Below are 72,089 nucleotides of genomic sequence, written 5' to 3'. Positions count from 1 at the left end.
CAATGCGGGAACATCGCCGACAAACTCCGGCGGAACCACACCGACGATGACACCAGGGACGCCGTCAACGACGAACCCAGGAATGACACCGACGGTGTTCGGTAACGGAATCAGCCCGAGTGGGAGCGGCTCCGGTTTCAACGACGGTAGCGGCGGCGTGGGTTTCAATGAAAATAGGAACTTGCTTTTGGCAGTGGGGCTAACTCTGTGGCTTTCCGTATTGTTTCTCTGGGGATGATGAAAATGGCGGATCGGATGGTGGATCTCGATGAATGGTTGAGATTTTGCCACGTACGTAGGGGTGAAGGGGGGTTACTTTTGACAATTGGCTTTGGAAGGAAGAATCTAGAGGCAAACCCCACTAGGGTTTTTTCTTTCTCTTTTTTTTTTTTTTTTTGGTTATTTTTTTGTTATTTCTAATGTTATTCCATTAAGAAAAAAGGGGGAAAAAAAAAGGAGGAAAATGGGGGAGGATGTTTGATTCCTTTTTTTTGAATGGGGAGGAGGATGGACTGGAATCTCTCATGAACGATTTTTGGGGGGTTGTGTTGTTGTATATGTGCTAGAGTTATTTATTTTCTAATTCATGTTGGTGTAATGTAACATTCTCCATTCACTTTGATGAATCTTCACTTCCATCCTTACTCCTTGATAATTAGTTGGAATGATGCATTTAATAATAAAAATTCTTAGGTGCGGCTGTATTTAGAGTTGAGGTTTCCTTTTCTTTTATACTCGTGACCGATTCCGGAGCTGCTTTATGATTGATCTGTTTCTCATAAATCTTTGCATTGGCCATGGCCATCTCGAAACTATGAAAAATGAGGAAAAAAAATCACCACAAAGATGACCATCTTTAATGTAGACATTATTACGTTTGTTGTGTGTGTGTGTGTGTTTTAAAAAAATTCTCATAGTTTATTGGGATTTTTTTGAAAAAAATGAAGATATCATCGCATAACGGCCAGGATAACCATCTCATCCATACAATTTCTTTTTATACCTATGTATAATAAGAAATTGTTAAAAATAACACGTTCAAGTTTTTTTTTTATCTTATAAAATTAGATTTTTTTTGAAAATTTGTAGAAATAGTTTTTTCGGTTTGATCACGAGATTTTAGTTTAAAAATCAACATTTTTCAACCTATGGATTGTTTGAGGCTTTCTTAGTACATCTCGTCAGATATACACTGAGATTTTGTGCATTCTGGTGCTAATCCTAGGCAAAATAATATCAAAATTCTATATATTTGAGTTTTCTCAATGAAATTTTGAGCATAATTAATACCAAAATTTATATATTTGAGCTTTTTTGGTGGAATCTTGGACAAGATTAATATCGAGATTCTATATTGAAAAGAAAATGAGTTAAAAATTACCTCATTCAGATCATGCATACAACAAAACTTCCTTATTTGAGCTCACCTCCGACAGAAAAGTAATGGAAATAATATGTTAGAAAACAGTTGTAACTAAGAAAATATTTTTTGTTTTTAGTTCTAAGAAAATATCAAATCAGAAACTGTTTTCTATAAATACTGAGAGAAGAAAATCAGGGAGAATGAATTCATTTTTCTATTTATAAAGAAAACCTGTAGATCTATAAAAGAAAAAACTCAAAGTAAAAGAAAGAATAACACCTTATTGAAGTGGATGTAGGTCACAATGATTGAACCACTATAATTCTAGTGTTCTTCTTCCTCTTCTCTACTTTCTTATTGATTTGCATGCTAGAAATCAACCTTCTTCTTCGTCGAATCACTCAAAAACATGAAGAACATCAAGAGAGAAGCTAGAAAGAAAACTGAGTTTTAGAGAGAGAAGTTAAAATCTGAAATGACCAACAAATTCGTATGAGAAAAGAGTTTTTTCTTGTGATTTTTCCTTCTTAGCTACGTGGCATTTCTAGCATCACAAATGGCTTTTTCACCGACTGTACTTGGGCCAAACTTTTAACATGACATTCTTTTTTTGGGCTTTTATTAAACTTCAGTTTTAGTCTTAACGTGCTTGCTTTGAGTAACAACTGGTATAAGAGCTGTTGATCAACAAGAAACTCCAAGAAAGCTTCAAGATTCTCCAAGAAACCTGCCAAGATTAAACCAAGAAAGTCAAGAATGGCAATAGCTCGATATGAGGTGGAGAAATTGATAGGAAATGAGGATTTTCAACTTTGGATGAAAAGAATTCAAGTAGTATTAGCTTCTTAGAAGGCTTTAAGGGCAACTGAGGATCCTAAAACTTTGCCCACAACTATCACTGATGAAGAAAAGCAAATTATGGAGGAAACAGCTTATGGGTCACTGATCTTGAACATCTCAGACTGTGTTCTTAGCCAGGTCATTAATGAAAATATAGCCTATGAAGTCTGGGAGAAACTGAAGAGGTTGTACATATGGAGAGATGTGCCTAATAAGCTGTATATTAGAGAGAAATTGTTCTCATTTAAGATGAGTACTTCAAAGTCTCTGGATGCAAATCTTGATGAGTTTAAGAAACTCACTACTGAATTTTCTCAGACAATGGATAAATTAAGGGAGGACAATGAGGCTTCTATCTTAATAAACTCTCTCCATGAGAGTTATAAAGATGTGAAGACAGCTTTGAAGTATGGCAAAGACTCTATTTCAGTGGAAAATTTTATATCAACTTTGAAAGGTAAAGAATTGGAGCTGAAGGCCGATTCTAAGAGTAGTGGAAGATGCTGAGTCTTTGTTTACAAAGGGGAAGTCATTCCCAAAAAAGGAAAACCAGGTTTTAGAAAGGCCATAAATCTCAGAAGGACAAGTCTGTCTCGAAATGTTTTTTTTTGTCACAAAGAAGAACATGAAGAGATTTTTTTATTTTTTTTTATTATTTTTTTTTAAAGAAAGAAGAATCTCTACAGGAAATACTTCAAGAAGTTTAAGGAACATGGAAAGTGAGATGTTTTACAGAAGTTCTAGTTACCACTGAGGAAAAGACACAAGACCACGAATTAAAAGAGGATAGGGTATTGGATTCAGGTTGCATTTACTATATGATATCATCAAAGGCATGGTTTGTGTTTTACAAACCATAGGATGGTATCTTTGTTTTCATGGGAGACAATCATGGTTGTAAAGTGATTGGAATAGGCTCGGTGGTACTCAAACTCCAAGACAATAGAGACATACTTCTTAAGGAAGTGAGACATGTTCCACAGTTGAAAAGGAACCTAATCTCAATGGGAATGCTTGATGACTAGGGCTGTTCTTTTGTTGGAAAGAATGAGAGTTAGGGATCTTAAAAGAAGGCAGAGTTTTTCTTTTTACTAGAATGAAGTCTAATGGATTTTATTTTATGAAGAATGTTGTTTTACCAGCTCAGTCTTGTGTTGCTCAAAAGGATAAGGTGGAGAAGTTTGAACTATGGCATAGAAGGTTCTCACACATAAGTGAGAAGGGTATTTTAGAACTTCGGAGATAGGGGTTGATTAAGTCCAGAAGCACTAAGAGGTTGAATTTTTGTGAACACTGTGTGCTTGGCAAGTCAAAAAGGCAAAAACTTACGAAGGGAACTCACTCTACCACTGAAATTCTCATGGAGTGGTTCAAGGTATTTTCTTTCCCTAATAGATGACTTCTAAAAAAAATTAGGGTGTTCATGCTAAAAACTAAAGACCAGACTTGTAACAAATTTAAAAGCTGGAAATCTATTGTTGAGAATCAATCTAATAAGAAAATAAAATACCTAAGAATAGACAATGGACTTGAGTTCCTAGGCAATGACTTTAATAATTTTTGTGCTGAGAATGAAATAACTAGACACAAAATAGTAACTTATACCCCACAGCAGAACGGAATGACTGAGAGGATGAATAGAACTATCCTAGAAAGGGTTAGATGCATGATTTCAGAAGCTAAAGTGGCAGAGTCTTTTTGGGTAGAGGTAGTGGCCACAGTTTGTTTTACAATCAATAAAAGTCCTTGCACAACTATTGATTTTAAAACACTTGAGGAAGTTTGGTCAGGGCATCCCCCTAACCTCTCTTTTCTAAAGCCTTTTGGCTGTGTAGGCTATATTCATGTAAGACAAGGGAAAGTTCAACCAAGGGCAGTTAAATGCATGTTCATTGGCTATCCAGAAGGCACCAAGGGTTTTAAGCTGTGGGATTTCAGGTCTAATCAAAGTGTTATCAGTAGAGATGTGGTATTCAAAGAAGAAGTGCTCTATATAGTTTACACGATCCTAAGTCAGCTGAATTAGGTGATGGAACAGTGATTCAAGACCATTTTGAAGTGGAACTTACTAATACTCATCAGACTCCTTCAAATCTTATTCAAACTAATCACCCTTATCAACTTAAAGAAGAAGAAACAAGGGAAGAGACATAAACTCAAGAACCTCAACCTCAAGATCTAATAGACTACATGTTAACAAGAGACAGAAGTAGACGAAAAGGAGACCATCTCAGAGATAGAGAGAAGATGAGAGAGAAGATGACTATGTAGCTTTTGCAAATCTATGTGATGATCTAGATGATGATGAACCAAGGAACTATGAAGAAGCTATCAAGAGTAAAGAGAAGAAACATTGGGTAAAAGCCATGAAAAGTGAAATGAACTCCCTATATAAAAATGAGACCTGGATCCGAACTCCTTTACCTCCTAAACAAAAGTGGTAACCTGTAAATGGATCTTAAAAAAGAAGCTAGGGAAGGCAGATGAAGGTGAAGTCAGATTTAAAGCTAGATTGGTGGTTAGAGGTTACACACAAAGAAAGGGCTGAATTATAATTGTGTATTTTCTCCTGTAGTGAAGCACACCTCCATTAGAGTTTTCCTAACCATTATGCCTAGTGAAAATCTAGAGCTGGAGCAACTAGATGTCACTACAGCCTTCCTACATGGGAGATGTCACAATAGCCTTCCTACATGGGAAGCTAGAAGAGACTATCTATATGTCTCAACCTGAAGGGTACGAGAAAAATGGGGCAAAACACCTTGTGTGCCTACTGAAAAAGCCTTTCTATGGACTCAAACAGCCTCTTAGATGCTAGCATAAACGGTTTGATGAGTTTACATGAACTCTACAGTTCAGAAGAAGTAACTATGACTTTTATATTTATAGAAAGAAGGGTCAAATAAGGAAAAAAATATATCTTCTCCTTTATGTTGATGATATGTTGTTGGCTGACAGTGATATAAAGGAACTAGATGAAATTAAAGCTCAAATTAGCAAAGAGTTTGACATGAAAAAGCCTAGGAGCTGCAAGAAAAATCCTAGGCATGGAAATTTATAGAAAAAAAAAGCAAAAGAGAGTCATTCCTTTGTCATTTAGAATACACTTTTAAAGTCCTAAAAGGTTCAACATGGCAAAAGCTAAAGCTGTCTCTACCCCCTTGTACAACACTTTAAACTCTCAACCCAAGATTCTCCCACTACTGAAGATCAAAAGAAAGCAATGGAGAGAATTCCCTATTCAAGTGCTACAGGTAGCCCCATGTACCTAGTGGTGTGCACTAGACTTGATCTAGCTCACTATTCTAGCTTAGTGGGCAAGTATATGAGCAATTCAGGGAAAGCACAATGGGAAGCTACTAAATAGGTATTCAGATAGCCTAGTGGGAACTCAGAAAAATGGCCTCTTATATAGACATCCTAATACAACTAACCTAAATTTAACAGGCTTCTCTGACTCAGAGTTTGCTGGTGATATAGACAAGAGAAGGTCATTCACAAGGTATGTTTTCAAATTTAGAGGTAATACTTGAAGAAACTCTTATACAAGAGTGCCTCTGAGCGGAAGCGGATCGTTCCAAATACATTGTGTCAAAATTTCTATATTTACATTCAAACAAAACAGATATGCATTAAACTACAAATTATCGGCATGCTTTGAACAATACACAATAAAGAGAAGAGATATGTACCAGTTGAAGAACTTTTCTCCACAAAAAATCTCGTTCTCTCCAAGCGAATTGGTGCTCTCGCTTCGCTGGAACGTCCAAGCAATTGTTCACCAACACCTGGTCGTCTACTCACAAACGACCTCCACACGAACAAAAGAAATGAGGATGACACAACCACTTGGAACTCTCGGTATTCTCGGTGTGAGAATCCAAAGAGTGGGCTCTATTGGAATTTGGTAGAGGGGAGGAGGATATGCATATACAACGATCAAGCAAGTGGGAGAAGGGCAGGGTCTATCCTATAGCCTGTGCTTAATCGTTTATAAGAAGTACACGATCGTGTGGTAAATGGACTGCGATCGTATAGACGATCGTTTAGTAAACGCTCGAACTAGATGATCATTTAGAAAAACGTAGGCGATCGCTTAGAAAAAGCGGCACTCATGTATACGATTGTGAAGTAACTTAGAGCTATCGTATAGTCTCTTGGTTAGTTAAGCGATGGGCAGTATACACTTTTCTTGAGCAAATTATGTGATCTTTTGCAAAATGAAAACGATTTTCATTTTATTCTTCAGTTACGAAAACTTATTGAAACTTTCCACTATCACACGGTTACGAAGAAAACGACAGGCACAACTATTCTATAATTGTCCAATTAAAATAATAAATATAATCATTATATTCATTAACCTATATTTTAATATCACATATAAACCATAGTGTTTTCTCCTCCACTAGATATAAATAATATTTATATCCATTTTTCTCCAATTAATGTATCTCATACATAAAGATATGATCTACTTGTATATCTCCACATACATGCTTAAGTTACATAATGACAACCAGAGATTTTAATTTATTGGTTTATGGTAAAGCAAATAAAACATCCAATGTTCAAAGACAAGTAGTGAAGAAAATATCATATATTATACATCATAAGTGTTCGTACAAAACTGTGTTTACAAACTACCGAACACGAGAGTTTAGGGTATCAACCCCAACAATAGTGTTAGCTGAAATTCTAATCTATAGACTATTGTAGCTCTATCTATAATAGAGGTAGATTTTTTTGCATTAACAGAAGCTGTCAAAGAAGCTAAGTGGCTATAAGGGCTCCTATTAGATTTTGGCTTCAAACATAATACAATAAACACAAAATGTGACAATCAAAGTGCAATATGTCTAACTAAAAACCCTCAGTTTCATGATAGAACAAAACATGTAGACATACAAATGCACTTTATAAAAAATGAAGTTGAAAAAAGCGAAATCAGAATAGAAAAAGTAAAGATATAAGAGAACTTAGCTGACTGCCTAACTAAAGCTGTGATTCGATCCAAGCTTAAGTACTGTCTAGGTCCACTAAAAGTAGTAGACCGACCAACTGAAGAATAAATCTGTAAATCAAGACTAAGGTATGAAACCTTTTAGCTTAAGATGGAGAGTTGTAAAGAAAATGAGCTAAAGATTACCTCATTCAGACCGTGCATATAACAAAACTTCCTTATTTGAGCTCACCTTAAACAAAAAAGGAAATAATATGTTAGAAAACAGTTGTAATAGAGAAACTATTTTCTGTTTTTAGTTCTAAGAAAATATCAAATCAGAAACTGTTCTCTATAAATATTGAAAAAGAAAATCAGTGAGAATGAATTCATTTTTTCGTTTACAAAGAAAACCTGTAGATCTGTGAAAGAAACAAATCAAAGCTTGAAATAAAAGAAAGAATTACACCTTGTTGAAGTGGATGTAGATCACAATGACTGAACCACCATAATCCTTGTGTTCTTCCTCTTCTCTACTTTCTTTTTGATTTGCATGCTAGAAATCAACCTTATTCTTCATCGAATCACTTAAAAACATGAAGAACATCAAGAGAGAAGCTAGAGAGAAAATTAAGTTCTAGAGAGAAGTTAAATCTGAAATGACCAACAAATTCGTACAAGAAAAGAGCTTTCTCTTATGATTTTTCTTTCTTAGCTACGTGACATTTCTAGCATCACAAATGACTTCTTCTACCGATTGTACTTGGGCCAAACTTTTAACATGACATTCTTTCTTTTGGGCTTTTATTAAACTTCAGTATTAGTCTTAATAGACCCATTTTGAGTAACATATATAGGGTTTAGGGTTTAGGGTTTAATCAGGCGAGATGTACTGAGAAGACCCAAAACATAAGTTAGAAAAAGTTGATTTTTTTAACTAATTCTTGATCGTTGATCTCGTCCGAGACTAAGAAAAACTATTTTTACGAGTTTTAAAAAAACATACTAGTTTTGTAAGGTGAAAATCTAAACATGCTATTTTTGACAAATTTTCATGTATAATCCATTCAAGTGTCTGTTATGTGTCAATTTTTTTAAGTAAAGATATTTTTTAATATTTTTTTTTCTTGAAGAGATACATGAAGATGGGTGAATTATGAGTAAATTTAGAAATCATTAAAATAATCTTAAACACGTATCAAACATGCCTACGTAAAGTGAGATTTTTTTTTAAAATTAAAAAGATGTTATCAAAATTGAAAGTGGAATTGTTGAAAAAAAATGTTTGTATCATTTTCTTTAGTCATTTATGTCTGTCTAATAGTATAGTCGGAAATTGGGCCATTTACACATTTTTGTCCTTTATATAAAACACATTTGGTTGGTACATGGCTACATTGGTCACACAACAGTTGGATTTTAGAAAATAGTAAAGTTTTTCTTTTTTTTTTTCCTCTTCTTTTTAATAACCAACCATTAATCCATTACATTTTTTTTAAGAAATATGGTTAAATAAAATAGAAAGCCATATACCCTATTTGATAATTATTTGGTTTTTTCGTTTTTGTTTTTTTTTTTTTTAAATTAAACCTATAAATACTACTTTCACCTTCAAATTTCTTTATTTGTTATTTATTGATGGTTTAAAAAATCAAGTCAAATTTTGAAAACTAAAAAAAGTAAGTTAAAAAAGTTGTTTTTGTTTTTGGAATTTGGCTAAGAATTATAATAATTCAATCATTGTAATTAAGAAAGATGTAAATCATTGTAAGAAATGTGGTGAAATATGCTAAATTTTCTAAAAAAAAAAAAAAAAAATCAAATAATTACCAAACGGCGCCAATGCTTTTGATTCTTAATTTTTCTCAATAAATTTTATCATCATAATCTTCTTCCTTTTCATCACCTTCCTCTCGTTACTCTATATTTTTCTCTATCATGTTTTTTTTTAATTGAATCTCACTCGTCATCTTAACTACCAATAAAATGCTACAACAATTTTTTTCAACAATTCCACTTTTAATTTTTCCAAAGTTGGAGAATCATGAGAACAAATATTCATTTTTCATCAATTCTTGCCATAAATGTTCGGAAAAAAACTCCATTTAAGTAGACTGAAACCCTATCATCCCAACTATAGATGTAGAGTGGTGACCATCCGCAAGCTACAACGAAGAGAATGACAGGAGAAGAAGCCAACAAGAGACTTGCGGGAAGGAGCGACAGAGCGGAAGGACCAAGACCAGGCTGGGAAGAGTTCCTAGAGAAGTGGAGAAGCCTCCAAGACAGAGAAGCTCGTTGGGAGCGCATGGAATGCCTCATAGGCAGCTGCTCAACAGTATGCTGAGTTCGAGCAGAGTCGGTTGACGGGGACGTCAACCAATTGAGTGGAGGAGAATGTCACGGTCATGCTTGTCCAGGGCGTGTTGCCCATGGTCGCATGACCACCTCCACCTCTTTTTACTATGCTTTCATCCTATGTATTTCCTTTTGCTAGGTAGTTAGGTTTATATGTACTTTTCTTAGTGAGTGACCGCTCACCCATTTCCATATGCAAGCGTGGCTGATGTATTTTTGTTCAGAATGTACTATAAGAGGATAAGACTAACCATCACTTCCTCATACCCGGAGTAGTATGTTATAAAGCTGTTGTTGTTGCTTATTGCTTTCTAGCCTACTACAATGTTTCTCTTCTCTATTCTTACAATCAAACTGTTCGTGAAAACCTTTTCTCCAAACTCGTTTTATAAAATCGTTTTCTCCGAAACGGGGGTGGAGGTTGCGAGAGGCACCCGATGTGCCTTCAACTACCTACATACTTTTTCAAATATTCTTAACACTCATTTGACATGTGAATTCAATTACATAAAAATATATTTTACAATTTTCTACACATAAATATTGTATTTAACATAAAGAAAATATTATTATTTATACAATCAATAACCCTACAACATACTTAATAGTCATGAGTCTAATAATAGTCGGAGATAGTTGTCGAAGTTGATTATTGATGATGATTTTCGTTGGAGTTTTAATCGGAGGTGGTTGTCGAATCCCAAAGTTGGTCGCATGAAGATGGTATTGGAGTTAGGTGGCTGTCAGAGCCTAAAGTTAGTTGTGTGAATGTGGTCATCAAAGATGATTTTCGTCAGAGTTTATAGTCATATGTGGTTGTTGAAAGCCGAAGTTGGTCATATGAAAGTGTTATTGGAGTTGGTTGTCGGAGTTAATCGAAATTGGTCATAAAAGTTTGTAATTGGAGATGGTCGCCCAAGTTTGGAATTGGTCGCTTGAAGGTGGCCGTCGGAGTTTTTTGCCAGATCCCGAAGTTGGTTCCCGAAGTGTCATAGTGGTAGTCACCAATTGTGACTAATGGGTGGATCCATTGAAAATATTGGATGAATGTCGAGTTTGAAGTGACTTGGTCAAATATACCAATCCAAGTCCACCAACATTTAAGGTTCGTTTGGGGCACCAACTAGAAATTGGTTGAATGGGTTATTATAGCCCACTCCATATTTGAGACATCAAATATAATAGTGATGTGTACAATTATTTATAACCTACAATTAAGTATAGTAAATGCTATTTCAAAACTCTATTTGCTATAGTATTTACTATTTGTCGCTCATCCTTTAATTTCTTCTTTGCTAAAGTGTTTGCTATTTTCTACCCAAACAAAAATAGTTTACACCCTAAACATAAACTATGATAACCCAAACTAAAATGGTATGCACACCAAATACTAACTATTATAACTCACTGTCTATTATAATTCACCAACTATATAATTAACTTGGCGCTCCATATGCCCCCTTGGAGTTGGTGGGCCAAACATTGTGTTGGTATATTTTATCAACTCAATGCATGTTTGTGAGCCAACAAGCCCCCTTAAGGATCAAATTGAAATTAAGCGGAAAACCTAGGGAATGAAAAGGTTTTTTTCCCTAATAATTATCATTACAATTTTGATTATTAATAGTTTTGGAAATCTTTGTGGGCTTTATCCGCCCTTCAAAAGACAAAAAAGGTTTTCTGGCGAGCATGCCTTAACTCTCCAACAACTTGTATTGTGTTGGCTAAATGCTCCATCTCTGTCAGTGGGGATTGTCCTCTGTGTCTTCATGCCTCTTAATTTAATATTCATGCCCTCTAGCTATTCAAGGAAAGTAACATATTTGGTCTTCATGGCCCCCTGGTTTTTGTCTTTTTGATAGAAGCTATTCTCATGTTGCTTCTCTTTTTGCAGGGCTTGCAAGGCTTTGAATAAGTTGGATATCAAGATTTTCTCACTTATTGCTCCTGCTATTTGACATAACAATTTTCATGTTTTTGGAGGATGCAACTCTACCACTTTAGATCCTATCCCGTGGACACTACAAATGGTGGAATCTTTGATTGTCAATCATTTTCTAGTAGGGTGGTATCTATTCCCTCTCCACGTTTCGTCCTCTCCTAGATCCCGAGGACACCCGTCATTGGTCTGCCCCTTCCTATGGTACCTTCAAGTTGAATTCGGGTGTAATAGTCTTTGATAGGGATGTGGGTTGGAACCATCGTTCATGATTCCAACAGTGATGTTATGTTTGCCATGTAGAGCCATTTTCTTTTATTCGGTTCGTTGAGCTTACAAAAGTTATTGTTGTGTATGAGGGTATAACCAAGGCTCTTGAAGCTTGAGTAACTCCTCTTTGGACTGAAACTAATTCCCTAATTATCTAGAACATCTTGATGGAAAAATCTAAATATGCTAATGAGGGTCAAGTATTTGTTGACTCTCTCTATAATTTACATAAAAATCGTTCGATTCAAGGCTTCCTTTTTATCAACCGTCAATGTAATTCTGTTGTGAATACCTTAGTTTCTCATGTTCGTCTCAAATATTCAGAAATCTGACTTGAATACCATCCTCAGTGAGTAGATTTATTTTACTTTATGAATTTTCTAGATCTTAAGATCTCTTGTGCTCTTTTCACCGTTGTACTAAAAAATGGTTTTGAAAGTAGCATTAAGAAAAAACACACACACACTTGTGGAAATGATTAAAATAAATCTTAAACAAGCATTGAACATGTCTACGATGAGTGAAATTTGTTTAATAAAAGGATCTTACCTAAATCATAATTATGTTGATTGCCGCTATTATTATTATTTTTTTCCTTTTTCTTTTGAGGTATTTACATACTTTAGTCATTTATGTCTATCTAACCGTATAGACGGAAATGAAAAAATTGGATGAATATTGTAGGTTTTATAAATAATTAGTGAAATATTGTAGATTTGAAAGTAATTAGAGAATTATGGTAGTTTTGAGATTTGACTTGTACGATTTTTTTTCAATTGATGTAGGTCGGGGGTTGAAAACTCGAACCCTCTTTGTTGAGTGTTCAAAATTCGACCAACACATGGACGAATTTTGAACACTCGACCCACTTTTCTTTTTTCTTTTTTCATTTTCTAATATTAATCCTTTACCTTCCCTATACAAAGTATTTAATCATTTACCTTTCTTAAACAAAGTATTCTATGAAAATTTACCGTTCTATTTCTTAATAAGAAGAAAAATTTACCCTTATATTTCTTAATAATAAGTAAAATTAACACTAAGAGACATCATAGAAAAGAACAAATTCTCAATCTTTTTTTCTTCCATATTACAACTATGGCTTATAATTGAAAAATAATAAAATGTAAATTGAAATGCTCATATCAATACAACAATTTATTATTTCTCATTTATTAAAAATAATAATAAAAAAATCAATGTGTCCCACAAGGGGAACGTCGTCGATTTCGAGTTGGTTGTCGTTGTTGACTTTGAATTCTAGGTTGCTCTAGTTGCTCTGATGTTACTCTAGTAACTCTTGTACATCTGCGGGCGGTTCGTAGTATAAATATTCGTTATGCTCTCCACGGCCACACCCATGTCCATGCATGTATCAGCTGACCTCTGAATCATAATATCCTAATCCAAAAGGTGGCATCATCATCATCGGAATAACATAACCAATCTGGCTCCGCGTCTGCGCATAGGAGGCAATTTTTCCACATTGTTGTCGACCTCATCGAACTTATCTTCTTCTACTGGAGCACAACCATATACCTAGGAACTTGTGGAAGAGTAATAGGTATATCATACATATAATGTATCTCCTCCATATAGCTCTTATTATTATTGCATATAGTACGAACATGGTTTGGATCATTTGCAATATCATGAAAGTGAATGTTATTTAATCTCTGTGAGTTAAAAAAATTAGACAATATTGAAAACAAATTTTAATTAAAAATAATTAGACAATCTTTAATTATGTATCAGATGACCGTCTGATCACTCTATTAGGAAAATGCCACTAATGTGAAAACATATGAGATGACTTATCATCTGCCATATGTGTTGACCGTTTGTACAGAAATTGGGCAAAGTGTCCATGACAATTTTGTAAGGCTCCCAAATAATTTGAAACATAAAATATTATATTAAAAATATTAAAGATAGGTACACTAAAAATATATATAAAAAATTCAATTGGCTCATATATAAAAATTTCAATTGGCTTTAGCATTCATGCATCTGATCAGGTTGAAGCAGAACAAACATATATCTGACTAACTACATATGTAGTTGACCTTGTCTCTCCATCTATATTATTAAATTAATATTTTAGATTCTAAATTAACTATAATAATCATATAAAAATATATGTTAGATTAAACTAAATTTAAATAACATACCGAGAACCATAGACTCGTTTATACAACCATGCCAAACATGCTCAATCCCAAGAATATCGTCCTGCATTATAGAGGGAACATTAAGTGCACGGAGTGACTTGATTTGTCAGAAAACAAACTTCCATCCATCATCTGTAGTATATATGCTCGTGTATATCTGATGATAGGTTCCTCATTTGCATCATTAGCAAGCTCACGAAATTGTGTTCTTAACCATGTTAAACTTAACCTCTATCCTTTTATTTTATCAGCAAGTGAGGTCACATCGAGTAACAATTAACAAATATTTAACCAATCATCTTGCGTTACTCCGATAATTGGCTCTTCGTCAATAGGTAACCCGAACAACACTTCTATGTCCTTTAAGGTGATAGTGCACTCTCCAGCAGGTACATGAAATGTATGCGTCTCAGGTCTCCATCTCTCGATCAATGCTGCGATGAGATGTCAATCTAGCTGAATGAATCCTAATCTGATAACTCCATAAAATCCAGACATATGAAGTAATGGTAGTATTCTAGGGTGGGGTGGGATAGTGTGATGAACAATTGGCCTCTCAACGCCTACAATATATCTCGCCTGTGGTATGATCTTCCCATACAACTGATGATCGATGAATCGATTAATCGTACAAAACATCAGGATCAATCGGTCCTAGATTTAAAGCCATGATCTAAAGGGAAAAAAATTATTTATTTCTTGAACTCAATAAATTATAATAAAAAAATTGTTAACATCCATAGGGGTTACAATTGAGTCATGTTCTCGAATGCTATCTATTAAATTCATATCCAAATCATTAAATGTATCTGAAGGTAACTCATGTTCACGACCATCAAAATTTAACTCCTCGAATTCATTGTCTATTCTAAAATCTCTGTATTGATTGTTAGCCACCATATCTTTATAATCATAGGATGGTGCAATTGATTCAAGATCAGGGTCAATACACTGACGGTGTGTGTCATCTCGACCATTTCAACAAATTAATAAAAAACAAGCCCATTGTTCACATTCATGTTAAAATGGTCATAATCAATTCTATCAACACCATCAATCACATTACCATTTCTAAACAATATAAATCTCAAACATTTGTCCGTCATTTTCTAAAAGAAAAAAGACAGACAATACATTACTAATTATTTTACTAATTATCAAACTTAAATACAATAAAAAACAAAAAATATAAAAAGAATATTACAAATATTTAAAAACTAATAAAAAAAACTTTCAACATCAAACTAAGAAAAATAGAATATTATAAAAAAACAATCAATACATTACTAATTATTTTATTAATTATCAAACTTAAATACAAACAAAATAAAGAACACCAAAGAAAAATATTAAAAATATTAAAAAACTAATAAAAAAACTTTGAACATCAAACTTAAATACTAAAATAATCGACTATTATCAGAAATATATATATAAAAAACCACTCAAATTAATAATTTTTTATTAAATAACAAAAAAATACTAAACATTTTAAATAAAAACAATACTAAAAAAAAGTAGAATATTACATAAAAACAAACAATACAATACTAATTATTGAACTAATTATCAAACTTAAATACAAACAAAAACATTAAGTTATTAAAAATATTTAAAAACGAATAAAAAAACTTTGAACATCAAACTTAAATACTAAAATAATCAATACTATAAGAAATATACATAATAAAAATTTTGTATTAAATAAAAAAAAATAGTAAACTTTTTAAAATGCACTAATACAAGGTAAGTTCAAGAATAGTGTATTTTTTGAAAGTAATAACAAAAATAGGGTATATAGGAAAGAAATTACAAAAGTAGGGTGAAAGGAAAAGGTATTGACAAAAATAGGATAGCAAAATCGTGTACCGATTTTTATGGGTCTACGAGTTCCATATTTTTATTATTTTTTTATTGCTTTTATTATTTTTTTATTGTTTTTTGATTTAAGTGGATACAAAGGGGAACAAATCTATTTGAATTTCACGATAAAAAAAATCTATGTGAAAAAATAGATTTAGCCTTCAGATTAGAAATTTGATTCAATTTTTATTTTACCATATACCTTAAAAATTTTAAATTTTACAGTAAAAAATTCTCCAAAAATACAAAAAAAAACTAAAAAAAAATAAAAGAAGATAGAAGTTAAGGAAAATGTGAAAAAAAAAAAATTTAACCTTAATTCATTACTAGAAATTTGATTCAATTTTTATTTTACTATAGGGCGTTTGAAAATTTGAATTTCACAGTAAAAGGTTCTTCAAAGAGCAAAACCGCTAAAAAAATATAAGAAGATAGAAGTTGGGAGAAAATGTGGAAAAAAAAAAGTTTTAATTCATGGCTGGCCTTAAATCGTGGACGGGTACCCGATTTAGCCTTGAATCATGGACGGGGTACACAATTTATGTGACTCAAAAATCGTGGACCCCATCCACGATTTCACAACCCTATTTTTGTCAATAGTTTCAAACCAACCTTATTTTTGTTAATAAATATTAAAATAACATTATTTTTAAAAAAATTCCACTAATACTAACCAAATCTTATATTATTCAAAATGCAAAAAAAATGCAAAAAAAAAAAAAATTAACATGGTAGATCTAACATAATATCAATAAGAGTATCAAAATATATAGAAAAAACTACTAAACATCAATATATAAATATTCTTGACTATTAAAAAAAAATTAACACGAGCTACTAACATCAATATATAACAATTATTCAAAAACTACTAACATCAATATATAAGGAATTAAAATGGTATATCTAGCGTAATATAAATATCAAAATGTATTAAAAACAAAAAATTAGTAATAAATAAAAAGTAAACTCACAAATTCAATAGCCGTTTTACTTTTTTTTCCTCAAAGTAACAACAGTCCATCTTTTCTTTGTTATTCGGAAACAAAAATTACAAAAAAAGAAAAGAAAAGAATATTATGAGAATATGGATCTATAATTGATTTTTAATTTAAAAAAATTAGGAATTTAGTTAAGTGAATATTACCCATTTTTGGTTCTTTGTTTCCCAAACAACAATAAAAACTATAAAAAAATATATAATAGTATGAGAATAGGAACAAAATTTGTAATCATTTTTTAAAAAATGGAAATTTAGTAGTGTGAATGTACAAATCTCACAATTTGATAGATGAATGTGGAAAAAAAGAGGATTTAGTAACAATTTTGGGAGAAGAAGGAAAAAGGTGATCCGAGATACAAAGAGGCAGAAAGGGAAACGTAATTTGTGAGAAGTAAAAATCGAAAGAGAAGAATAGAAGGGTAGGGAGTAATATGTGCCACAAAGAGGCAAAGGCAGAGAGCAATATGAGGAAAAAAGAGGGAGAAAGATCAATATGAGAAAGTGATTTGAGAATGTGGGTGGTGGGGTTTAAAGATACATAGGTCAAGTGTTGAAAACTCGACCCAGACGGTAGAAGGATTAAAAGCGGCCGGTGAAAGGATTAAAAGCTATTGGGAGGTAACGAGATAGGTCGAGACTTCAATTCTTAAGATGGGTAGGCAGTTAGAGATTCGACAAAGATAGCAGGTCAAAAGTTCGAGATGTAGTATGTAGAATGTTGAAGTCTTGACCTATGTATGTCGAACTTTTAAAATTCAACTATTTTTCTAATATTTTTTTTTTTTTTTGACATCCTTCAAATTCTAAAAAAGTTATGAAACTACGATAAATTCTCAAATATTTTTAAAATTATCGTATTTTTTAAAATATTTTTATAAATTACAATATTAAAATAAAACCTCCAACGGTAATTGGGCAAGTTACAATTTTTTGTCCTATGTAAAACATATATGTCTACGTTGGTCTCACATCAGTTAAAAAAATTAAAAAATAGTAAAATTATGGTACGGGGATTTACTTTTTAAATAATAAAAAATATAGTTAATAAAGTTGTCCATATTGAACAATGTGGAGTGTTTGCTGTCCATAAAGTAAGTTTATAATGGAGCATGATTGAATGGTTATATATTTATATAACTTTTATTTATGTGGCTACCTAATTAAATACATTAGCATTTTAAAAAATCAACAAAACAAATTAAACTTTTAACAAAAATCAGTTAAAAGTTAATAAATCATCAGTAATTATTTAGTTTAAAAAATTAAGCATATTTTCTCTCAATTTATTACCATGCATCCTCATTAAATTAAAAAAAAATTGAGTTGATAATCAAATTTAAAAAATAAAAATATTTTTTTAAAAATTATTATTTTTATTTTTTTCAAAACTTAGCTTGATTTTAAAAAATATTGATAAATATAGGTAAAAAGTAAGAAATTTAGAGTATGTTTGGAATATATTTTAGTATTTAATTTAAAAAATAAATAATTTTTAAAAAATTGGAGCATTTGATAAATACTCAAAATAGTTTTTAGGTGTAATTTAATTTGCTTTTATCAAAAAAATGTTTAAATAAAAAAGAATTTTTTGAAAAATATTTTTTCTCAAGTTGATCTAATAAAAAAGGGTCCAACTTGACTGTTGAATTTAAGCATATCAATAAACGGATGAAAAGAATCTTACAAAGAAATAAATGTTGATAGATTTAATTTTCAAAATTAAAAGTAAAATAAAATAGTTACAAAGGCCTATTTATTTCCCTTTTTCATTTCCCTGCTCTCTTGTCTTTTCTTCTTTCTTGATTTTCTATACTCCCCTCTCCCATTTTCTTCTTTTTTTAAAATCAAAAAATATAAAGACATCTAATTTTTTCATTAGAATTTTTTTCCCGCATGATCCTTTTTCCTTTCATTCTAATTTGTCTTCGTTTTCTTTTTTCACATTGTCTTTCACAATTTCTTTAGATATAAAATTATTCTACACTTTTTTTTCTTTTTAAATTTTAGAAAATTTATTCGACTAATCATAATTGAGTACTCATATTTCTCATTTTAAGGTCGGAATGCATGTTAATAACAACTAACTAAATAGGATTTGACTTTTAGAAATTAGAGTTTATTAATCAGATCCAAGTATCTAATTCATATAATTAAAGAAAAATCTTTGTGCAGCTCTATCTAGCTGTCCAATCATAAATTAAAAAAAGAGGCTAACAAGAAAAATAGTAAAATAAGAAATTTCATTTTGAAAAAAATGACAAAATAGTTTCAAAATTAGAATAATGGCAAGATAATTTTCAGATTATTAATTACTAAATATCATATGACCAACTAATTCAAAAAATAAAAAAATAAAAAAAAATTGAAGGCCTAAAATCTTAACCATCAAGATTGTATCTAAAAATTGGATATATCTTATCTCGAAATTTTCAAATAAAGTAATTTTTTTTAATTTATTAAAATATTCAGTATTCTTAACAAATTTAAAGTTGCAGACAGAAAATACAATATATCTAATTTTAGAAGTTGGAATAACACACTACCCATAACTCAAAAAAAAAAAAAAAAAATCCTCTCTTTTCATTTAAAAATAGCAATATCAACAAACTAAAATACACTGTAATTTGTGATACATACCATATATATCTCGATAGAATCTATGAACTGTTGAAGAGATAGAATCCACCCTCATAGATTGATAAGAAGACTAAAATACTAGAAAACCCAAACTGAAAATCAAAAGAAAATAAGAAAAAAGAACCCAACAATTAATTGATTAGATTCTAACATTAAAAATAAAATTGTTAATTCATTAGATTCTAAAAGGTTTAAAATGGCTAAGATTGTATTGGGATATAATTAATAGATTTGGAAGTAAATCTAAAAAAGAAAAGAAATATGATAGTAAACTCAGTAACCAATTTCAACATAATCAATCACACACATACCTATACATTATACTTAAAAACAAGTAGAATGTATTTGAATTTTGGGCTTATGATTTCCTTCTATGAAGGTGGAGAATTAGGTACATCCTTGAAGACTGCCATTCTCTTTCGAATACTGCATATGAAAGACTTACAATATGTTCAAATACTATAGATTTTTACAATATGAAGACTAGCCAAATAGAAGATAAAGGAAGGTGATGAGAAGTTTAAGAGAATAGAGATCAAAAGGGAGGAAGATCACCCTTAGGAAGAGGACTCTACCTCGTGATAATTATAACTTCAAGTTGACAGAATCCAACTGAGCAGGTGCTAGACTTTGATAAACAATAGAGTGTATTCAACATATTTAATTATTTACAATTATGATCCTAAAGTTTAGAGAAGTGCACTGTCTAAATCTAGTGTTGTCATTTTTTATTCAAAAAACATTTTCTCTAATAAAACATTGATCTTCCTCTATTCAGTGGACGTAGCTAACACATTGTTAACACATTGTTAGTGAACAACATATTCTTGTGTGTCGATTTTCTATTCTTTACATTCTTTTGTATTCTTTAATTGTTGATTTCGTAATATATATGAATAAACTAGCCTCATCTTGAATCAAACATAGGCAAGGGGATAGAGATTTTTGACAAAACTAGCCACTATCAACTCTTTCCCTGTGTTTCAAAAATTTGATTTGCACCATAACTTTATTGACCTATTCAATTCGTTGCAGTGGCTGATGATGCTTCCACATCCTTGTATACCACTTTTGTTATGCTCATCGATGGTCGCATTTATAACATCATCATTTTCCTGTATTCTCATAGTTTGTAAACATTGTATAAACAAATTGTTATAAATAAAATAATTGTTATTTTATGAACATTTACTCAATCCAATAAACTAAGATCCTAGGTTATTTTATGTAATTTAAATATGTAGGTAGAGACATATAGGTGGATCATGTTTAAATGATAACTAAATGATGGATAAGGCTGGGTACCTTATCCTGGTAACATTATGGATTGCTACAAGTGGAGACATGTGAGCGGAGGTATCCTAAGTTTGTATAAGACTGAACCACGAAATGACTAGTCTCATTATATAACACCGTCAATAGTATGAATTCTAAGTGCCTGCCTATGACATGACCTGAATTCTGAGTGCCTGCCTATGAAGGTAGTCTGGTCCTTAGGCAGTCTGGTCCTTTGATTTGGAGGGGGGTCAAATATTTGCATGAGTGAGGGTGGTCAAATCGCCACTTAATATGTCAAATCACTCATCCCCTGATATCGAGGTAAGTAAATAAATTGCGGATAATTTTGGGGCTTGAACAATGTGGCCACACCCTCTCTTAGCACGAGAGGGATTTGGTAATATTTGTAGAGGGATTAGATGTAATTACAAGGGCAAAACAGTATAACCATTATTTTGTAACATCTTATATTATATGTATTATATAATACATATTTTAATTTAATAAAAATAATTGAATTTATAACCTGAAATATTATATTTGTTATTATTATTATTATTTTATCTTTTTCTAATATGAGCATTTTAATATTTTGAATTCAAAATTTAGGTTCACCAAAATCATAAAAATTATTGTTTAATTTGCATAGTTTGGATCAGATAAAAACAATTTTGAAAAGCTACCATTTCGGTGAACTATTAGAATTAGGGGAAATTGGAGCGTATGACACAATTTAAGGTTTCGTTCTGAAAAATGGCAACACTAGGAATAAGATTTATGTCAACTCACGTGACATACACATGACCACAAATTCCTAAATTCCTTATATAACGGAATAATTGTTGATATTCTTCGAGAACTAACTGTTCCCCTAATTTTGCTCCTGTAGCTAATATAGTCTCCGTATTTTATTATTATTTTAGATTCTATTTAACCACTTCTCGAATTAATCTCACCTTAATTAAATATTAGATTTTTCTACCAAATTATATTTTAAATATCCATATATTATTAACTTTTATTTTATCCATATATTTTATTCAAATCTTTGAATGGTTTTTCATTATTTTATATATACATTCTTAATAAATTAAATTAGCTGTACATTCTCATATTCTTAATAAATTAGTTTTATATACTGTTTTTGCTATTATTTTAACGATTTGGAAAAAAAGAAATATCATTTTATAAAAAAATGACTATAACTTTTGTTAGTCACACTTTCATCCATTTAAGTTTTTTTTTTTTTTTAGTTTCTTTAATAAACTACTGCTTTTGCTATGACTTTACAACGGATTAGACTCCTCTTTGATGGTCGATGGGATGAGAATTCTCACTACCATGATTTTCGAAATTTTAAGGTGCATATTCCATCAAATTCATCGTTCCAACAATATGTGGAATATATTCAAGGTAAAATTTTTCCTGGTTAACTATATTTCATTTGATATTGTACCGGATTGATTCTGCCAATTCGTATATTGTTGAAGATAAAGATATTCTGAAACTACAAATAATTGTAGAATAAAAAACATGGTCAAGTTATGTATACAGGATAATTGTTTGATATTCTTTAACAACAATTGCCCTTCTAATTTTGCTGATGTAGTTGACATAATCTCCATATTTTCTTATTATTTTAGATTATGTTTAACCACTTTTCGAATTAATCTCACCTTAATTAAATATTTAGATTTTTATAACAAATTTATATTTTAAATATTCATATATTATTAAATTTTATTTTATCCATACATTTTATTCAAATCTGTGAATGGTTTTCATTACTTTATACATATTCAATATTATTCAAATCCTGGAATTGTTTTCATATATTCTTAATAAATTAGTTGTACATCCTTATATTCTTAATAAATTAGTTTTATATACTATTTTTGCTATTATTTTAATGATTTGGATAAAAAAAAATATCACTTCATACAAAAATAGCCATAACTTTTGTTACTCACATAAAGTGTTCATCAACTTAGGTTTTGTTGTGATTTCTTTAACAACTACTGTTTTGCTATGGCTTTACAACGGATTAGACTCCTCTCTGATGGTCGATGAGATGAGAATTCTCACTACTATGATTTTAAAATTTTGAGGTGCATATTCCATCAAATTCATGGTTACAAAATTTTTTGAAATATATCCAAAGTAAACGTTTTCCATTCGGTGAGTTAACTATATCTCATTTGACAATGTACCGAATTGGTTTTGCCAATTCGAATCTTATTAGGATGGTTGAAGATAAAGATATTTTGTGGTTGATGTCAATTTTAACTGAGTCCCCCCAAATTGATTTATGTGTAGTGGTTGACCATGTCTCACCTATTACCTCAAACACTGGAAATACACTGTATTGAATAATGAATTAGCAGACATTGGTCATTCTTCCCAACCTCCTGAAGGCAACACTGAAATCGTTGATTTTCAAGTTTCGATTCCTTCTTGTACTTATGGATTAGACACTTTATCAGAATGCATTGTTTAGTGTGTGATAATTGTTTAGATAGAGTGTATTTGTTGTTTTCAAACGGTTTTGAAACTTTCACACCTTTAAAATTTCACATGGGGTAGTTTTGACAATTGTTAATCATTATTTTCTAATTTTATAATCTGTTTTGCTATTTTTACAATTTTAAAAATTCTTTGCTATTTATCCAAATGAAAATTTAAATTTTGTTGTTTATCTAGCCAGCCCTTAGAATTAAGCTTCTTATTTACGATAGATTTTATTTTAACTGGGCTTCTTTTAACCATGGTATTACTTACCTTGGTTGAGCTTCATGGGCTTTTGTTTATTTGGCTCATTAGGGTTATTGAGTGAAAACCTATTTTAATAGCTCTACAAATAGAGAGCTTTGGGATGAGCATTCCATAGATATGTGTTGAGGATGTGTTTATGTTCTGTTGATATGCGTTGATTGTCATATGGTCATGCGTTAATATGAAGAATATGCATTATGTGATAATCACGTATGCGATGACCATGTGTCTTGTCACAAGTTTTCTTGCTCTCTCGTCAAGTATAACGAGATAACAAGTTTCTCAGGATGATCCAAGGTCAAACACGGAGACTTGTAACTAAGTGATGTTTGAAAAATAATGCGTTTGAGGCAGGGAATAAAAAATAAAAAGAAAGAAGGTGATTAACTATGTGCTACTCCTACTCCTAGCTAAACAGATTGAACAATCAAAGTTTGACTATGAGAGTTGGTAGAGATGTGACAACTATTAACGCATAATGAGATGGATGGAAAAGTAAGGTTGAGGGAGAAAATTTTCACCGAGTCACTAAGTTGGTTGCAAGGGTAATCCCAACTCGTCACACTAATGCATTGCACACCTCTCGGTGGTCGGTCACATGCTTATAGCTTTATAACGCATGGTTGCGTTGAGCATAAGATTATTCCCATCTCTAGGAACATTGCTTACTTTGCTTAGCGAGTTCCACTACTTACCCTCTCGGATAGATGGTTATAGCTACTCATCTCATAGACAAGCATTGCGATAGCCTCGCACTAAACAAAGAGGATTGACTCACAATACTCGCGCAACACACACCTCTTGATGGTTTGCTACATGCATCATATCTTTATACCGCATGATTGAGTATAACTCTTGCGATCTACACTTAACTCATTGAAATGAAAGTAAAGATGATAAAGAAGAAGAAGATGATGTAAATGATGTTAAAGAAACTAAAGAGATGCATTGAATACAAAATGCATTAATTTCTTAAGCCAAAATGTAATACAATGTAGAGTTGAGAAGAGAGGTGGAAGGCTAGATGTAGCAATCTCGTGCTTCTATCAGATATGTGTCAAGGTTGCCGATGGTAGAATGGATGAGTGGTGAAGTAGTCTCTCTCGAGCTCTATCTCTAGCAAAGCTCCGGTCGTCAATAGGAGGAAGTTGTGGAAGTGAAGAACTCTCAAAGAATTTCTTGCTCATGCTCTCGTCTGTGATCACAGGAATCTGCCCCAAAGCAAAAATCCCAGATATTTTGAATTTGGGCTCCCAAGCTCTATTTATAGAGTTCAAACGTCGACAATATTGGTAGTCCCGCTCTGATTAGCCACCATCACTAATGCAGTAGATGAGAATGTCAACGCTGCATCATGGTCAACAATTAGGATGCGCGTCAGAATATCTGTTGTACGATTTCAGAAATCTTGAGGCATGTGTTCCTATTCGTTTCTCATGAAGGATCAATGCATTCCACCCACTCTTTGCGATCATTCTTCTATCATGGTTATCATTGTAGTTGCGGGGCATACGACCAACTTTTCTTCATTGGGATTAGCGCATTCGATCAACTCTTGCGATAACTAGAAAATGACATTTTGACGCAAGATAACGCATGATAAGGGGTTAGCAGGAATTTTCAGTGTTGATCGACGCAAGCTCATTATTCCACATGAATCCTTAGCAATATTAAAGCATATTTTGCTCATCAACCCTTATAATTCTAAGTAAAAGGCTGCAATAGCTTGCATTTATACAAGCTATCACACTCCCAAATTTAGAATCATGCTTGTCCACAAGCATGCCTTATACTAAGGAAACTCAAAACTTGCCTTCTAACTCGTCCTTTGCGTTTGACCATCTTCTCAGAATATAATTCACTTGCACTTTTAACCTGGGTAGCATCACTCTCCTCAAACTTAGCCATTTTTTCTAAGAAATATTTTTTAAGTTTTAATTCTGGCAAGCCTCCGCTCAAAACTTTTTACTCATTGCAGACAACTTTGCTCTTAGCTTTTTACCATGCGATCATTCAAAACGATTCAAAGCTTTGCAACTCATTATTAGATTGAGGCGTTAAACCCAGTTACGCTCTTTGTTTTGGCTTGCCCTTACAGGTGTTATGCGAGTATCCAACTTCGGTTGCGTGCCATATTCAACTCAACTCTTATCTTAGCTAAATTTAGTTTGCACTAGATAGAGAAGTTATTATTATGCATTAATTCTGGTCACCTACTTTCGTTTTGACTTACCTGCACGGGTGTCATGTGAAGTATACAACTATGGGTAGGTACCTTTCACAACTTAATTTTTATCAGCTTGGGTTTCCCCTTTGCATTGACAACGGAGTTTTTATTATAATCTTTTTTTAAAAAAAATGTTTTAAAGGATTATCACAATGTTTATATTGATCGCATCTGCTCGGATTGCTCCCACCCCCAAATTTAGAGAGTGGCAGGGTCCTTGCCAAAAAGCTAAAGACAAAATCATTCCAAGATGCGGTAAAAAAGGTTTGAGCAGAGGTTTGCACATAATAAAACTTAAAATTGTAAAACTTTGAAGAAGCTATTAAAGCGAAGTGAGCCATACGAGCGTTTAGTTAGCGGGTTTAATGAATGTACATAATTATTGTCATGGATGCTAATTTAACAACGCAAAAGAAGGAAAACATGCAAAAGAGAATTTCAAAAGAATAACCTATAAAAGATAACAAGAAAAGAAAGATGCGATCAGAGTGTCAATTGCGTCAATAATTAGAATTTATGCTGAAGAAATAGTCATGTGTTGAATGAGGGAGAGAAATTCTTCTTTCGAAACAACACACCAAGAGGAAATTATTATCACACCAAAAAGGAGCGATCACAGCACCACATCCAAGAAAAGCAGCCACAAATCCAAAACGACAATAATCAAATAGATAAACTAAAGAAGTTAACTAGGAAAGCAAAGTAAAGATAGAGTAGAAGACGTCCCTGGATAAGTTGGAGTGAAGTCACTGCAAGGACTCTTCCATGCAGGGGATCGAACTCGCCTGCTTAAGTCAAGGACTCATTGTCTCGACCACGAGAGCTTCCAGCATTCATTGGCCGCATGGTGGTTACCATGCTCCTAAGACTGCTTCTAGCTCATGCTACAAATAGTCTTTCAATCTCAGGGTCAATACGAATTTGGGCACATCACATTCACTCAAATATCGTTTACAACTTGGTCGCATAAGCTACAACACGCCTAAGATCAAAAGAGTGCCTGCGAAAACACAAAACTTAAACAAACTATTAGATGCCAAGTCCCCGACAACAACGCCAAAAACTTGTTAAGGATGTGTTTATATTCTGTTGATATGCGTTGATTGTCATGCGTTGATGGTCATGTGTTAATATGAAGAATATGCATTATGTGTTAATCGTGTATGTGATGACCATGCGTCCTGTCACAAGTTTTCTTGCTCTCTCACCAAGTATAATGAGATCGTAAGTTTCTCGAGATGACCCGAGGTCAAACATGGGGACTTGCAACTAAGTGATGTTTGAAAAGTAATGCGTTTGAGGCGGGGAATAAAAAATAAAAAGAAAGAAGTTGATTAACTATGCGCTACTCCTACTCCTAGCTAAACGGACTCAACAATTGAAGTTTGACTATGAGAGTCGGTAGAGATGCGACAACTATTAACGCGTAATGAGATTCATGGAGAAGTAGGGTTGAGAGAGAAAATTTTCACCGTGTCATTAAGTTGGTCACAAGGGTAATCCCAGCTCGCCACACTAACGCAATGCACACCTCTCGGTGGTCAGCCACATGCTTATATCTCTATAATGCATTGTTGCATTGAGCATAAAATTATTCATATCTCTAGGAACATTGTTTACTTTGCTTATCAAGTTTCGCTACTTACCTCTTGGACAGTTGGTTAAGCTACTCATCTCATAGACAAACATTGCGATAGCCTCGCACTAAGCAAAGAGGATTGACTCACAATACTCGCGCAATGCACACCTCTCGGTGGTTTGCTACATGCATCATATCTCTATACCACATGATTGAGTATGCGATAACTCTTGCAATCTACATTTAACTCATTGCGATGAAAGTAAAATATAATAAAGAAGAAGAAGATGATATAAATGGTGTTGAAGAAACTAAAGAGATGCATTGAATACAAAATGTATTAATGTCTTAAGCCAAAATGTAATACAATGTAGAGTTGAGAAGAGAGGTGGAAGGCTAGAGTAGCAATCTCGTGCTTCCATCAGATGTGCGTAAAGGTTGCCGATGGTAGAATGGATGAGTGGTGGAGTAGTTTCTTTTGAGCTTTATCTCTAGCGAAGCTCTGGTCGTCAATCGGAGGAAGTTGTGGAAGTGAAGAACTCTTAAAGAATTTCTTACTCATGCTCTCGTCTGTGATCACAGGAATCTGCCCCAAAGTAGAAATCCCGAATGTTTTGAATTTGGGCTCCCAAGCTCTATTTATAGAGTTCAAATGTCGACAATATTGGTAGTCCCGCTCTGATTAGCCACCATCACTAATGCGGTAGATGAGAATGTCAACACTGCATCATGGTCAATAATCAGGAAGCGCGTCAGAATATCTACTGTACGATTTCAGAAATCCCGAGGCATGCATTCATATTCGTTTCTCATGAAGGATCAACGCATTCCACCCACTTTTTGTGATCATTCTTTTGTCATGGTTATCACTGTAGTTGCGATAGTGCATGCGACCAACTTTTCTTCATTGAGATTAACGCATTTGGTCGACTCCTGCGATAACTACAAAATAGGCATTCTGACGTAATATAATGTATGATAAGAGGTTAACAGGAATTTCTAGTGCTGATCGACGCAAGCTCATTATTCCACATAAATCCTTAACAATATTAATGCATATTTTGCTCATCAACCTTCATAATTCTAAAAGGTTGCAATAGCTTGTATTTCTTAAGCTGTTATGTAGAGAAAAATTAGGACTGAGAGCTTTTAAGGGTTATGTGCTTTTCTTCTTCATGAGTTCGTTTTGATGTCCATCTCTTTGCTGATCTTTTTGTATTGTTGCTTTTAATAAAGATTTCTACCTCTGATTTTCACACTGGATGTAGACTTCGGTCGAACCACTATAAAAGATTTGTATTAATCTCTTCTCTCATCCTCTTGTTTCTTTATTTTCATTTTACTTTAATTTGGATTTACCATTTGGTTACTAATTTGTTCTTCAATTGGTATCAGAGTTGTCGAAGGGGGATTCTAAATTTTTTTTTCATTGGTTCCTCTTTTTAAATTGTATATGTTTGCTAAGTTCAGACTGGACAAATTTGATGGAAGAGAAGATTTTTGGCTTTGGAAAAGGAAAACGAAGGCGTTGTGAGTTCAATAAAAGGTAGTTAGAGCTCTTGATGATCTAAGTAAGTTTTCTACTACCATGATTGATGCTGAGAAATCTGAAATGCATTAAATAGCATATAATACCATTATTTTACATCTTGCTGATAATGTTTTGAGACATGTTAGTAGCATTGAGAATGTGTCTGATATATGGACCAAACTTGATAAGTTTTACATGTCTAAATCGCTTACAAATAGATATATTTGAAAGAAAAGTTGTTTGGATTTAAGATAGATTGGTCTAAAACTCTTGAGGAAAACATTGATGAATTTGAGAAATTTTTTTTAGATCTCAATAATACAGGAGAAAAATTAGATGGGAAAATCAAGCAGTCACTTCCTGATAAATATAAAGAGGTTAAATCTACAATTAAATATGGTAGAAATGCTTTGACACTTGATATTGTGTTGAATTCTCTTGGATCTAAAGAACTTGAACTAAAAGTTGAGAAGAATGATTCTGAAGCTCTAATTGCTAAAGGTAAAAATTCTAAATCTCAAAACAGTAAACAAAATAAGAACAATCCTAAGTAAAATCAGAAAAGGAACTAAAAATCCAAAGTTTCATGTAATTAAAGAAGGACATACTAGATTTGAATGCCCTGTTTTGAAAAAAAAGGAAAGCTCCTAGTTAGAAAAGAAAACAGAGCCACTATTAATGTTCATGAAGGATATGAATCTGCTGAAGTTTTAATAATTAGTGAATCTTGTGATATTGATGAATGGATTATGGATTCTAGATACACATATCACATATCACATCATAAACACTTGTTTATTGATCTTCAAGAACATGTCAAGGGTAAAATTACTATGGGAAATGATGAGCAATGAGAAATTAAGGGTACTAAATCTATTAAACTAGAATTATATGATGGTACTTTTAAAATTTTGTTTTTTGTTAAATATGTTCGTGGCTTAAGAAGAAATTTCATATCCTTAGATACTCTAGGTAAAGTTGGTTTCCATTATAGATCTGAAAAGAGTATTCTAATTGTGAGAAAAGACACTTCAGTGAAATTAATTGCAAAATTGAAGAATGACTTGTATGTTTTAAAGGAAACAACTGTACCTAATGAAGAATCTAATGTTATTACAAATTCAACTTTAGATGATACAAAACTTTGGCATGGTAGATTAGGTCATATTAGTAATAATGGCTTAAATAATCTTCAGTAGGATGTCTATTACTAATGACTAATAATATATTACTTGTATAATAAATAATTAGCGAACAATATTTTTCAATACAAGTAGAAATGATGTGAAACAACCATCTAACAACATTGTCATTCGTAAGAACCAAATCCTTCTTCATAAAATCTTTCGATCCAATGTAAGCATAAATTTCAAGGTTATCAAAATTACTTATACTACCTATTTTGTCCAATACAACAAAAGACATTTCAGAATTCAAAACTATTTCAACTAATTTGTAATTGACGAAATTGTCCATCTCATTGAAATAAGCGTCATATACAACTAGAACAGTCTTGTTTCTTATATATTCCAAAAAATATTTAATCAGATAACCTATGTGAATCAGATTATTAATGATACACCTAAGAATATATTATACATACTTATATATGTTTTCCTTGTCACAGGTTATATATACTTTAGCATATTATATGTGCACAGAAAAATATTAAAGATATAGCTAAGTATATATTGTAAAAACTCATATACTTTGTAGTAAAATGTATTAATCAACAAAATATACTTAAACATAGCCAAATACAGAATAGGTACATAATATTAATCAACATAAAATAACATGTTTTAACTTACCCATCTCAATATGCAGTCAATAGTTACAGAATCTGCATAAAAAATATGAAGAACTATTTAAACAACATGTCAAGAAATTGACATAACAGATGCGATGAATCAGATAACGTATCAACATATGCAACATCGGCAACCATTCATCACTTCTTATGAAAAAATGAGATAAAAAAATAAAGATAAATAAATTAAAAAGTTGAAAATAGTGGACTAACACAACAAATGAAGTGAATCTGGATGTGAAGATTCAGCAAATGAGGTGAATTGAAATTTCCGTGAAGTGTGTCGGTCGGACGTGAAGTTTCCAATCGAAAATGGAGGGAGGTTCTAATTTCCGATAGCCGGTCGATGATAGTTTCCAATCGGTGGTCGTTTCTGTGGAGTGTGTGAAGAATGGAGGTTCTAATTTTGTTAGAAATAGAATACAAAGAATCCCTACAATTAAGGAGATAACCATGAAGTATAGACAAAGATACAAATACGAATATGATTGGATAGGTGATATGCCAATTTCTAAAGACTAGGATACTGATACGTTTTTTTTTTCTTAATAAAAATTTAGGATATAGATAAATTTAGCATACAAGTCGATGAAAATAGTACAAAATACAATTCTCACACTAAAATACAATATAAAAAACAACATCTAAGACTTGAAGTAAAATAGTCAATAAAATGCAATAAAAAAGTGACTTGTATTGATCAGAGAAGAAGAATATTAGAGAGAGAAGTATGAAGATAAACGAAAAACTTTTTCGTTAAATTGTTGAAGATATTTAAGTGGGTGATATTTGAGAGAATTTCGTGGGGACTCAAATGTAAAGATGAAGATTAGATGATATTCTAGGGTTTGGTATTTTATTTATTATTTTTCTTTTCTCTTTTAGTTTTGTATTTGAGTAGTGAGTTTTTTAAATAGATTGTCTAGTTTTAGTTGGAAAAGATTAAATAAATTACTTATCTTTTTTCTTTAAAAAATATAAACGTAAAAATAGATATGTAAAATCGTGTATCAGATATGTATCTAGGAAGTATTTCAAAATATCGGTATTTGATACGTATATGAATTCTTTGCCTCACATGAAGTATGTGTGCAACCATAACCATTAAACCATGTTAAATGCATTAAATAAATTATTGTTTACCAAATTTAAAATCAACCAACGGATACTATTTTAATAAATAAAATCCAAAATTCGGAAATATTAAACTAATAATTTACAAGGTCATAATGGTCCTAATTTCCATATAAATTCCTTCATTGTAATAATTCAAATTAAAATCGAAACAATTTCGTTAAATGAATTACTCACTAATTCAGGAAAAGTTGAATTTTTCCACTAAAAATCAACTTAGATTTTTCCACTAAAAATCATTTTTGGATCTTTCCACTAAGTGAAGTCAATATTTTGACTTTTGACTATTTTTGAAGTCAACATTTGACTTTACTCAAATTTTAATTAAATACAATTTTAATTCAAAATTAATTCAAAACTAATTTTGAAATTTCTCACTTAGTGAATACAACTTTTGATCTTTGACATTCAAATCTTGGTGAAGTCAACATTTGACTTTGACCAACTTTGATTAATTCTATTTAATTCAAAATTAATTTTAAATTAAATTAATATTAAATAATTTAATTAGTTTAATTTAATATTCAATTATTAAATCCAACACTAATTCAATGAATTTTTATTCATAGTTTTGATATTTAAATCTTATTTAAATATCTCAAACTCTTTCTTTATCATTCCCTAATTTGAATATGAACACTTCCAACTCACCCGTCACACTATTCTAAGGTTTAGTCCGATATGTGCTTGTAGGGGGACCTAATGGACCTACCTCTAACGATCCGAGATTAATTGGCTAAACTCTTTCAACCAAATTAACCAACATTCGTTAACTACCGGGACACTCCACTAAAGTCTAGTAGCTACACTCTCCTCACTGGATATATTTTTGTCCACTTGATTTAACTAAATCATGATTAGTAAGTCGATCATTCACAGGTTATTTATATTTACAGTTGGAACAAAATTACCGTTTTATCCCTGTAATACATCTTGCTCCTTAAGTCTCCACTGATCCATTAATGAACAATTGGTTTATGGTCCTACCAATAGACCGAGTCTCTCTTAGTCATAGAGAGGGTGGGACCCATTGTTTAAGACTAGAAGTCAGTACTTAAGGGAACAATCTATTTGCTAACTTGAAATCGGGTAGGAGTTATTACATCTTGCAAGATTATGTCCCTAGCTATCTACCTGGTCTTACCCTTAAAATGGGAGGCTTATTGAGTGGCGATATTGAGCCACTCTCACCCATGCATATTAAAGGATAATCCTGAATAAACATTAGTTCATAATTAACTCAAGATTAAGATCGAGTTACCTCAGGTCATCGAAATGAAATAATAAATTTTAACAGTAAACGACGTTTTAAATAAGTAAATATTTCGTGGTCCGGTCTTATGCAAACATCTTTTGCATAGGATGCCTCCACTTGCATGTCTCTACATGAACGATTTCGGGATCACGTCATTTGTATCATATACAAAGTAGGTTGCATCCATAGTATCCCCAGGATAAGGTACCCAACTTTATCCTATACTTATAGATCGTTTTGACTATATACTCAAACTTGATCCACTTTTATGTCTCTACATAAATTTCAAGTATTCATGTTATAGCCAGAGTTCGTTAGTTCATTGGATTTAGGCTTTAGCAAGTGCAATTCACATATTCAATAACAATTTTACTGCATAAACCTCAATAACATCTTATATTGCAAATAGAATATGTTTAATGTTTACAAATTGCGAGTTTTAGGACATACAACCCAACATGATAGACACAGATAGATTTCTATCAGCCACTATCAATGATACACTTCTATCAATTTCTATCACTAATAGACATTGATAGACTTCTATCAGCGTCTATCAGTGATAGACTTGTATAAGTTTCTATCATTGTTAGTATTGTATCAGTTTTAATCACTGATAGAATTCTATCAGTTTCTTCACTGATAACACTGAATAGAAGCCTATGATAAACTTGTATAAATTTCTATCACTAATAGACGCTGATAGACTCTATCAGCATCTATCTTGATAGATATTGATAACAATATCTATCACAACTATTTAAAAGCAGCAAAACTCAAATCTAGATTCCAACTTCATGGGTAGATCAGTTTTAACACAAAAACTTAATGGGTGTTTAAGAGCCAAACAAAATTAACCCAAAACACCTAAAATCTTAACCCTAATGGAAAAAAATCTAGCGAACTCTAGTGTTGGCCGTGACAAGATAGTGGCGACGGGAATTGGCTGCACAGATCTAAGAGTTAGAGGAAGAGAGAGAGTGAATCAGGTAACCAGATCTGTGATGTAGACCCAAACGGCGATTGATCGATGATTAGACATTAGTGTAGTGGCTGCTGGATGTTAGAATGCGTAGGTTAGAGAGAGACCAAGATCAAACTGAAGAAGAAGAAAGTATATGGATTAAAGAGAGACCGAGATTGGACTGAAGAAGAAGGAGAAGGAAAAGGGAAAAGATGATTAAATTTTACCCTTTTTCTTATTTTTCTATTTTCGAAAATCTCCCACTTTTTAACTTAAACTTATTTCTTTGAAGTTCAAATTAATAATTTGAAATCATTTCTTAAAGCTGCATATAAAATAGAAATGGGAATTGGTACCAAAAGGGGCCATAAATTTCTGATTCTATTCCCACCAAACTCTTTGGGGTTTTGACTTCGAGTATTTAGATGCTTAAAGCGACCGTGTTCATCTTTCGAATTTCTTGGCTTACTAGACTGTGAGGCTTTAGTTTTCTCCGATTTGTTGGTTCAGTTTCTTTCTTTAGCCATTTCTGACTAAATGGGCTTAGATTTTCTCTGTTTGGAACCTTGAACTTGGAAATGGTCTTGATCTTTCCGAAATTCTCTATTCTATTGCTTTTTCCATCTCGTCCACTCGAGTTCAGAATCTTCAGACTCCAGCGATTTGATTCAATAAGGTTCCTATACATTATCTTTATCGGGGATTCTGTTATATTGTTTCTACATTTGCTGAAATTGAAACCCAGATTACAAATAACTTAAATTTCATCGGTCTTGGATTTCCCCCTCTACTATTTGGTATAATTCTCGTTGTAGTCATTGTTTTTGCTTGATCTTACATGTTTTCTCATCGAAGGAAAACAATGATACTGATCAATATCACCATTCTCTGCAGAATTTCTTTTGCGTTTCATCATTTACTCATCATTTTATCAGAGTGGATCAATATTCTTGTAAGTTGAAACATGTATATGGTGGAGAGTAAACCGGGTGCTATAGCATGTATGATGTTTTCGCTCTTCTTTCTGGGAACCTTCCCTGCACTCTTGACACTTCTCGAACGGCGGGGGCGTCTTCCTCAGCATACTTACCTTGATTTTTCTATAACAAATTTTTTAGCTGCTGTAGTTTTTGCTTTAACACTTGGTGAGATTGGAAAGAGCTCTCAAGGTAGTCCAAATTTTATCCAACAGCTTTTTCAGGTTGCTTTCATTTACCTACTCTTGAAATTTCATTCAACTTCATTGGGTTGGTTTCATTTAGTCTTATAAGACACGTCCATTCATATGTCATCTGTTCTTTTGCCTTAGGATCTTCTGGTTTGAGATGTTACCACATAATTTCTAGAACTACCTGTGATAGAAATGATGCGTACTGAAGGAAGAAAAGATGTCCATTTACTTGATGTTGTTTGTAAAACGAATGTGAAGGGCTTTTTACAATTAAAGTTGTAAAGCAATGCTGAAATTATATGGGCCAAGTATAATTTGTAGCCATGATAATCACTATCTTCTTGTATAAACTAAAATTGGATGCATTCCTTGTAAATGATAGTCTTTCATTTTGGTTGAACGTCATGTTATTGTATGAAGCTTTAAATATTTAACTTTTTCTGTAGGATTAAGATGTTCCTTTCAATCTCTCTATATTGCGATCACCAGTTATGTTGTTAGGTGTGATTAACAATTTGCCTGTAGGTTTTATGGTAATGAGTAATGCATTCTTGTTAAATCTTGTTGTAAAAGGTATCTAATCTTCAAAATTATTTTATTCAGGATAATGTACCTTCTGTTATGTTTGCAATGGCTGGTGGCGTGGCACTGAGTATCGGAAATCTATTAGCGCAGTATGCTTGGGCATTTGTTGGTTTATCTGTGACAAAAGTGATTGCTTGTAGCATAGTGGTAGTTATAGGTCTCTATCTCTGTTCCATTCTAGTGAAAGAAGTTAACCTATCAGTTATTGTTTTGTTACTCAACATGCATATGAAGTTGTTTAGGGCTCGTTAAGTAATCATTTGGTTTTTGGTTTGTAGTTTTTGAAAATTAAGCCTATAAATACCCCTTCCACCTCTAAATTTCTTGCCTTGTTATCTATTTTCTACCAATGTTTTGAAAAATCAAGCCAAATTTTGAAAACTTAAAAAAGTAGTTTTTGGAAATCTGTTTTTGTTTTTGGAATATGATTAATAGTTCAACTCTTTTATTTAAGAAAGATGAAAACTATTGTAAGAACTTGAGAGGAAATAGGCTTTTTCAAGTTTTTTTTTTTTTTTTAATAAAACAAAAATAAAAAAACCAAATAGTTACCAAACGGAGCCTAGGGCTTTTTTTGGTAAAATAACAAATGATTCACCTTTTTTTCTTTGGTTAAAGGCACGACTGTGAACTACTTTCTTGATGACAAGATTAATAAAGCCGAGATCCTTTTCCCTGGGGTTGCTTGCTTCTTGATTGCTGCATTTCTTGGCTCTGTTGTTCACTCTTCCAACATGGCTGATAACGAAGTAAAGTTGAAAAGTTTGTCTGCCGATTTTGAAGAGTCAAAGTATGTTCTCTTTTTGTATGAATGTGCTAATTCGGAAGACATTTTCTTGTTTAGTTGATGTTATGAAGTTGTTCATAATCTCATAGTTTTCCTGGGTAGCCACTTGGATCCAAATTTGTGATTGCATTTATTCGATTCGTGGGTGAATTATATGCATTTGGTGTTTTCACAAAATAATTCTTTTGAATACCACTGAAGTCATGTTCCAATATTAACTTCCAAATCCATTTTTGACAGGGAAACCAAAATCTCTCTAATTTTAAATATGGGTAAATCTTCTAGAGCTATGATCTATTACCATCTGTCCGTTCATCCTTTGCAAGTGATTTAACTGTTGAACATTTTTGTTGTAAATTTTGACATGTATAGTTAAATCAACGGACCTGGAAAGTGCTGCTTACTCTTCACGAAAGGCAAAGGCTGGGACTGCTGACTTTCTTGTTCAACTTGAAAATAGAAGATCCATCAAGGTCTGTAATACAAAATATCATTGCATTTATTATTATAAGATCCACATTCCTCAAGTATTTCGTGGCCCAAGTATTTAACAATCCTAAATGTGTTGTATTTATTATTGGATGATGTTGCATAGCAAAGCAAAAGCAAATAAAGTTGGGCTGTTGGGCCATTGCTTCACTTTCTCTTTTATTCTTACACGTACTAAGTGGTTATAAATGGCACATACTTGCAGGTTTTTGGTAAGAGCACACTAATTGGACTGTGCTTTACTTTCTTTTCTGGTGTTTCCATTTCTCTCCTCACCAGCATTCAATTTGGCCACAAACGATCAATGGCACACTCTAAAGGAAGGCGTCCCACATTTGACCGTCTATACTGCATTTTTCTACCTCTCGGTCTCTTGTTTTTTCATAGCTGTTATTCTCAATGTTGTCTTCCTTTACCACCCTATGCTTAATTTGCCCAAGTCAACATTAAAGGCATATCTGAATGACTGGAATGGTAGAGGATGGGCCTTGTTGGCTGGATTCTTGTGCGGGCTTGGCAATGGCCTGGAGTTCATGGGCGGTCAAGCAGCTGGATATGCAGCGTCAGCTTCTGTGCAGGTCATTTTTTTCACCTCTTTGTGATTTGTGATTGGATCCAGCCCCATGTTAACTCCATATTGATAGCTCCCTGTTGTTTCAATCTCGGATCCGGTGGTTGTTTCAGGCGCTTCCACTCGTGAGCATGTTCTGGGGAATTGTTCTGTTTGGAGAGTACCACAAATCGTCAAGGAAAACATACGTGTTACTAGTCATCACCATGTTCATGTTTACAGTGGCTGTTGGGTTCCTAATGGCTTCATCAGGACATCGGCATCGGAGTAGGATTGAAAATTATATTGATAGCTTCTAGTGGCTGCTTTGTGTAGATTTTGTTACTTATCTTTTAACTGTATTACGTTCTTCGTATTCTTTCAAAAGCAAAATATATTTAGAGTATCTTGTTCAAGGAATTCATTCAAAAGTTAACCTTATAGATACTCTTATGGTTAAATTACTTGCCCCCAAATTAAGTTTATAGGAGCCAAATTTATAATTTAATCTAAAACAATCCTGTCTAATGTGATTAGGATTTACAAAAAGTTGAATAAGTTAAAGTATTTATTAAATTTAAATTTGAAAATTTTGTTTGGACATAAAAACTTAAAATTTAAAATCTTTTTCACATTTTTAAATTTTAATACCGAAAAGGGAAAAAATTGCAATTTAACTGAAGTGTATCAATTTCTTCTAAAGGGTGTCGTCTATCTATTTGCACTATTTGATCATTATTTATGTTGTGAAATAAGAAACACAATGGAGTACAACATATATGGAGAAAATAAAATATAACTAAACTTATAAATAACTAAAATTATAATTTTACGGAAATACGAATAATAGAAATAGAAAATATGATTTTATGGAAATAGGAAATATATGATTTTTTTAATTCTCACCTATGTGCATAATTGTAGAATGTAGATTTACATGGACACCAAACATGAATTATTACAAGTCACGTGGACAACATGAAAAATGACTACAATACTCTCCTTTAGATGCCTATATATATATATATATATATATATGAAATATGCCTTATTAAGGAAAAAAGTACATATTTCATATAATACATACTCCTAAAAGAATACTATATATTTACTCCCCTCATGAAAACATCACTTAATATCTCTGAGTCGCCGCATTCCAATGTTGTCCACCAATTTTTCAAAAGTTGTGGTTGGTAATGTCTTTGTAAATAAGTCTGTCAAGTTATCTTTCGAATAAATTTGTTGTACAGTGATGTCATTTTTTTCAAGATCATGAATGTAAAAAAGTTTCGATGAAATATACTTTATTTTATCTCCTTTAATATATCTTTTTTTGATTTTGGTTATGCAAGCTGTGTTGTTTTCATATAATATTGCTAGAAGATTTTTATTAGAAGACAAGCTACACGTTTCACAAATGTACTGAGTCATTGACCTTGTGAATTGCAAGAATTTTAGCATGATTTAAGGAAGTGGGCTTATGGTCTGTTTCACCGATCGCCATGATATAGCTATTCCTCCACATGTGAATAGATAACTTGTTTGAAATCGAGCTTTGTGTGGATCAAATAAATATCCATAATCTACATAACCAACTAGATCAAATTTTGATTTATTTCAATAAAACAAACCCATATTGATTGTTCTTCGCAGATAACAGAGTATATGCTTAATTCCATTATAATATCTTTTTGTAGGATAAAAACTATATCTAGCTAATAAATTTACTGAAAATGCAATATCTGGTCTTGTATGATTAGCAAGATACATAAGTGCATCATTTGCACTAAGATATGGTACTTCAGGACCAAGAAGGTTTTTCATTATCTTCTCAAACTCGAAATATATCTTTCTTTACACTTAATGAACGGACTTCCATTGGAATATTTAATAGATGTGTTTTGTCCATATAAAAGCTTTTCAATTTTTTTTTTGTATAAGTTGACTGATGAATAAATATTCCATCGGCTAAATGCTCAATTTGCAAACCAAGGCAAAATTTTGTTTTTCTTAAGATATTCTATTGCCTTTGAAAGCTCTTCAGGAGTTCCAATTATATTCAAGTTATCAACATATACAGTTATAATAGCAAATTTTAATGTGATTTCTTTATAAAAATACACGGACATATTTGATTATTTTGATATCTTTCTTTAAATGAATATCCACTCAGGCGATTGTACCACATCCGTCCTGATTGTTTCAATCCATATAGTGATCTCTACAATTTTATTGAACACCATTCTTGGGAATTTGATGTGTATGTTTCAGATACCTTAAATTCTTCTAGGATTCTCATATAGATATCATTATCAAGAGATCCATATAAGTATTTTGTGACTACATCCATAAGATGCATATCCAGACTTTCATATATAGTCTAAGTCAATTAAATATCTTAGTGTAATTGCATTCACTATTGGAGAATATGTCTCCTCATAATCAATACAAGGTTTTTCACTATTTTCATTTCTTTCTCTCACAAATACCCATTTGTATCCCACAAGTTTGACACCTTCTACTGTTTGGACTACTGGTCCAAAAACTTGTCGTTTTGTAAGTGAGTTTAATTCTGACTCGATTGCTTTTTTCCACTGAAGCCAATCTTTTCTATGTTGACATTTTTCAGATATAATATTAGAGCAACATTATACGCAAAAATATTGTCAATAATTACATTAGTTTAATTTCATTTTTTTCCTGTCATGACATAGTTTATTGAAATCTAATAATTATCTTTAGGTATTTCACCTTCCTCACTATTCATGTCAAGGATTTCTTCATGGATATTAACATCCTCAACCGACTCTTTTTTACTATTAGTTATTTTTCATTTTCGAGGATTTTTATCTTTGGAACCCATTGGTCTACCACGTTTCTGGCGTATTCCAGATTCATTAGTGACAACTTGTTGTGTTGGGATATTAATTTTTTATGGAACATTTGCAACTGGTATATGTGACTTAGTTACTTTCATTGCATCTATAAATGCATTTGGTAATTGATTTGCTATATTTTGCAAGTGAATTATTTTCTGAGCTTCAAGTTTATATTGATCTGTACAGGGATCTAAATGAGACAATAACGATGCACTCCATATAATTTCTTTTTCCAATTTCTTAATTCCTCCCCCTAATATTAGAAAATTTGTCTAATTAAAATGACAATCAGCAAATTATGCAGTAAATACATCACCCGTCAGGGGTTCAAGATATTTAATGATTGATGGGGAATCATATTCAACATATATTCCTAACCTCCTTTGAGGACTCATCTTAATGCGTTGTAGTGGAGTAATTGAAACATATACTGCATACTAAAAAAATTCTTAGATAGAAAATATTTGCCTCATGACCATAAGTTAATTGTAATGACGAGTATTTATGATAAGCTACTAGCCTAATGTGTATAAGTGACGCTGCATGTAAAATAGCATGTCCCCATACAGATGAATGAAACTTAGCTTTCATAAGTAATGGTCATGCAATTGAAACGTTTTATAAATGATCCTGCTAAACCATTTTGTGTATGAACATGAGTTATAGGATGTTCAACACTAATCCCAATTGACATACAATAATTATCAAAAGCTTGGGATGTAAATTCACCAGTATTATCAAGACGAATGGTCTTAATTATATAACTAGAAAATAGTGCTCTTGACTTAATTATTTGAGCAAATAATCTTGCAAATAAAAAGTTTCGACTTGATAATAAGCACACGTGTGACCATCTACTGGATGCATCTATTAATACCATAAAATATCTAAATGGTTCACTTGGTGGGTTAATAGGTCCACATATATCACCATGAATTCATTCTAAAAATGCAGGTGATTTAGTCCCCACTTTAGCTAGTGATGGTCTAATTATTAATTTTTCTTGAGAGCAAGCATCGCATGATAATTCATTAAATTGAAGAATCTTCTAGTTTTTTAATGGTTGTTCATTTGAATTCTCAATAATTCTCCTCATCATTATAGATCTTGGATGACCTAATCGGTCATGTCAAATTATAAATATGTCTGAATTTATGAACGTTAGGTTCATTGTTACATATGTTTCAATTACTTGTATACAAGTATAATACAATCCAGAAGATTAAGTAGATGATTTTTCCAATATACGTTTTTAATTTGAGATAGTAGAGATAATATATAGATATTATACATTATTCTTGTTGGGGTTGATGCCCTAAACTCTTGTAAGGTCCTGTAGTTTGTAAACATCTGTATGAACAAACACTTGTGACGTAATAATATGTGATATTTTCTTCATTGTTGTCTATGAAATATGAGATATTTTATCTGCATTTACCACAAACCAATAAACTAAGATCCCTGGTTGTCGTTGTAACTTAAGCATGTATGTGGAGACATACAAGTGGATCATGCCTTAAGTGATAACCTAAATGGTCTGCAGTATATGGATATAAGAGAGAAACCTTATCCTGCTGACACTATGGATACGACTCGCTTTGTAGATAGTTACAAGTGTTGTGACGTGCTATAGCTGGTCTGATCCTGATCATTCATATGGAGACATGCGAGCGGGGGTATCCTATACAAAGGAGTTTGTATAAGATCAGACCACGAAGTGTTTAGTCTCATTATATAACACCGTTCATGACATATACTTTCATTTCACTAGGATGACCATAGGTAACATGACCTTAATCTTGAGTGAGTTTGGAACTCCTACCTATGAGAGCGATCTTTTGATTTGCATGGGTGCGAGTGGCTAGATTATCAACTCAAACCTACCACTTTGGGGGTTCGTCTGATTGGGGAGTTGGGAACTCAGCTACACAAGATGGAATTCACTCATTCCCCAAAGTAGGAGTAAGTAGATAGATTGCTCCCTTAAGGGCTGATTTTGGGACTTGAATGATGTGGCGCCACACACCTTCTCATGGCCTGAGAGATGTACACTAATAGTAGGACTATGGTGTATTGTTCATTAGAGGGACCAGTGGTACTTAATAAGTTAAATGTAATTACAAGGGTAAAACAGTAAATTGACTCGGCTGTACTTACGAGCGATCTGTGAAGGGTTACCATACTGTTGACTGGTTATATCTAATGGACATAGAAATATATATGTAGTTAGAAGAGTACAACTGTCAGTCTTTAGTGGAGTGCCCGATAGTTAACGGATGGTGGATCTCATGATTAAAGAGTTTAGTCTGCTATTCACATATCGTTGGAGCTTCAAGCTACAGGTCCATAAGGTCCTCTTGGTAGCTCAATGGATTTAAGTTGAGAATCAGTTTTGCGTCAGTTTGAAGTGTTCAAATTGATAAGAAGAAGTTTGATTATATATGATATAATTAAACTGATTCAATTATATGTGATATAGTTGACTTGATGTATGAGATACATTAATTGGAGGAATTTGATATAAATATGATTTATATTGAATACAGGAGAAAAAGACTATGGTTTAAATGTTACATATGATGTGATATTAAAACTATAGGTTATAAATATAATATGATAAATTAATTATTATATTTATTTATAATTAAAACAATTATATGATAATTGTGAGTGGTTTCTCCTTTAATCGTGCATAAAAGTGGGAGGTTTTATTTAGTTTTCATAACTGAAGAATAAAATGAAAAATGCTTTCATTTTGTAAGGAATCGCTTCATTAAAAGCATTACCAATTATTTAGCTAACTAGAGACTATAGATAGCCTTCTAAGCGAGAACCTAAACGATCGTGTAAAGCATTTTACTAAACGAATGCGTGGCAAGCGGGATTCACTAAACGATCGTGTAAACGATCAATCCTATTTTTCTAAACGATCGTGTACCTAGAATAATTTACTAAACGATCAAGCACACAAAGTCTATATGATAAACAGTTCACTCTCCCACTTGCTTGGTTGTTTGGTTCGATCGTTGCCTTCCTCCAACTCTCTACCAAATCCAACAGAGCTCATACCTCCTAGATTCTCACTCCGAGAATACCAAGGTTACCAAGTGGTGGTGTCTAAGAGGTTACTTGTTCGTGGAGAAGATTGTTCGTGACTACTAGACGATTGGGTAGGCGATCTATGTGAGAGCGAGAGATTACTGTTCAAGTCTTCACGAGAGCGAGAGATCAGTGAAAGAAGAGTTCTTCAAAGGTATGTCTCTCGTTTCTTTTGTATTTAATTTCTAAAGCATGTCGTAATTTGTTCTAATATGCATAACTTGTTTGTAAGTTTATGAATGCTGTTAATTCTATCACAATGGATTTGGATCGATCATGCTTCCACTCATGGGTTCTTTTTTATGAGAGTTCCTTCAATTCTTACTATCAGTCTCAATATGATAATCATTGCAACGCATATTTTTAAAACTTAGAAGATTTCTCTTTGATTGACTAGAGAATAATACATTGAAAATTATAAATTTTGTTCCTCTAGGAAAAATAATATTTGCTTTTTCAAAACTTTCGATCATGTTTGCAGAACCTAATATTTTATTTACTTTTGCTTTCAACAATGTCAATTTTGAAAAGTATTTTTTATTTGTAAGTATTGTGTGTGTAGTTGCACTGTTTGCCAAACATAGATCTTCTTTGCTCATTTTTTAAACCTCCAACATATGAAAATAATCCATGTTTCTTCACAAAAAGAAAATAATTACAATAAGAAAAACAACACTTAAAATATACAAAAGTTACTAAAAAAACATGTGGATAGATAAAAGAAAACAACAACATTAAGTCTAGATATTCTCAAAATCAAAAGAAATACTTGATATTCCATCAACTGCGCCAATCTTCTCTTTAGGAGATTCAAATAAGTTCATGATGACATGCAGAAATGCATGTCATCGGCCTTTTATTTAGAATTATGAAGGCTGTTAAGCAGAATATGCGGTAATTATGTTAGGAATTCATGAGAAAATGAGTTTGCGGCGTTCAACATTGAGAATCTCGGCTAACCCATTTTTATGCGTTATTATGCGTTCAATTGCCTATTTTTGTAGCTAACGTAGGAAGTGGACACAAACAGGGAAGCCGAGCTACCGCATAAACAACCGCATGCGGAGAAACTCTCCATCGCAAAGGCGAACGCATACGATCAATGGGTGTTGCGGTGATCAACCGCATGCGTCCATCGCATAGGAGTTGCGATCGTCAAGAGATTGTAGTCATCGTGTAGAAGTTGCAGTATTAAGCGAATGCGGTCACTGCACGATTGCACGATTGTAGCTACACAATAACCATAATAGTGGAATGAACGCATTAATACATATCTCGGGAAAACCAAAAGATGATGTTGACATTTCACCTACCACGCAGTTAGCAGAAGAGATTCAAAAAAGGATTGACGCGCCGCGAATGTCAAAATCAGAGCAGTCCATTAATGCTGTCGGCGATCAAGTTCTATAAATAGCAGCCGTTGAGCAGAAATTCAAATAATCCAAGTTTCGACCTTCGGGCGGATCCTTATGATCCAGACAAACGCGTTAGAAGAAAGCTTAAGAGTTCTTCATCTCCTTCATCCATTCTGAGTGACGACCGGAGCCTTCGTCGGAGTTAGATCTTGAGAGAGTCAGCTCTACCGTCCATCCATGGCACCACCGGCAACTTTGACACACATTCCCTGGGAGCAAGAGCCAGACTACCGCATGCGGAAAAACTCTCCATCGCAAAGGCGAACGCATACGATCAACGCATGGGTGTTGCGGTGATCAACCACATGCGTCCATTGCATAGGATTTGCGTTCGTCAAGTGATTGCGGTCATCGTGTAGAAGTTGCGGTATTAAGCGAATGCGGTCACTGCATGATTGTGGCTACATGATAACCATAATAGTGGGATGAACGCAAGGTTGGTGGAATGAACGCATCAACGTATATCTCGGGAAAACCAAAAGATGATGTTGACATTTCACCTACCACGCCGTTAGCAGAAGAGATTTAGAAAATGACTAACGCGCTGTGAATGTCAGAATCAGAGCAGTCCATTAATGTTGTCGGCGATCAAGCTCTATAAATAGAAGCCGTTGAGCAGAAATTCAAATCATCCAAGTTTCGGCCTTCGGGCTTATCCTTGTGATCCAGAAAAATGCGTTAGAAGAAAGTTTGAAAGTTCTTCATCTCCTTCATTCATTCCGAGTGACAATCGGAGCCTTTGTCGGAGTTAGATCTCGAGAGAGTCAGCTCCACCGCTCATCCATGGCACCACCGGCAGCCTTAACACACATCCGCTAGGAGCAAGACATTGCTTCCAGCTGGTCTTTTCATTTTCTCTTCTTTTCTTATATTGTATTGTATTACATTTTGGATTAAGGAATTAATACATTGTGTGTTCAATGTATTTCTATGTTTCCTTCGATTCCATCTCCATCTTTCTTTACTTAGCATCCTTAACTTTCAATGCATCACTTAGTGAGATTTCTTGAGTATCGCATACTTAGTCATGTGGATTAGAGATATGAAGCATGTAGCAAACCATCGGAAGGTGTGCGTTGTGCGAGTGTGTGAGAAAACCTTATTTGTTTAGTGTGAAGCTGTCGCAACGTTTGTCTATAGGCGGATGTAACGTTTGTCTATGAGTAAAGTCAGCAACAACTAACTGCCAGGAGGGTGTGGTTGGTCGCATTAAGCAGTGTAAGCATGTATTCACTAGAGATAGGAATAATCTTACGTCAGCCAAGTTCATGCGGTTACCTTGTCTTATGAGCGCGTCATTCATCATTTAGGCATACTTGGAAGAGTAGTCTAAAATCCAAATCTAAGACTCGAGAGAGCGGATTGGAATGTATAAGCAAGAATGGAGAACTTATGAATAAGCTCCGTTTGCTATCACACAACGTATGCACCCTATGGAGAGGATATTGCATGCGTCCAAGAAGTAAGATATGGTGGCTGTATGCGGTCATCCTAACCTTTTTGCATACATATAGTATACGTCCTAGAAATAAGCTCAAGTGTGTGTAGCATGATCGCATAGCTTGCGTTGGCTGAGGTTGCCCTTGCGGTCAATCTTAAGGGTTGCGATGAAGACATCCTCATGTTTTATCTGTTTTCCATCCATTTACTACGCGTCAACAGTTGTCGTGTCTCTATCTCTCATTCATACTTCTCATTGCATTGTTTGTTAGTTAGGAGTAGAAGTAGTTGTAGCATAAAACTCCTCATCATTCTTTTATTCAACCGCCACATACACATTACCGCATACGTCTAGCTATAAGTCCCTGAGTTCAACCTCAGATCACCGAGAACCTTGCGTTCGCGTTATACTTTGCGTGAACGCAAGAAAACTTGTGACAGGAACGCATGGTCATCGCATACATTCGTTAACACATAGTTCACTCCAATGCATGACCACCGACGCATGATATTGAACGCATACTTAAGGCATGCATCGCATATTGCGTTCACCTAATTTTACTCATCAAGTCCTTGACGACTTGGTAATTAATTTTTCGTCATCAGTTTGCTACATCAAAATTTGTCATATGGGATGGGTCAAATATATCATTATTCTGGTATGTAAAATTTGCTTCCACATTTTTTCCTTTTTCCTTCAGAGAGGCTTGATAGAGGTCAACTAAGTGTTTTGACGCACGACAGGTACGTGACCAATGCCCAGTCATTCCACACCGAAAACATTTATTTTCAACACTTTTTTAACTCTTATCTTGTGGAGCTTTTCCTTTGTGATCATTATTTTGTGAGGTTCTTTTGAAATTTAAATGATTAAAACAACCATTACGAAAATAATAATTACTTCTTCCTCTGCCACGGTCACGACCTCGACCACAATTATTATTAAAATTCACAACATTCACTTTAGGGAATGGTGACGTTCTGGTTGGTCGAGATTCATGATTTTTCATCAATAACTCGTTATTTTTTTCGGTCACGAGAAGACATGAAATTAATTCATAATATTGTTTAAAACCTTTCTCTCGATATTGCTGCCGCAGGAGCATATTTGAGACATGAAATATAGAAAATGTCTTTTCTAACATATCAGCATCAGTAATTTTTTCTCTGCAAAACAACAATTTTGAACTGATTTTAAATAATGCAGAATTGCAATCACTTACTAATTTAAAATCTTGTAGCCTCAAATGCATCTATTCATAATGGGCTTTAGGAAGAATAGCCATCTTTTGATGATCATACCTTTCTTTCAATTTTTGCCACAAGATACAGAGATCTTTTATTGTAAGATACTCCATTTTTAATCCCTTGTGGAGATGACGACGAAGGAAAATCATAGCTTTTGCTTTATCTTGGTTGGATGTCGTATTTCCTTCTTTAATTGTTTCTCCCAAGTTCATAGCACCTAGGTGAATTTTGGCATCGAGACCTATGGCAAATAATTATTGCCATTAATGTAAAGGGCCGCGAAACCTAATTTTGTAAGGTTTGTTATGGCAACACTATCACAAAATATTGTATTTATATTAGAAATTTAATATGTACTAAATATGCAAAATAACATTTAATTTATTAATTATAATAAAGAGGAAAAACCCGACCTATCTTTAGGACTTAGATGGAAGCAACGGGAGCTCATGCTGATAACATGTTGTCAAATTGAGGAATACAATAGAGCACAACGGATATGGAGAATATATATATATATATATATATAATATAATATAATATAATATAATTAAAGGGTTGTTTTCAAATATAGAAAAATGAACCAAAATATTTACAAGATATAGCAAAATTTTAGAACTATCAATGATAGATTCTGATAGACACCGATAGATTTCTATTAGTGTCTATCAGCGTCTATCATTGATAGTTCTAAAATTTTACTATATCTTATAAATATTTTCAACAATTTTATCATTTGAAATAATTTCCCATAACTAAACTTATATATAACTAAATTAAAAATAACTAAAATTATAATTTTATGGAAATGAGAATAATAGAAATAGAAAATATGAATTTATGGAAATAAAAAATATATGAAAATTTCTTTTTATTCTCATCAACGTAGACTTATATAGATATCAAGCATGAATTATTACAAACCACATGGACAAGAAAAATGATACATACTTTTAGAATAGTAAGTTTGAGGAACTATTTTTATCATATTTATAATACTTTATACATTTTTTTTAAAAAAAAAAATTGGAATAAAGATTTTCTGTCCCTGTCAGGAATCTTCTGACTTCGCGCAAAAAAATATTTATATATATAAGGATCGGGCGGATAGCAACTGAGAGCAGGGTCACAATCACAATTACCGTATCTAAAATAGTTGCATTCTGAAGCAAAATTGCTTGATTTGTTTTCAATATTTCCTTTGTCTCATTGTTGTGATACTGATCATTTACATTGAAGCAGTTTCCTTCTCCAGAATACTTGAAATCCAAGTATCAGCAAACACTCTGGTGAGATTCTTTTTACTCCCAACTTTTTGAAATTAGCAATGCTTTTGTTCTTGCTTCGTGGGTTTCCACGCTGCTGGAGTTTGATTTCTAGCGTTGAATGTTTGAAGCAATTGGTAGTCATATTGGCTCACCAATTGGTTGGATCAACTTTTGGTTTGACTTCCTCTGTTTGTGACCTTTAGCTTTGAAATGGTTGAGATCTTTCTAAAATATTTTATTTCTCTGATTGGGCTTATGTTATCGTTAGAATGTCTTGAATTTGTTATTTGGTGTTTTAAACGACCAAGTAACAGGGGTCTTGCTGACCAGTCTATTAGTCAGGATCCAAGGCAATGTCCCAAAACTGAAGTTGAATTCGAATTTATCATATTTATATTATTTACGATTTTGATCCTAGGGTTTCGAGAGATGCACTATATAAATTCTCTAATTCTTGAGGCACTTTTACTCTGAACTATTCTCTATAATAGTAGACTATTCTCCCTCTACTCTAGATGTATCTAATATACTGTTAGTTGACTGTTTATGCATTTCTGTTTATTGTTGATTTCATAACAGTTATATTGTTCTCAAGTTGTTGAAATCCAGTGGGTATTGTCAAGTAACTTCGAATTTCGTTGATCTCAGGTTCTTCTGCAGGATTTTTAGTATTTCTTCATTGTTTGACCATATAACCAGAGTGGAGTTATATACTTGTAAGTTAAAGCATGTATTTAGTGGAGACTAAAGAAGGGGCTATAGCATGTATGGTATTGTCCCTCTTATTTTTGGGAACCTACCCTGCGCTTTTGAGTCTTCTTGAACGGCGGGGGCGTCTTCCTCAGCATATTTTTCTTGATTACTCCATAACAAATTATTTAGCAGCTGTATTTTTTGCTCTGACACTTGGTCAGTTTGGAAAGAGCTCACCAGATAGACCAAATTTTATCCAACAGCTTTCTCAGGTTGCTTTCATCATATATTTACTCTTGAAATTTCATTTGCATCATTTGTTTGGTTCCAGGCAAATCATTATAATTCTTGTAGCATTAATTTGATCATTTGTTGAAATAATGTCCATGTCTTAACAGAGTGGAAGGATGAGATACTGTTCGAGTAATATGATGAAATGGGGGAATTTTGTTTATGGTTTGTTCGTTTGAAGAGAATGGATCGAATTCATCTCCTCGTTTTTCAATATTATGACTTTTTCTACATATTATCTGTTTTCTCATTTTTTTCTTTTGCTTCTAGCTTCTTAGAGACTAATATGTAATATCTTAGACCCTATTTGATAACTATATAGTTTTTTTATTTTTTGTTTTTGAAAATCAAGCCTAGTATAAACACCACTTCCATCTATTGATTTCTATATTTTGTTGTCTCCATTTTAGAAATGTTTTAAAAATCAAAACCACAGTTTGAAAATTAAAAAAAGTAGTTTTCAAAAACTTGTTTTTGCTTTTGAAAATTGGCTAAATATTCAAATGTTTACATAGAAAATATGAAAACCAGAGGTAAGAATTTATGAGAAAATAAATACAATTTCTTAAATCAAAATGATTATCAAATGGGCTTTCACTTATTTTTAGTTTTGTTTTTCCCCATTTATGTAGGTAACATTTTTTTAAGAGCTAAGGTAACTGGGAAGTAGTGGATTCTGCTATATTTTCTGGATGTTAATATTGACCAACAAGAAATTTCCATTCAATCTATTCTAATCTTCTGCTATCCTTGATTCATCTACATTTGTAAATCTCGTTGTAATGGGTGTATAATCTTCTAAAATATTATGTGCAGGAGAATTGGCCTTCTATTATATTTGCTATGGCTGGTGGTGTAGCGCTGTGTATTGGGAATCTTTCTGCTCAATATGCTTTGGCGTTTGTTGGTTTGTCAGTTACAGAAGTGCTTGTTTGCAGCATAATAGTAGTTTTAGGTCTCTATACTTGTTCCATTCTCTTTTACTCTGTTTATATTTGTTTGTTATTTAGGTGACAGAAACTAACCTATCAGTTACTTGAATATATGTCTTATTTCTGATGGGATTGTCCCCTTTGGTTTTCTTCTTTTTCTTTTAAAGGCTCAACCATGAACTATTTTCTTGATGGCAAAATTAATAGAGCGGAGATTCTTTTCCCCGGTGTTGCTTGCTTTTTTATTGCGGTTTGTCTTGGCTCTGCTGCTCACTCGTCCAACACGGCTGATAACAAAATAAAGTTGGAAAGTTTATCTGCCGATTCAAAAAAAGAGTCCAAGTATGTTTTTTACGTGTAGCAATGACAAGTAAACTTATGAGACATTTCGTTGTTTAGTTGATGTTATGATCTTATTCATAATCACATAACCTGCCTGGAGGTGGCTGGCCACTCAAATCCAAAGCTTTGTTGTGAATGATATGCTGGTTGTTTTTTTGGTTTTCTTTTCTTTTCCTGAATTCTACTGAAGTTTTTTTTTTCCGCTGGAAATTTTTGTTGAATGTTGAATATATTTACTTCAGAATCCATTTTTTGCAGGGCAATTGATGTCTCTTCAATTTCAGGTCAGGGTAAAATCTTCTGGAGCTATGTCTTACTACTGTCTTTTTGTCAATTCTTTTCAAGTGAAACGACAATTTAACTTTTGGTTTTAAATTTTGACACGTATAGTTGAGTCAGCAGACCTGGAGAATGCCGATTGTTCCTCGCAAAATGCAGAAGCTGGAACTGCAGACTTTCTTGTTCTAGTTGAAAACAGAAGATCCATCAAGGTCTATAATACTACTACATTAATGAATACATTCCTTTAAGAAAAAAACTATCTTTATGACACAAAGCATCCAAGATTCCTTAATAGTATTTAAGGCCATTGATTCTCTTTCTGTTATATTCTTAGATGTTATTCAGTGACTAGAAATGGTACGTACTTGCAGGTGTCTGGTAAGAGCACACTAGTTGGACTGTGCATAATTTTCTTTTCTGGTGTTTCCCTTTCACTCTTTTCACCTGCATTCAATTTGGCTACAAATGATCAATGGCACACTCTGAAGGAAGGCATCCCACATCTGTCTGTCTATATCGCATTTTTCTACTTCTCGACATCTTCTTTTGTCTTGGCCGTCGTTCTTAATGTCATCCTCCTTTTCCGCCCTATGCTGAACATACCCAAAACATCATTCAAGGCATATGTGAATGATTGGAATGGTAGAGGATTGGCCTTGTTGGCTGGTTTTTTGTGTGGATTTGGCAATGGTTTGGAGTTCATGGGTGGTCAAGCTGCTGGATATGCAGCAGCAGATTCTGTGCAGGTCAGTTTCTTCACCTCTCTTAGATAGCATGTGAAAAATTCCACGCAATACTTACTACTCTCGTTCATTGTCAGCCACGTTAGAATTTGCGATATCATACCAACTCGGCATTGTGAACTCAAACTAGTCTTAACAAAATCAAACTGAATATTACCAATAATGATGAGTTTAATATCTGATATCTCTATCATTTTTTGGTTGTTTGAATCTGAAATGATTGTTCTAGGCATTTCCACTGGTGAGCACCTTTTGGGGAGTAGTTCTGTTTGGAGAATACCGAAGATCGTCAAGAAAAACATACGTCTTGCTAGTGAGCATGTTGTTTATGTTCACAGTGGCTGTTGTGGTTCTAATGGCTTCATCAGGACATAGACATGAGAGAGGTATTGGAAAATCATTAGGGAAGTCTTGTCAAAGCTCAACCCTTTGTGCCAGTTAGAAACGAATGAAAGTTGAACTGTCATAAAACTTATACTATCAATCTTCATGTTAGAAGTTTTGATTCTTCCACTCCACATATTATAAAAGGAAAAAAATCACATTTGCTGTTTATATAAGTTTGGTTTCAATTTCATCTCAATCTATAATATATATAAAAAATACCAAGATCTTTTTATCAAGGTTAATTTTCCTTTGCTATTTCTTTTATGTGTTTCTTTTAGTAATTTATACTACCTCGATCCTTATACTTGGCTTTTATTCATTTTGATCAATATACTTTCAAAATGTTCATTTTGGTCCATATATTTTGAATTTTGGTTCTTTTTGGTGTTTTACTTTCAACTTTTCATGGTAAATATAAACTATAGTAATATTTTATGACAAATATAAACTATCATAATATTTCTTGTATAAAACAATCACATTGTTATTCAATTTTTTTCAAAAGAATAATATATAACAGCAAAAAGTAAAATATCAAATGTAAAGCACATATTCAAAGACTAACCATCTTAAAGTTATTCTTCTCAAATATTCTATCATAAATTATCACGTGACAATTTTTTTTTTCAAATATTACTCTTACTAAAAATACTAAAACTATATTTTTATTGTGAGTCATAGCAAATATGCCAAGTTTATAGGGGCAATGTGTTTTTTCTTTTTTTTTTTTTTGTAAGTTGCTTTTAATTTCATTTTCGAGAACTTTAAGAAACCAATTTCAAATTGGATGGATCAATTAGAAACTAATTTTAAATCTTCAAGATCCAATATATCACTCTCGAAATCTCAAATACCAAATAGTAGTTAAATTTGAGTGTCGAAAATTAAGTTTTTATTTGATAATTATTCGATTTTTGGTTTTTTAAAATTAAGTTTATGAATATTATTTCCACTCATAATTTTCTATGTTTCGTTATCCATCTTCTACCAATGTTTTATAAATATAACAAAATTTCACTATCTATTAATGATAGACCTCGATAGATCATGATAATCACTTATAGATGTCTATCAATGGTCAGTGATAGATGTCTATCGTGGTCTATCACTGATGGATAATGACATTTTATTATGCTTGAAAATATTTTTAATTATTTTACCATTTGAAACAATTACTCTTTAAAATTAGGAGGAAACAATTATGAATTAAAACAAAATCATTATAAATTAGATTTTAGTTTTCAAAAACTTATTTTTACTTTTGGAATTTAAATAATAAATTAAGTGTTTCTTTAACCGAAATAGAAACTTAAATTAAAAATTTGAGAAGAAAAACATAAACTTACAAAAAAAAAAAAAATAATAAAAACTAACACCATGTTAAATAATTATTTGATTTTTTATTTTTTGTTTTTAAAAATTAAACCCATAGATATTTTTACACTTCCAAATTTCTTCCTTTATCCATGGTTTAAAAAACTAAACCAAATTTGGAAAATTTAAAAACATAATTTTTAAAAGCTTGTTTTTGTTTTTAAATTTGGGTAAAAATATAACCCTTACGCTCGAGAATTATGCCAATCATGATAAGAAATGGAAAAGAAATAGGTTCAATATTAAAAAAAAAAAAAAAAACAAACAAAAAACAAAAAGAAAAATGGTGAACAAACGGTCGTAAATACACAATCTTGTAGAATGAGGTTGAAGGTCTAAGTTTTGAATTCATATTTTAATGACTTGAAAAGGTAAAATCTTTCCTCAAATTTACTATAACGTGGAGTTGCGTTGTTAACATCGTCGGCTGAACGGTGAAACAATGATTGGTATTTCAGAATACCAAGAAAAATTAGAATGAAATCGAATCTCTTTAAGAATCAACCATCAATGTTCGTTGTCCCCTCCAATATAGCTCTCAACCAATTATGGAATATACCATTTATAACTTTCAGGTTGGCATATGCAAGCAGATGTAGAACTCAACAATCGACACACAATGACACGAAAGGAAAGAAAAAGTTCAATTTGAAGGGAAAAGGTAACGGAATCTTTGACTCAAGTGTGCAAACTACGAAGTTTGATTGGGTGGGGGTTGCTTAAAATCGTCATCATCAGGTAATATAATTGCATTCTACGGAATCATCCTTTGAGATTCCATTTTCCATTTGTTTCCCCCAACTTTTGAAATGTTCTGGCTTGATTCGTTTTGAGATTCTCAAAACCCACTGCGATTTGAGTATTTTACTGGCTTCATAGATTGTTCCCTCCCTGCCCTTTTGTTTTTTCCGATCAATTGGCTCGTTTGTTATCCATTTCTGAGTATGGGATTGGAATTTCTCTGTCTGTGAAATCTGACCTTAAACTTGGAACTCGTTTGATGATCTTATTTGTTTTCTTGCTTTCATCTTGCATAATCCGTTAGATTATTGATATATTATCAAATTTACCTTCAATTATTAAGCTTTTTGGGGATGATTTGAGGTAGTATTAGAGCAGGAAGTCAATATTGATTTCCACTTGTTGGTGCTAGAATGTTGATATAATATTAAACTAAGATGCTAACCCAGTCTTTCGTTTTTCTGGGGCTTCAGTTATATTGTTTCTGCAGTAGTTGAAATCTTTGAATTTTTTCAGTCTTTTGAGTTTTCTTCCGTTTGCGTAACTCTTGTTGCTGTAATTGTTTTAATGATCTAGGTTCTTGATTTTATATGTTTTCTCACTGGAGGGAAACAATGAGACTGATTAATATCGCCATTCTCTGCAGGATTTCTATGCCATTGCATAATTTATTGACTATATAGTTGGAGTCGATTAATAGTCTTGGAGGTTTTGAAACATGTATGTGGTTGAGAGTAAAGGTGGTGCTATAGCATGTATGCTGTTGGCGCTTTTCTTTTTGGGAACATGGCCTGCACTCTTGACTCTCCTAGAACGACGGGGGCGTCTTCCTCAGCATACTTACCTCGATTACTCCATAACGAATTTATTGGCTGCTGTGATTATTGCTTTAACACTTGGTGAGATTGGAAAGAGCTCAGATGATAATCCGAATTTTATCCAACAACTTTATCAGGTTGCTTTCGCTTATTTACCTGTGTGATTTGACTCATCTTCCTTTAGTTCCATATCTTAGATCTTTGGCAAATCACCAGCCATATCTAGGCAGGTTTTGGCACTAATTTGATCATCTGTTAGTAATTAAGAACTGCCCTCTCGGTCCTCTGGTGATCAATGGGGCGAGTTTGATGTGACTTTTAAAGTGGTGAAAGTACTCATACTAGTTTTAGAAAGATGTAAACTAGCATTTCTTTCAAAAGTGTTTATAAAAGATATGTTTCGGGCCTGTTTGGACTGATTTTCTAAGTTAAAAACATTTTTGTGCATTTAGGAATACTTTTTAAGTACTTAAAAAGTCAATCCAAACAGATCCTTCATTTTATAAAAGTGTTTCACCTAAAAAACACTTTTTGCAAAAGGCACTAGTAATACTTTATTGGTTATTTGGTGATTTAGTTATATGGATAAAATCATGTTGTAATAGGTGTCTAACCTACCGAAATGTTGTATGCAGGATAATTGGCCGTCCGTCATGTTTGCGATGGCGGGTGGTATAGTTCTGAGTCTTGGAAATCTTTCTACTCAGTATGCTTTTGCTTACGTTGGCTTATCAGTTACAGAAGTAATCACTGCAAGTATAACAGTTGTTATAGGTCTGTATATTTACTCCATTCTACTTCTTACTCTATTTGTCTTGGCATGTCTTTTTCAGGTGAAAAGAAACTCTTAAATATAATGTCTGAAATCTGATGGGATGCTCCCTATGGGGCATTGCTTGAATCTGTTTCTTATATATAAGGTACAACCGTGAACTACTTTCTTGATGACAAAATTAACAGAGCCGAGGTACTTTTCCCTGGTGTTGCTTGCTTTTTGATTGCGGTATGTCTTGGCTCGGCCGTTCACTCATCCAACACAGCTGATAACAAAGCGAAACTGGAAAAATTTTCCGGCGATAAAGAAAAAGGGTTGAAGTATGTTTTCTTTGCTTACTGTACTAATGTTTAGAAACTCCGAATATCTTTAATTGTCTTGTTGGTCTTATGATCTTATTCATATTACATATCGTTTGCCTGCGTAGCCATTAAATCCAAATTTGAATGTGTTTCAGCATTTTGGCTGTGAATCATATGCAGTGTTTGTTTGTAAAGTTTTGTTTTTGGATTCTTTTGGAGTTTTGTTTGATTTATGAAAATATGGACTGACTATCCATATATATTGGTGTGATATTATATCCTGCCTTATTCAATTTTGACAGGACAACTCACGACGCTTCATTTTCAATAAAAGGTAAATCTTCTGTGGCTATGATCTACTACTATTTTTTCATTGATCCTTTGTATTCGAAAGGGCAGCTGGCTTTTTTGCTTTGGATTTTGACATGTACAATTGAATCAACAGATTTGGAAAGTGTCGATTATTTTTCACTAAAGGCAAAAGCTGGGACTGCAGACTTTCTGGTTGAACTTGAGAATAGAAGATCCATTAAGGTGCGAAATGCCACTGCAAATAATATAAGCCTTATCAACCCATTGCTTCGCTTCCTCTTCTATTCTATACGTATTCAGTGGCTAGAATATCACTTTTGCAGGTGTTTGGTAAGAGCACATTCATTGGACTGTTCTTAACTTTCTTTGCTGGTGTTTGCTTTTCTCTCTTCTCACCGGCATTCAATTTGGCGACAAACGATCAATGGCACGCTCTGAAGGAAGGTGTCCCGCACTTGAATGTTTACACTGCATTTTTCTACTTTTCAGTCTCTTGTTTTGTTTTAGCCGTCATTCTTAACGTCGTCTTCCTTTACCGCCCTATAATTGACTTGCCCAAGACAACATTCAAGGCTTATCTAAATGACTGGAATGGTAGAGGATGGGCCTTGTTGGCTGGATTCTTGTGTGGATTTGGCAATGGCCTGCAGTTCATGGGTGGTCAAGCTGCTGGTTATGCAGCTGCAGATGCTGTGCAGGTCAATTTCCCCCCTCTATGATTGTAGTATCTTAATAACTCGGGTCCTGTCTAGTAATCATTTTATTTTCGATTTTTGGTTGTCGAAAATTAAACCTATTTTTTCTCAATTTCTTATAATGGTTTTATTTTTTCTTAAGTAAAAGAGTTCAATTTTTAACCAAATTCCAAAAATAAAAACAAGTTTTTAAAACAACGGCCTTGTTTTTTAATTATTTGATTTTTTTATTTTTAGTTTTTTAAAATTAAACCTACAAACACTTAAAAACTAAAAAGATGCGAACCATGATAAGACAATAAGATAATATGGCCTTAATTTTCAAAAATCGAAAATAAAAAAACGAAATGGTTACCAAACGGTGCCTACTTTTTTAATTTTCAAAACTTGGATTGATTTTTTAAAACATTGGAAATAGATAACAAAACAAGAAATTTAGAAGTGAATGGGGTATAGTTTAATTTTCAAAAACTAAAAACAAAAATCAATTGGTTACCAAATTGTGACTTAATATTCAAGAACCCCATGTCGTTTATTTATGTGAATATCATTGATGAGTTTTAATGATCAATATCTCATTCTTTTACCTAGTTGTTTTGAGCTGGAATGGACTGTTTCAGGCACTTCCACTTGTGAGCACATTTTGGGGAATTCTTCTATTTGGAGAATACCGTGGATCGTCCAAGAAAACATATGCTTTGCTCATCAGCATGTTGTTTATGTTTATGGTAGCTGTTGGTGTTCTAATGGCTTCAGCGGGGCATCGAAAGCAATAGTGTTGCAAAATCTCTAGAACTCTGTAGAAAAACACATTTTTTCAACTACTTAGAAGGGAATCACAGCTGTTTAAAGTTCTTATCGGCCGTGGCGTACCAGAAAACTTACAATCCTGAGACGAGCAAACTGGAAAAACAGTTATTGCTTTTGACGCTATTGTAGATTAACACAAAAGAATGTGCCGACTAATTTTTTCAGTCCCATGACAGCGAAGGAGTGGTTTGAATTAGTTAAATAAAGGTAACACAGTTGTTTGAAACGTTGAAATTGTTAGTTGTACAATGTAATAAAGTTATGGAAATTTACAGTTTCTTCACCAAAAATTAAAAAAAAAAAAATTGATTTTCTATGTATCCAGGTAGTGTAGAAGATTTTTTATTTTTCTTTTCTTTTGAGTAAGAACTGTAGAAGATTTGTGTTTATGTTAATGTAAACCAGTTTGAAATTCATGTCACGTTTGCCTTTTTTTTTTTTTTTTCTTCTTCTTCTTTTCTTTTTACATATATTCCTTCTGATTTTACCCATTAATGGTTGGACCCATTTTCATATTATTTTGGAAATATTATAAGGAAGATAATATTTTCTTTATAAAAAAAAATCTCAAATGTCACTTTGGAACAAATTTTAAATTAAAAAACTAAGAATGAGAATTTTTTTAAGGAAAAAAAAATACTCTTTTGGTCCTTATGTTTTGGGTTTAGTTCCTATTTCATTTTTATGTTTCAAAATCTAATACTTTGGTTCTTGAGATTTTAATAAGGGAAATTATGATGCGTGACAAAATAAGAATGATAAAAATGTTGGGATTGATACCTTAAATCTTGTAATCTTGTAGTTTGTAATTGCATTTGTATAAATAACTTAGTTATCTAATAAAATAAGACTGTATTTTATTCAACATTTGGTTGCATTAACCCAAAAACCAATAAATTGAGATATAAGGTTATCAGTGGCGTGATACCCCCATCCTGGTGACACTACGAGTACGACTCACTTTGTAGTTGTTATAATTGTTGTAAAGTATTCTGATCATTCATGTGGAGACATGAGAGTGGAGTATTCTATATGAAGAGTTTGTATGAGACCGGATTGAATATTCTCTCTATATAACACCAACACTATTGCTAGAAGAGATTTATATTTCACTAGAATGACCATAGGTGACTTGACCAGCTGAATCCTGAGTGAGTTATGAACTCCCCTGCCTATGAAGGCGGTCCTTGGGAATGCAGTTATACAAGAAGGAATTCAATCATTCCCTAGTATTAGGGTAAGTCATTCCCTAGTATTAGGGTAAGTAGAGAAATGCTCCCTTAAGGGTTGATTCCGAGGCTTGAATAATGTGACGTTACACCCTCTCCTAGCTTGATAGGGTTTAGGTTATAGTTGAACTATAACTTTAGGTTATAGTTGAACTATAACTTATTGTTCATTAGAGGGATCAGTGATACTTAAGGAGTAAGATATAACTATAGGGGCAAAACGATAATTCTAGTCCAATTGTACTTACGAACAATTGTGAAGGATTGACTCACCGTTGATTAGTTATATCCAATAGACACAGAAATATATCTATAGTATGAAGAATGCAGTTGTCAGTCATTAGTAGAGTGACCGACAGTTAATGGACGTTTATTAATTTAATTAAACTTTTTAATTAATCAAATACCAATAGAGTTTCAATCTATAAGTTCATAAGGCCTCCTCATTAGCTCAATTGGGATTAATGAGAATCAAATTAATTTTGGATTAATTTGAATGGTTCAAATTAATAGAGGAAATTGATTATATATGATATAATTAATATAAAATATAATGTATATGATACATTATAATATAAAGTTTTATTTGAGAGAAAATAAATATTTGAATATGATTCAAATATTAATTTTATAAATACGATTCATATAAACTATAAGTTAAAATTAATATAAATATGACTCATATTAATTGCTATAAGTTAAATGAGAGAATATTAAATTTTAAGTTATATTATATGTGATATAATAGAAATTATAGGATAAATGTTATATTAGATATAACATATGGTTTTTTTTCCTAATATATGATAAATAGATATTAATTTTTTTTTAATTTATTAATTATTGGGAGAGATTGATGTGATAACTTTCCCTCAATTCTCTCATTTTACGTGGTTAGTGGGAGTGACAAATTTAGGGGTTTTTTCACTCTTCTTCCTGACTCTCACAATCACGCAAAAAAAAGATTCTCCCAAGAAATAATTGGTCAGAAAAGAACAAAACAAATCCTTCCTTCCAAATTAATTGTTTGAAGCCTATCTACTCTCAAAAGATTCTCTGCCGTTAGAGAATAACGAGGTAGCCTCGTGGTAGGTTCAAAATTTGTCACTATGTTTGGGTGTTCGTGAGTTAGTGGAAAACGAAGAGTTCATGACCAGAGAGGAAACGTGAAGAAATTTAGTTTTCAAGGATAAGTGATCTTTGGATCTCATCTTCCTTTTTTGTTTTTAAACTAAAATTGCATACTTATTTAAGGCTGTTTATTCTTAGTTTTTGAGACACGATCCTTCTGATGATGGTAGTCACCTACTCTTGAAAAAAAAAATCAATTGCTAATTTTTGTTTAAGGCAATAAAATCAATTGCTAATTTTTGTTTATATATGTCATTTTTTTCTTTTCAACTATTAGCATTTGTACTCTTCTTTTTTCTAAAGCTTTTAGCTTTTGGTATTCGGACATACAGATATATATCATTTTAGGTATACCAATTAATTGATATACCTAAATATCAATTTTTGAGTCCTCTTTTATGTATGCATTTTCAATTTTTGAATCTTATTTCTTCTCTCTCAATAACAGTTTTTCTTCCCTTTTTAACATGATCTCGATACATTCATCACGTATATACTTTTTTTCAATTTTATTTGTATGTTAATTTTTTTCAATTTTATTTTATTTTTATTTTTATTTTTTTTTTATTATTTTTTTTTTTGATTGTAGATCTTTATTTTTCGTTTTAATGCTCTTTTGTACAATTAATTGTTTTTTTTTTCTTGATTTAGATTTTGATGAGTTGATTTGATTTGTTATTTTAAATCAAGTTTTAGTCTTTCTATTTACTTTGAATTTGGTATATCAGTAATATATCTAACAACAATCAATTTATCAAGTTTATCAACAATAAATCTAACAACAATCAACATTCAATTAGTAACATATGTTGAAGTAAGACAAAGCATGATATTTCAAGTGTATCAGCAATATATCGTATATAACTTATAAGACATAAGTGTATTAGACATCAATTAGTAAATATTTGAAGTGAAACATGAGTATATTATTACACTTACTTTGATGTCTAATGTCAGATATTCAAGTGTATATTAGTAGTATATGTTTTATTTTTTAAACATGACATTCAAGTGTATCAACAATATATGAAATATAAGATATGAGTGTATAAGTAGTAAATACCTTTAGGTAAGACATGAGTGCATCAATAGTATATCTAACATCAATCAACATTCTAAGGTGTATATCTAACCTCAGTGAACATTCAATCAATAAATTTGATTCTCACTTATTTTAGTTTTTGTCACAAATGGATACTTGCTACACTATTTTATCTTTTTTTTTTGTTTTGTATTTTTACTCCTTTTAAATGATGTATTGCTTAACATACTACTATTTTAATAATTATATAATATACCTAAAACGAAGTGTATCAGTGTACTCTCATAGACGTCATTTTAGGTATATCAATTAATTGATATACCAAATCCATTAATGAAGTATATTAAAGTCACCTTCAAAAAACAGAGATTTTTGCTTATGTTGTGCACATAATTGAAGGACTTTTTTAACATTTTCATTTTTAATTGGATTGAGTTGGGCTTATTTTGCCCTTTTTGCAAAACAAAAAAGGGACATGGGCCTAATTTTACAAATATATTTTGCTAATTGTGCAATTGCCCCTTTCAATAATGCTCAATTTTTAGTTTTTGAGATGAAAGGTTAGTGATTTAACGGAAGGCTGACTAGGATGATGATTAAACTAATTTAAACCTAAATAAATTGTTGATGTGACTATTTTAATTTTGATAGGTAAAAAAGTTCTTTTTAAATAAACAAAAATAGAATAAACTCAAAAGGCACTAGATGGACTGGAACGAAGAAACTCAAGAATCTAACGTTTTATTTATACAGAGGAAGGAAAAGAAGCTGGGTGAGGAAGGAAACTTCATTGTTAAGAAAAACAAAATTTCTATATAAAAAAATTAAACAATATTTACAAGATTTGGATAATGCTCAATTTTACTCTATTGTTTTTAAAAAAAAAATTATAAGAAAAACAAAATTTCATTCTTACTGTGTTGTTTTACATAAAAATTTCTTTAGAAAAAAAAAAAAAAAAAAAAAAAGAAAGAAAAACAGAGGCAAGCTGCTAGATTTCGAAACATTGAAGAAGATCTAAAAAAAAAAAAAACTTCAACAGTCGATATGAAAAGAAAATGAAAAAAATAAAAATAAAAATAAAAAACAAATTCTCTTTGTTGCTCATTGCTAGATTTCATAGATTATCTCTAATCCTTCTTCCTCTTAATAATTGGAAGGAAAAAAAAATAGTTACTTTTCCTTCCTCAACAATATCTCTTTATGTCTCTTGAGTTTCTTTTATTTTTGTTTTTATTTATTTAAAAAGAACATTTTTCACTAGTCAAAATTAAAATAGCCACATCATCAATCTATTTAAGTTTAGAACTAGTCTAATCATCATCCTAGTCAGTCTTTCGTTAAGCCATTAACGATTCTCTTATCTAAAGGACTAAAATTGAACATTATTGAAATCTCAAGGACCAAAATGTTAGATTTTGAAACATATGGACTGAATAGGAGTTAAAACCAAAACCTAAGGATCACATGGTATTTTTTCCTTTTTTAAGTTCAGAATAATTGAAATTTGTCTAAAGTTTAGGATTATTTCATGAGTAATACTTAGATATCTTTTATTATGCACAAAAATGAATATAGTCTAGAATTAAAGTTTAAAATTTAGATATCAATAGAAATGTAGATATCTCAATTTGTTGAAAATGTCTATAGAAATAATATAAGACAGACTACGCGTTAACGGCTTGAGCAAGAAGGCCGAGCTTTCTTTGGTAGCTAACGCTAGGATTTGGGAAGAATATACATGAGAGTCATGAGTGTGAGGAGAAAGAGCCTTCCCATTTGCTGTTTTAGACCTAGGAAGACTTGCCTTCCCAAATCTTCTGCTTTCACTGATGGTTATGGATTACTTGCTGGATCGAACTTAAAAACGTCTCGATTTGATTGGCCTGGTCTTGGGTGATGGATCGAATGGACACTCAACTGCGTTATCACAGCTGTGATGGATGAAAAAATCTATATTGAAAAAAAAAAGAGCCAACCCAGTACGGTATTCCTTGGAATTCTGAATATGATGCTACCAATAATCGTACTAATCCACATATGTCTTTCTCCCATTCATCGGTACTAGTTGAAGAAATGGAAATTCATAAATGTGAAACTAAAAAAATAGATAATATCATAATGAAATTATGCTATTTGTACTCCTTTTCACAGAAAATGGAGAGATGAATTATGTATTTTTTTTTATTGGATTTTGATCCGTCGGGACTGACGGGGCTTGAACCTATAACTTCTGCCTTGACAAGGCGGCGCTCTAACCGATTGAACTACAATCCCAAAAAAATTAGGTGTACAACCTAAATTTTTTTTTTTTTTTTCTCATTGGATATCATTCGAACCATTTGGTTTCGTTGTGTTGTAACAGAGACACGAATGCTGATGAGAAAAATAATGTGAATAAGAAAGAGATATATAAACGATGATTATGGATGCAGTAAACTCATAGTGGGCTAATTCATGAATTGAATTAAATGGGCCATTTTTTAACTAAGCGATAGAGTCATGCTTTTTAAACACCTTAAGAAATAGGCGTAAGTCATCGGTTCTAATCTGATAAAGGTGCCCTATTTTCCACGAAACTCCTGTCTTAGTCTTGATTTTTCAGCAGAGGATATAGTTATGAAAAAAAAAAGGTAACGGCTTGGCAAGGCATTTTTTTTATTAGTTTTTAAGCAGAATGTTCATTATGATGAGTTGTAGTCGATTAGGAGAACAACTATGTCACTACAGGGTTTACTCTTCCTCATGTTTCATTATTTATATTTGATATTCATTATGAATCGTCAAAGTCTTCCCACTTCTCCATTGTTCCAATCAGATCCGAAAAATGAGAAAGAAATTAGGACCAGAATTGAATCATGACTATATAAGCTATTCTGATATTAAGATTTGATATAGATAAAATCATGGAAACGGACCTTTGATTTCCTTGGACCATGTAAGAATTCGTCATCTGATTTCATCTTCTTGTTCCTGGATGCTCCATAGGAATCTATCACTATTCCTTTTCTTCCACCGAGAAAGGTTCATTCCGAATCACAAGAGTTCTTTTTTTAAAAAAATTCATTTTTATTTTCGTCATGGTAATGCAATGCACGAGATATCGAAAATCAATCAGGTTGTTTATAATGATAAAAAGATATATTTTTTTTTAATGTGAAATTGATGAAAACCCGATATTTAAAGGTCGGTAATGTTAGAAGACGACTGCCGGTATCTAATGGTAAGATACCTACGATCGATACATCTTTGAAAGCAAAGACGGAGAGAATAAATGGACTCTTCGAGGGCTAGTTAAGGCACTTTAGTGGAAACCTATAGGACTGGAGTTGTTGGATGTTGCTTAGTGCTACTATAACTTAACAACCAAAAAGCTCTGCATCGTACTTCAACCCCTTCGAGTTGGCCATGAGGCAATAATCTCTAATGCCCAACACCATTGTGGCTGGAGGGGTCTTGCCCATTAACCTACTTTTCCAAGAGGGGGGGCAGGAGCGCAATGACCTAGCCCAAACCCACTTAGATGAAGCTACAAGGCGTATGAAGGGAGCGATGACCCTTCTTGAAGATCACTCCAAAAGATCAACCTAACCTAACCCAACCTACTTAAACAACCTAAAGACTTGGCTCGGTTTGAAGGAAGAAGAAAGTCGACCTTGTAGAGAAGCGGATAGGAGAGGTAGCCTATAGACTCAAGCGATCAGCTCGGTGAAAACTCACCCTGTATTCTATGTGAGTCAATTGACTTCGATTAGACCAAACCGACCCTAAGAGGAACGTGCCTACGAGGGCATCGCCAGATGCTGTAGATGAACTTCCCTAAGAAGAAGTTTAGTATATCATAGCTGACCGTACCATGGGCGGGACTGGACCATACACCCACTACACGAGTAGAATACTACTCAGTAAAGTAGAAGGGCCAACCTAAGAGCGAGGCAAGCTGGGAACGAGCTGAAACTTATGATTCAAAGACAAAGTCAGAGACTACTGGACGTCTCGTAGAGTGACTCTTTCCTCATTCTATCAAATGTTTCTTTTTGGGCTACTCTCATCTTCAAAAGGGATCTCATTCTCCTGAGCTTCGTCGCTTCTTTACAAGTGTCGACATTACCTTTTTTTGAAGATACACCCTACTTTCCAGTCTCTTCTATTACCGCGTCTTAAGTCCCTCTCACATTACCACTTCCGGTCCCTACTTTCCTTATATCTACATCTTCACCATCTTCTGCAAGTATATATCCAACTTCTCATCTTGACCGCCCTGATCTACAAGTGTATCAACGCAGGACCTCTGCTTCCACTATTCCACTGGTTGAGTAGGCTCTTATTCCCTCTACTATAGCTCCAGTGGACTTGTCTTCTGTGCCCTGCTACAGTCCCGGATCCACCCTCTGACTTAGATATGCCCATCGCACTCCGTAAAGGTACTCGTACATGCACAACTCATCCCATTAAAAAAAAAAAAATCTTATCGCCATTTATCTCTCAGTTATACTGCCTTTGTTACTTCACTATCCTTTGTGTGTATTCCTAAGTCTTTAGTATAGGCATTATCACATCTAGGATCGTGGGCAGCTATGGTTGAGGAGATGTTTGCTCTTCATGCCAATGGTACTTGGGAGCTTGTGCATCTTCCATGTGGTAAGATCACCGTTGGCTGTCGATGGATGTATACAATCAAGTTTTGGCCTGATGGTTCTATTGATAGGATGAAAGCTCGGCTGGTTGCTAAAGGTTATACACTGGTTTATGGTGTTGACTACTCTGACACCTTTTCCCCAGTTGCCAAGATTACTTCAGTCTGGTTACTTATTGCTTTAGCAGCTATATCTCATTGGCCCTTGCATTAGCTTGACTTAAAAATGCATTCCTGCATGGTGATCTCGAAGAGGAGGTTTATATAGAGAAATCTCCAGGGTTTGTTACTTAGGGGAGTCAGGTTGTGTATGCAAACTTCGGAAGTCATTGTATGGCCTCAAATAGTCACCTAAAAGAATTTACTGAGCCCAACCAACCCCTTTAACTAATAGATGCTAGTTGGCGAGGCCATTTGCTAAACCCAGCCTAAGTTTAATAAATATAAGGGGGTTTGGCTCCGGACTCCAACTCGATCGAAGGGAGAGGAACTCTCAGGCAAAAACAGTTACTCCTCAATTAGACTGCGCGATAGATGAGACCTTGTTGTCACCTTCAAGTGGAGGTTCTACTTTCAAATGTCAGATCACACTTTACTAGAGCTCATTGTTGTTGGAATCAGACATTAAACTAAGGCGGCAGTGGAAAGAATGACGTTTGACTTGCTTCGGGAAGAACTAGATTTCCTCCAGATTCCAACATCCTTCTTGTCGTTTGCCTCAAATGGGTTTTGGGGATTGAATCCCTTTACTTTAAATGGAGTGATCATGCTTGTAAAAGATAGCTATTCTTCGTATCTCAAAAGAAATGTATTCATAAAGGATCTCTCCTCAGACGAGGATGACGCACATTCTTCTTCACTCTTATTCCCTTGAAAAAAGACAATTTGATAAAAGACTTATATTTTCAGATGATAAGGAAGATACTCAGGTAAGGGCAAGGATTATAGCTAAGACTGTCTCGACTCCTTGCCTTGCTCAATGGCTTTTCCATCAACAGCAGCCGAAATAAAGGAAGGAAGAAAGGGACCATCTTGGCCCTAGGAAAGGAATGCTCTTGACTACCATTGCTATCCATCAATGCACACTATATATCTATTTAAAACTATAAATGTCAATGGTATAAACAAATTTGCATTATATGAAAAGGTGAAAAGCAATCAAAGCAGGGGGGATCTATACATGCCCATAAACACAAGATTCAGATCTATCAAACCTATGATAGAGATTGAAAAAGCTATCCATCGAAAATCCACACCACCCAACACCTTACACGCCTAACTCAAGACTTCCTTGCTCCCTTAAAGCAATGAATGCACTCAAAAGCACACCATAGCACGAGAGAAAGTTTCCGCCTAGCTGAAGACGACATAGAATGGTGGTACATACAGCTTAGAGCCAAGGCATTCATAGGTCTCCTTTCTATTAGAGCTCTATGATGGAAGTGATAGCGGAAAAGACAAGTCTTCCTAGGTCTAAAACAATAAATGGGAAGGCTCTTTCTTCTCACACTCACGACTCTCATGTATATTCTTCCCAAATTCTAGCGTCAGCTACCATAAAAAGCTAGGCCTTCTTACTCAAGCTGTTAACATGTAGTCTGTCTTATATGCCTCCAAGGGCGGTGGTGGGTGTAGTACCAAATCTTCTACTCACATCATCAATCTATTTAAGTTTAAAACTAGTCTAATCATCATCCTGGTTAGCCTTCCATTAAGTCACTAACGATTTTCTTATCTAAAGGACTAAAATTGAATATTATTGAAATCTCAAGGATCAAAGTGTTAGATTTTGAAATATAAGGACAAAATAGAAACTAAAACCAAAACCTAAGGATCAAATAGTATTTTTCCCTTTCTTAAGTTCAGGATAATTGAAATTTGTCCAAAATTTAGGATTATTTCATGAGTAAAACTTAGATGTCTTTTATTATGCACAAAAATGAACATAGTTTAGAATTAAAGTTTAAAATTTAGATATCAATAGAAATGTAGATATCTCAATCTGTTGAAAATGTCTATAGAAATATATATAAAATTCCAATGTGGATTAATATTTTTGTAAAAATTATAAGAACAAAAGATTCTACATTTTTAAATAAGTTAAAATGTTTATTCTTTTTAATTATATTTACATTAATAACTTTTTATTGTTTATTTATCTTATTTATTAAATCTTTTACTATATAGCAAAACTATTGATTCTCTTCTTGTTTGGTGATTCTGGTTTTGCTTTTTTGGTGATTAAATTATCAATTCTCTTCTCATATCAAAATGTTGGCATGTCAATGAAGATTTGATATATCATGCCTAAAATATATCAAAGTATTTTAATTTTTTCCTTAAAACAAGTATTTTAATTATAGTCAAAGTGAGTTTTGCTTAACGATAATTGACATGATTTTTTATAGGTGGGAGGTTCAATTCCCTATCTCCAAAATTGTTGTACTAAAAAAAGTATTTTTATTATGTTAATTTAACCCAAAAACCATAGTCTATTATTATCTGTTTATTATTATCAAATCAATGGTTCTCTAAAAGCTCCATGGAAAATTGTCCAAAATAACCCCCTTTACTTTTCACATTTCAAAAGTAGCACACTTCCTGAATACTCGTTATAATGGTTTTTCTCGAGCCTTCTCGGGCGAGACCAAGCCTGAAATTGTGTTAAATTTTTAAACCTTTAAATATAAAATTCGATTGATGGGAAAGAAATTTTACAAATATGCCCTTAGTAATAAAAATATTATTATATTATTATAATATCTCTTTTTTTAGAACCTAATGATTGGCTTGCTCAACAAGTTCTTAAACAAGTTACCCAAAATTTTTCCTAGTGTTTGGAAGTCCTCAAACCCTCACGTCTCATCTTTTTGTATGCAATCAAGAAAAACAAGGTAGATATATTGATAATGTCTTTTGTAAATGTGTTTTAGGTTTTATTTGCATATTGTTGGGCCCAATAATGAATGTTTTTGTGGTTGTTTACATAATCTCGATGGAAAGTCAATAATCTCAGTCGCAATTGAGTATATTTACCCCCGAGATTTAATGTAGGGTTTGAAATCTCGGGCGAGATTTATATAGATGTACCAAGATTACGTAGTCTCCCGAGATTTTGAATGATTTTATTAACATTTTTGTACTTTTGTATGATTTTTCTCAGCGATGCCTCGTATATTTATTTGTTTTAGGGTGAATGGAATGAGGATAAGAATATGTTGAGGGTTAGTTAAAAGGGTTGATTGTCGACGTTGGAATAAAATATGAGGAGATTTTATGAGAAATATATAGAACCAGTGGGATAAATTTCGTTGAGTTTGAATTATTTATAAGGTGTTTGTACAATGTTAGGCTGAATGTATTTGCCTTCGTGATCAATAATCAAGAAGATCTTCATTTTTTTCTTAATTGGTGACAATGTGTCTCAAGTGACTCTTTTAGTATCAAAGTTACCAGTAGTAGTCCATAAATCTAGGATTATGGTAGCGACATATCCAGTTCAAATGGCCCAAAATGTTCCATCATTCACATTTGAGTTTGAGTTTATTCCTGAACATAATATAGGTTCCAATAAGGTGCAATCATTAAGTCCATTGAATAATAAGGTATGGCTGTTAGATTTGGGAGACGATACAAATGGGTTGTTCAACAAGGAATTTGTGGACCTCTCTGACGTTGTTAACGATGAGTCTATATATGAAGTGGACATGTCAATGGATTCTGATGTTGATGTTAATGTAGAGGATATAAATATATCTAAGGCAGTTGTTAATGTTGATATTGTGGACTTGATGAATGACCAAAACCCAATAACCACAGAGGTCAAATCACTATTGAATGTAGAATCAAGGGTTAAAGAGGACCGTTTGGTGATAGTAACATAACGACTGACGGTGAGCAGTGTACGGATTCAGTAGCAAATGGTGAATTCTATGTCAACTGCAATAAGAGGAAGCGTATTGAAAAATTAATAGTGAGCACTATCATCGTCTCATCCGAGTCTACTATAGAAGATGTCCAGATTGGTAATATGTTTTTAAGCAAAAAAAAAAAAACAAAAAAACAAAAAAACAAAAATCTGCTAAGAAACTACCTATCATTGCCATTAGGAAGAACTTCTAGTATCGATAGATCTACTAAAAAGTTATATATATTAAGACGCATAGAATTGACTTGCCAATGGAAGATTAGGGTCATTAAAATGAAAGACTCTAAAATATTCAAAATTACTAAATATGTTAGCGCTCGCACATGCTAGAAGACATTAAGAAAAAAAGAATATAAATAAGCTAAGAGTTAAGTTATAGCTGAACTGATTATGTCGAAATACTAGGATGTTAGTTATGGTTATAAATCGAGGAAAATCATTCAAGACTTTCGCAAGGAGTATTGGGTGGACATTAGTTACGAGAGCGTTTCGGAGAAGCTGCGTTGTCCTTAACGAGAAGGTCCCTTAGAGAGTCAATTCGTTTGTTACCACGGTATGAGGAAACATTGAAAATTTCCAATCCCATTACCTAGTATGAGTTGGAGACTGATTCTAATGAGTATTTTAAGTGAAGGGAATTGAATTCCCTAAAGCGAAAGCAAATGAATATGCTTGTCTATTTTTTTTTATAGAACGTAAAATTCAAAGGGATGGAAACATGGATAAACGAAATAAACAAAACATGTTTTTCTACTGTAAAAACTGTTGGGAGAGGTGTCCTAATTCTCCAAGAGTCTCGTAGTTTGTAAACTATACACATTGTTATGAATAAAATAAGAGTTATTTTATTTGGCATTTACTCATATCCATTAAACAAAGCTCCATGGTTATTGTCTATAAAATTAAGCATGTATATGAGATATACAAGTAGATCATGCCTTAAGTGTTAACCTAAAAAGGTCTATAGTATAAGGATTAAGGAGGGATACCTGATCCTAGTGAAACTATGGATACGGCCTGTTTTGTAGAGGTTTGCAAGTGTCATGAACTACTATAGATGGTAGATCCTGATCATTCATGTGGAGACATGCGAGCGGGAATGTCCTATACAAAGAGTTTGTATAAGACCAGACCACGAGATGATTTGTCTCTATATGTAACACTGTTGATACTTAAGACTTACATCTCACCTAAACGACCATAGGTGACATGACCTCAATCCTGAGTGTTTTAGGAACTCATGCCTTTTAGGGCGGTCCTTTGATTAGTATGGATGAGAGTGGCCAAATTGCCAATTCAACATGCCTACCTTTTTGAGGATTTGTCTAATTTGGGAGCTGGGAACTCAATTACACAAGATGAAATTCACTCTTTTCCCAAAGCAGGGTAAGTAGATAGATTGTTCCCTTAAGGGCTGATTCCGGGTCTTGAACATAGTGGCCACAACTTATCTTTGGAAGAGAGGACTCAGTCATAGTAGGACTATGACTTATGTTTATAGAGAGATCAGTGGTACTTAAGGAGTTAGATGTAACTACAGGGGCATCCAGCTGTACTCACGGGCGATTTATGAAGGGTTATCGCATTGTTGATTGGTTAATATGGACACAAAATATATATGTAGTAAGGAGAGTACAACTATTGGTCTTTAATGTAGTGCCTGACAGTTGGATGGTGGATCCCTGACTAAAGAGTTTAGTCAGTTATTCACATACCGTTGGAGCTTCAAGCTACAGGTCCATAAAGTCCCCTTGGTAGC

General features: G+C 32.9%; 3 protein-coding genes, 1 long non-coding RNA gene and 1 pseudogene across 11 annotated transcripts in view; 4 read left to right on the top strand and 1 right to left on the bottom strand.

Annotated features, from left to right (window-relative positions):
* LOC120081422 (PLASMODESMATA CALLOSE-BINDING PROTEIN 1-like) overlaps positions 1 to 655 on the top strand; it is a 1,773-nt gene extending 1,118 nt beyond the window's left edge. The window contains exon 4 of the mRNA XM_039036271.2: positions 1 to 655. Coding sequence (XP_038892199.1) covers positions 1 to 238 — 238 coding nt within the window. The 3' untranslated portion in view covers positions 239 to 655.
* LOC120081423 (uncharacterized) overlaps positions 1 to 1,850 on the bottom strand; it is a 3,466-nt gene extending 1,616 nt beyond the window's left edge. Inside the window, exons 1-3 of one of the 2 annotated variants that reach the window (XR_016530874.1) lie at positions 1,643 to 1,849; positions 1,382 to 1,427; positions 1 to 812 (exon numbers count right to left, since the gene is read on the bottom strand). The exon at positions 1 to 812 is cut by the window's left edge and continues 214 nt beyond it. This is a non-coding gene — a long non-coding RNA (uncharacterized LOC120081423). Of the gene's footprint in view, positions 813 to 1,381; positions 1,428 to 1,642 lie in introns of both variants that reach the window. The other variant, XR_016530875.1, reaches the window with a different exon arrangement.
* A 32,487-nt stretch (positions 1,851 to 34,337) lies between these two features.
* Positions 34,338 to 37,979, top strand: LOC120080836 (ureide permease 1-like; annotated as a pseudogene). Its single transcript, XR_016530450.1, has 8 exons — positions 34,338 to 34,733; positions 34,831 to 35,137; positions 35,711 to 35,849; positions 36,311 to 36,482; positions 36,720 to 36,751; positions 36,852 to 36,952; positions 37,174 to 37,546; positions 37,653 to 37,979. The product of XR_016530450.1 is annotated as an ureide permease 1-like (transcript).
* A 10,736-nt stretch (positions 37,980 to 48,715) lies between these two features.
* LOC120081256 (ureide permease 1-like) lies at positions 48,716 to 52,779 on the top strand. 2 transcript variants are annotated; one of them, XM_039035977.2, is made up of 8 exons: positions 48,716 to 48,888; positions 49,516 to 49,832; positions 50,668 to 50,806; positions 50,951 to 51,125; positions 51,384 to 51,409; positions 51,516 to 51,616; positions 51,779 to 52,153; positions 52,380 to 52,779. In XM_039035977.2, the coding sequence occupies exons 2-8, from the start codon at positions 49,596 to 49,598 to the stop codon at positions 52,590 to 52,592; spliced, it is 1,266 nt and encodes a 421-aa protein (XP_038891905.1). In that variant the 5' UTR covers positions 48,716 to 48,888; positions 49,516 to 49,595; the 3' UTR covers positions 52,593 to 52,779. The 2 variants fall into 2 exon arrangements, with proteins under 2 accessions (XP_038891905.1, XP_038891904.1); XM_039035976.2 differs by having other exon boundaries at positions 48,718 to 48,888; positions 51,384 to 51,415.
* Positions 52,780 to 54,240: 1,461 nt separating this feature from the next.
* LOC120081996 (ureide permease 1-like) lies at positions 54,241 to 58,785 on the top strand. Of its 5 annotated transcripts, none has more exons than XM_039037194.2 (8): positions 54,241 to 54,649; positions 55,299 to 55,607; positions 56,106 to 56,244; positions 56,391 to 56,565; positions 56,850 to 56,881; positions 56,993 to 57,081; positions 57,183 to 57,557; positions 58,175 to 58,785. In XM_039037194.2, exons 2-8 carry the CDS (start codon positions 55,371 to 55,373, stop codon positions 58,328 to 58,330), a joined length of 1,203 nt encoding a protein of 400 aa, XP_038893122.1. In that variant the 5' UTR covers positions 54,241 to 54,649; positions 55,299 to 55,370; the 3' UTR covers positions 58,331 to 58,785. The 5 variants fall into 5 exon arrangements, with proteins under 5 accessions (XP_038893122.1, XP_038893126.1, XP_038893123.1 ...); XM_039037198.2 differs by lacking the exon at positions 54,241 to 54,649 and adding an exon at positions 54,661 to 54,770; XM_039037195.2 differs by lacking the exon at positions 54,241 to 54,649 and adding an exon at positions 54,661 to 54,853.
* Positions 58,786 to 72,089: the final 13,304 nt, after the last annotated feature.

This window comes from Benincasa hispida, chromosome 7 (assembly GCF_027475165.1).
Source record: "Benincasa hispida cultivar pf3 chromosome 7, pf3_genome.v1.1, whole genome shotgun sequence".
Lineage (NCBI taxonomy): Eukaryota > Viridiplantae > Streptophyta > Magnoliopsida > Cucurbitales > Cucurbitaceae > Benincasa > Benincasa hispida.
Note: the sequence above shows the minus strand (reverse complement) of the source record. Positions and strands in the feature narration are given on the sequence as shown.

Excerpts from the sequence above, each read along its gene's own strand:
- LOC120081256 (XM_039035976.2), top strand. The coding sequence starts at position 49,596 with ATGTATTTAGTGGAGACTAAAGAAGGGGCTATAGCATGTATGGTATTG. Across the intron at positions 51,126-51,383 it reads GATTCAAAAAAAGAGTCCAA|GGCAATTGATGTCTCTTCAA; the intron begins GTATGTTTTTTA and ends CATTTTTTGCAG. Across the intron at positions 51,416-51,515 it reads CTCTTCAATTTCAGGTCAGG|TTGAGTCAGCAGACCTGGAG; the intron begins GTAAAATCTTCT and ends TGACACGTATAG.
- LOC120081996 (XM_039037194.2), top strand. The coding sequence starts at position 55,371 with ATGTATGTGGTTGAGAGTAAAGGTGGTGCTATAGCATGTATGCTGTTG. Across the intron at positions 57,082-57,182 it reads AGAATAGAAGATCCATTAAG|GTGTTTGGTAAGAGCACATT; the intron begins GTGCGAAATGCC and ends TCACTTTTGCAG. Across the intron at positions 57,558-58,174 it reads CAGCTGCAGATGCTGTGCAG|GCACTTCCACTTGTGAGCAC; the intron begins GTCAATTTCCCC and ends GGACTGTTTCAG.